Source organism: Ixodes scapularis, unplaced genomic scaffold (assembly GCF_016920785.2).
Source record: "Ixodes scapularis isolate PalLabHiFi unplaced genomic scaffold, ASM1692078v2 PGA_scaffold1__304_contigs__length_218370807, whole genome shotgun sequence".
Taxonomy (NCBI): domain Eukaryota; kingdom Metazoa; phylum Arthropoda; class Arachnida; order Ixodida; family Ixodidae; genus Ixodes; species Ixodes scapularis.
The window spans coordinates 24,669,882-24,741,480 of NW_024609846.1; the positions used below are offsets into that span (position 1 = coordinate 24,669,882).

The window sequence follows — 71,599 nt, forward strand, 5'->3', positions numbered from 1 at the left end:
GTCATGCGCGGCGGATTTCCCTATTAAAGTTGCTATCAAAGTCCCCGGCACGCTCCCCTTCCTGAGATGACCCCGGAAAACGGGAGGGGCATCTCTTTACGCGTCAGCCAATAGCAAGCGAAGGATTCCGGCGTCACTGCGCGTCACCAACGCGGCCCACCGCCGACCCGCGGAGGAATCTTTCGAACACGCGCGGACCGTCGTCAAGGGACCCGGACTTTGTGTTCGGCAGTCGTCGTTCGTCGCACCGCACCGTTGCGCTGCTACTGCAATACGCAGTCGCATCCCACAGATGACAAGGAAAAGTTTGACTCGTTTACGTGGAAGGATCGCAAAGCTGGCTTCGGAGTCGGGATACACGGGAAGAAGGAACATGCGTCCCGCAAACGTACGCCCGCAGACGCTCCGGGAAGCAGACGAGCCGACGCGCCGACGCATCACCCCCTAGCAACAAGCTTGCGGGGAGAAAACATAGTTCGCTGGTTTTGGAGCGATAATTGCGGACTATGTTTCCTGCACCACAATCAGTTTACGTTTTTCTCAAACTCTAATTTACAACGAGCTTAAAAAGTTTTGCAATAATAACGTTCGCATTCACCGCGAGATGCAGCATTTCCATTGGTCAAGTTTTAGCGATGGGCAGGGAATGGGGGATTGTCTTCCAAGAGAAAATAGTCCCGATATATTTCTTCTGCCATCTGCTTAATAAACGGTTTTGTAATCTAAAACTTTTTATACATATTAACTTGCACTTACTATGCAATATAACAACATAAACAGACGATCCGCTGAAAGCTCCGGAGGGCCCCTTTAAGGCCCCTGTATACTGAAAGGTAGTGCAAACCATTGTCTGAAATGGGGAAGAGAAATTTCTCCTCGCGATGCCCTTTCCCTCTCAAAAGTTATCTTTCCCTTCGCGTCAATTGGATCTGGCGCGACACGTGACCGTTGTCTTCCCATGATCCCGCGCGATTCGGTCGTCTGCTCGAAATCAACGCCATCACTGAGCCAGGCGATGCGGCGGCTCTGTTGTTCGCGGCCCGGCCGTAGGTTTTTTATATTTCACCAGAACCTCGGTGGCAACGGGATGCCATCATGCTGCGCTGTATATATCACAAACAGCATTGCGAAAGGAAAGATGATTTTTTGCCGTTTCGACGGGAAAGGAAAATCTTCAACGGCGAAGACAATGACTCCACCGAATCGGTCGGAAAAGTTTCGAGTGCCTCCGAGGGAGACTTTGCGAGGTAAGTTACTGTCAGACTGAGTCGTATTACCTGTCTCTTTCGGTCTCGCCGATGAAGATCGCCTAGTACGGTTATGAGATGAGAAAGACACGGAACTATATTACCGTCACGAAGAACTTATACACGTCTTTTCGCGCGTATTTGAGCATAGAAACGGACTCACTCACTCTTAGCTCGCTTGCATTGAGTCGGCCGAGTTTAAACGATGCGCGAGAGACTAGGGTGCCACTAAGATAAAGACGGTTGTAGTGTTACCGCGTGCATCTTGCGTCAGTGAAAGGAGAGTCACCAACGATCGAGCACCTCGCGATTTTGTTTGTGCAACATATTCCCGCGATCGGTGCTTCACAAATGGCAACTAAAAATATGCGATGCTGCATTTATTTTTCAGGATCACTTCACGAACGATCAGTTTGTGCCAGTGATCTTGGCAAAGACTGGCTTCAAGAAACTCAAGCCATACGCAGATCCTTCTATTTTTTCACACCCATCTCTTCCGAATGTGCAATATTTTGCCTCGTAGCAATAAGTATTTTCTTGTCTTCATCTTTGTATGTGATTGGTGTTTTGTGATGAATAAAACATCAGTTATTGACAGTAAAAAAAAAAATTCTTTTGTCTTTAAAAGGCTTTGCTGAAGGATCTCTCTGTCTTCGTTTTGTAACTCACGCAGTAAGGTACGCCCGCGGGCGTGCGGCAAAGCTTATGCGCTTTGAGAGTGAACTCAAGGCTGTACCTTGTACGTGAACACGTCAAAACACTAATATATGTGATAAATGAGAAACGTGCTGGCAAGGCATCCGAGCACACGCAGTTTTTCATTTTAACGAAGCGGATACAAGTGAGTGTATTTGATTATTTGACGGGTAGTTCTATGCACGAGACGCGTAAACAGCAGACGTCGCATATTCCTCCGCGCGCATGTTCACAGTTGCAGGTAGTATTCGACGCTTATAAAATGTGTATGAAGTAAACCAAGCTGCTGGATTGACAAAACGATAGGTGATGAAAAAAATTACCGAAAAGTCCAGCTTTACACGCGTAGTGGTGTTATTTATTTCCAAACTGCAGCAATGCCGATTCTCCAAATGCACTTCGTACAAGATACTAAAACGTTTTAGTAGAGCGTACGCTAAGAATTGCGAGCCTTGCGGAGGCGTTCCCAATTGAAGCTCAAAGCGAAGGCACGAGCTCCCGCTAGCAACGCAGTTCTTGCCCACGAAATTCTATTTAGACGCAAGGAGAGGTGCATTCTATCGTGTGCCTGCTCTCAGCTTTTGCTGCAATAAACGGGTAAACGAAATATATTTTCGCAGTGCATGCCGATGTTCCAAAAAAACTCAACGGCTTTTTTTTTTTTAATTGTTTGCGCTTAGCGGAATAGGAGAGAGCTTGTCTTCACGTCCGAGCGATTCCAACTCTGCTCGTGCATTATATTTGCCGATAGAGACGTCTTCCCATACTTTGTAACTCCAATGAAGGTGAACAAACACTAGTTTCCTCATATTAGGAAACAAGACTCTCTTTATATTAAAAAAAAAAATGAAAAAAGCCGTATTTCATAAAGTGAACGGCCCGGCACCCCGTTGTGCCCGGCACACAAGCGCGGGCCTTGCGGGCCCCGCTCAGACAAGGGGGGGGGGGGGGGGGGGGGGGGGGGGCGTGGGGCGGACAAAGGGCGAGGAGGATTGCCGTCGATGGAAAGGAGGAAAACGAGGGGAGAGGAGGAATTGCGCTACCTTACGTCCAGTCAGACGTCCAGTTAGAGCTCGAACTCTACGTCCAGTTAAAGGCCGCTGTACAAACGGGACGTTCTGCAGGGAAGAACCTTCTCTCCCGAAGCTGGAGACGGGGAGGGAAAAGGCCAGCGTTGGGTGGAAAGGGTGTCTAGAGAATGGGATTAGCCTCGGGGCGAGGCCATCCTCTCGAGAGGGAGTGCGGACGGAACATAGCTGCCGTTGGGGTTCCGGCTACCAGGTGGAAGATAAGCTTGTCAAACGGCGACCTCGGATGCGAGGACGGGCACGTCAGAGAATTTGAAAATAGCTGCTTGATTAGCTGGACGACCCAGTGCGGTCTACTGGCTCTAGAAGGTGACTCGGATGAAGAAAACTCGTTTTGCTCCAAAATTCTAAAAGCACTCTGGAACGTGAACTCTTGCCACAAATAAAAATAACACATACATGAAAAACTACGAAGGCACCTAAGCTTTCTCCTATGATGTGAAAATGCGCGAGCATTACAGGCAGAGTTATGTTGGCGCAACTTGCAATAAAGAAAGAAAAAAAAAAGTTATGTCGGCGCAACTAGGCGCAGCGAATAGCGCGCTAGTTTCACGATCAAGAGGGCCTAGCTTCGAAACCGGGCAGGGGATGATTTTTTCTCGTGTTCGTTTTTTATTTCGTTTATTTTTTTTTTGTTCGGTCACGTGACAATAAAAATCACATGAACAGAATTTTTTTTTGGCCACGTCGCCAGAGATTTTTTTTTATTATTATTACTTCTTTTCTTCTGTCTTTTTTTTTTCCCTTTTTTTCGGTTTACGCTCCTTTTTGCAAAACTCTTTGCACCTATTTCGCGTTACATTAGCGTTAGCCAACTCATTTTATTTATGGCAGGGAATTCTGTCGTACGTATCTTATGTTACTATTACCAACCCTGGCTTACAATACGCATAGAGAATTTCGTCCGGCAACCAGTTTGGGAATGACGAGGCCAAATTTGTGTTATAATTTTTTTGAGGTATAAGCATAATTTCGGCCTCGCTATCCGTCGGTCTCTATGATTGGCTCTTCAAGTATGTTTTGGGAAGGCAGACGACTGGCATTTTTAGTGTGCACGTGTGTCGACCAGAGTGAACATTGCTGAAGCGCCTCCAGTGTGATTTTGGCCGTAAATAACTGGAGGCCCCGGGCAAACCCACCCAATGTAGAAAAGTATCTACCTTTCTCGTTTCATAGAGAGCTATGAAAGGGACGAATCCCAGCCGAGTCAAACTAGAGGCTTGCAAACGCAATCGTGTTGACAAAAGCTCCAAGGAGTTTGTATGACTCTCTCTGGCAGTGTGCAGAGGGTAAAGGCACGGAGGTAATATATGCTTTCGCCTAGTCACCTCGCAAACGGTTGGGTATTGGCTGCAGAGATCCATTTCGCTTTGTTTTATTACCGGGATTATATCTTGATTTCTGTGTTCCTAATTTCACAGACAGAACGAAATCGCTTTTCTCGTGTGGCGTCACGGCGGCGAGACAGAAATCAATCAGTGTACCGGAATTCGACGCTTGTGCTCGTTCTATAGCGCTTCTAAAAACCGTGTGATCACGGCTGTCCAATTAACGTCAACAATGCATAAACTGCAGTTACTTGTACTCGTATTGCATCGTGAGGGAACGACTATGACTGGGTAAACAGGAATAGGGAGAATGGGTGCGTGTGATTTGTTGAAGTTAAAATTGAAGTTAAATTTGTTGAAGTTAATTTGTTGAACCAGCTATATGAGTTTTCAGACGGTATATCCCTTCCAAGTATGCGATTCGTGTTCTGCCAGTGGTGCCTCAGCTAAATTAAAAAAAACAAAATCCACGTTGAAAAAAAAAAAATGTTTACGGTGACTCGAGCCGCTCCCGCGCCGAATCATGTTTCACGTAAGCGTAATCTTGGGGTCGATGCACGACGAGTTGTCTTCAATCATAAAAATAGTTTGATTACGATTATTGGCAGCGCTAAGAATTTGAAAGCCAAGCAGTGAAGACAACGGTGTTCTTATAAATATTATATACATTTTATTGTACACTGTTTGACTACGCTGCCGTTGTTATGTCCTTCAATTATTGGCTAGCTTGTGGCGGACAGGGAAGTCTTGCAGGACCATATGATAGGACCTATACACTAAACCTGCCGCACTTCAAAAAATGTTAGTCCAATGCATACAAGCTTGTTCAAGGCGGACGGAGCGTTGCGCATCCGGCAAAGCGCATACGGTCGCTGCCCGCGGCGTTTTTTTTTTTTTTTTTTTTTTTCGGGCAGCGAAATAATTTTTAGTCAAGCAGTAGGCCCCCTCTTCGGCGGGCTAAGCCGGATTAACGGAAGCGTCTCCTAATCCATTCTCCATGTTGTCCCCTCGGGGGAGGGCGGTAAACAGGTGGGGGAGGGCGGTGAAGGAACGAAAGGAGGGCAGGAGAGGAGGAAACGCAGAAAAAGTGGAAAGCGCGAACTGTACGGCGGCCTTTAACGTCCCTGGATATTTTTTCGTTTTTAAAACATCGAGGGACTTTACGTCCAGTGAATACGTAGCGCCATCTCTGGATAAAGCAAAGAAACATGGCCGTCGTTCGGTGTCTCCCCGACAGCTGCCGCTCCGCCGTTAAAAAAAAAAAAATCAGCTCGGAGCAGAGGTCGGCATTTTAGGTCGCCCTCACTCACCCTCACCCTCACAGCTACACTCACCTTCAGCCCCTCACTCACGCTCACAGTCACACTCACCTTCAGCCTTTCACTCACCCTCACTGAACTCGCGGCCCTCACGCACTCACCGCCCTCACGCCCCTCACGGCCCTCACGAGGAGGTGTTGCCTCACGCCCCTCACCGCCCTCACGGCCCTCACGCCCCTCACGAAACTCATGACCCTCACGAAACTCACGGCCCTCACGCACTCATAGCCCTCACGCCACTCACCGCTCTCACGGCCCTCACCGCCCTCACGGCCCTCACGCCACTCACCGCCCTCACGCCGCTCACCGCCCTCACGGCCCTCACACCCCTCACGCCCCTGACGCACTGATGGCCCTCACGCCACTCAGGCCAGCTTCAGATGGGGCAATTTCGCCCAGAAACTTTACGTCGCAACACCAGCAACACGGGCCGCCCGCGAACACACGCAGCAACCAATTGCTGCAATTTGCCATTGTCATCATAAAAATTTATTTTTCTTGCACTATTTAGACACAATTACGCGTTAAAAACGTGTTTTTATGCATTTAAATCTCGTTAAGAATACTGATGCACCTTTCTGAAACAGTTTACTTCCAAAAAACGATAGATTTCAAACCAGAACCAAGTCTTTCGGTGTCATCATCACCGGCACGAGGTATCACGTGAAAAATTTGCGTCCCTGATTGGATGCAGCCTCTTCAAACGTATTCGAATTGCTCCGAGTTGCTTGCTTATTTCGAGTCGGACCCGATCTCAGCAATTCGTGTCGGTTTAGGGAAAGCTAGAGAACAACCGGTCATTAACACCAAAATTGCTGAGAGAGATGCTCGATCTGAAGGGGGCCTCACGCACTCACCGCCCTCACGCACTCATGGCCCTCACACCACCTCCTGCACTCATCGCCCTCACGGCTCTCATGCCACTCACTGCCCTCACGCACTCATGACCCTCACACCCCTCACGCACTCACCGCCCTCACACCACTCACGCGCTCATGGCCCTCACGCCACTCACCGCCCTCACGCCCCTCACGCACTCATGGCCCCCATACCCCTTACCGCCCTCACCACCCTCATGGCCCTCACGGCCCTCACGGCCCTCACACCCTTCACCGACCCTCACTCACCCTCACCTCACCTGTGAGGATGAGGGTGAGTGGGGTGAGTGAGGGCCCCCATGAGTGAGGTTTGCCGAGGTATGGCTCGGAGTTCCAACTTGAAATTTTAGCACAACAATGTGACCAGTCAAAGACATTTTCGAGGAAAGTTGCTATAAGATCCGTCAAGTTTTTGATTTTTGCTATCCGTTTTAGCGTTTTAGCGTGTAAATTTTACTTTTAGCGAGTTCGTTTCACGGCACTCGTGCCCACGCGTGCCCACTCGCAGCGTGGAAGGGGTTCGTTTCGGCTGGCACTCCACGAGTGGTTGCACTCTCCGAGTACGTTTCAGCGCTGAAAACCCCACGCGTGCATGCACTCGCTGCACCGAGAAAATCGGGAGTGCGCCAAAATGCAATCCCGTCATGCCTCGCTCCGGTCGAGCCGGCGAGGAGCGGGAGCAGACGACAAGGGTTCGTCTGCTACGATGTGTCGCGGAACCGAACGGGAAAAAAAGTAGATTTTCTGATAGAAATCGCGTACCGCGGGCAACGAAATGAAACGCGAGCTTGAATTGGTGAGCGTCTGCTATTTCACGAAGGAAGTAAATGGCAACCCGTGATTTGTTTGCAGGTTTTAAATCGCTCTGTTGCCGTACAAACGCTGAAATATACCAGTGTGTAAAGAAATGCTTAGAACAAACGCAACAGCGTCCCCCGAGATGTCTATCACCATCCGTGTGCGGGTGAAAAATTCAACATTTGTCGAAAAAACTCCCCCAGCAGAAACCTCTGACTGCCCAATAAGCATCAGAGAAAGCTAAAGATGGAGACTTTACCCGAGGATTGGGCAACATCATCATGTTTAACATTTACTTACGTCAGCTAACTTGCCCCGTCGTATTTTGTTCGAGAAAGCTCTCGTTCTCGACGCCCACGCCAAGGCTAATATCTAATCCACCTATAATGACGATCCAAATCGAAAGTCCCAGTTTTGCTGGATATTCCAACAGGCTAGTTTTAAGCCGTACCCTTTCAGTGGTTCACGCATAATACCATGCTGAAACGGATCAAGCTTCTGCTCGGGCAGCATCATCAGTTTTCTTCAGTGTAAACGGTTATAAGAATTGAAAGATCGCAACCAGCTGCTTTGTAGACAGCTGGTTGCGGAAATTTACGCCGTCTGTAATTATCTCTACGGCAGCCTAGCTGCTTGAAGTCATCGCAACTATAAACTACAGGTTGCAGCGACCAGCGTTTGTAGATAAACGTTGGTAGCCGACCGCATTCTCGCATTCCCACGCATCATTCCGAACAGAAAGGCGCTAGTTTCGGTTTGAAGTCGGTACCTTTTCTACAACATAGATGGCGGCAGCATCAGTCTTCTGCATTCGGTGCATTTGGCGAGTTCGTTTGAGTCCAGTTTTCCGTGCAACACTCTGTGAGTGCGATGCATTCTGGGAGAGAACTCGAACGGTGCCGGTGCGTGTGAAACGAACTCGCTATTTGTGACATCCTGTACTACAGAGCCCAAAAAAAATCTGTCAAGCATTTAACAAACTATGTGCTTTTAAATTAATCTTCAAACTCGGGGCCTTCCAACCGCCTCGGTAGCGCAGTAGGCAGCGCGTCAGTCTCATAATCTGAAGGTCGTGAGTTCGATCCTCACCCGGGGCAGGCGGTGTCACATTTTTGCAGTTTGTTGTCAAAAAATGACCGAGTAAAAGAAAATCAATATCTGCACTAATTGCGCGGCCAACGACATCCTTATTTTTTTTCTTTCTCTTTCTAAACTTTAACCCGGCAGCAGAAAATATTTCCGCACAGATGCCAGTCTCGCAACGCAAGTCAGTGTGGTTCAATCCCTACCCTTGCCCGTTTGCGTAGATCTGGATCAGCATCGTACCGGCGTGCGGTCGTGTATCACTATTGCGTGATGCGCGTTAAAAGGCTAGCGGTTGTACTGGTTGTTGAGGCGAACTAATTTCCGGCTGTATAAACATAAGCACACCAATTTTAACCATGTTGAATTAACCTGAGACTGGGGTAGAGAAGAAACATCAAAACGTAGAAGAGACAGAAAATAGACAGGACATCAAAACGTAGAAGAGACAGAAGATAGACAGGAGGCGTCCTGTGTATTTTCTGTCTCTTCTACGTTTTGATGTTTCTTCTCTACCCCAGTCTCAGGTTAATTCAACATGGTTAATATTCACCAGCTCGCCTGCACCCTAACGATTTTTTCTACAGCAATTTTGTTTCATTTCAAATCATTGTGGCGTACGAGGAGGTAGAGAAAATGGTCAGCCAGAAGCTTAGAGTTATGGCCAGAAGTGCTAAACTATGACGCACTCAAACAACACTAAAGCAGGAAAGGAAGGTTTCATCATAGGGTTTCATTCAGAGCCGTGTATAGGTTTCATACAAGTGCGACCCCTCATTTATGGTCAGCGTGGTGTTGGGCCACTTTGCTCTTTCGGACTGCCCTGGGGCTGAGCGGCTGAACGACTTAACTGACGATAAAAACTGACCGATTATCTTGCTGACCAAATTGTTGTTGTTCATTTTGGGACGAAGGACGGGATTGTGGGCAAAATCGAGCACACAAAATATTATTACACTCGTTCCTAACACACCTAGCAGGTGGCACAACTAACCACCCCAACACCGAACTTAAAAGCATCTGTCTATGGGACACACATTGTTATCAGTGTTGCCAATTTAGCGGTTTTCCCGCTAAGCTTAGCGGTTTTGGTTTTGTTTGGCGGGATAAATTATTGTTTTGCGGGCGGCGGGATTTTTAGCCGGTTTTATGTAACCTTGGCGGTTTTTTAGCGATATAGAAGTTATATCGATTTACTGTCAACTATGCACCTTTAATATCCATAATGATAAGGATAATAAGCAAGGAGGTTAGAAGTACTAGGAGGGGGCACGTTGCAATATTGGTGAAGCCTAGTCATAAAAAGTTTAAACGATTTTGTGCCCAGCGTGACCGCAGATCTGCCTGGCGATTGGTGCGCGTGACATGTCACGTGCGAGATGGATGGTTGATTGTAGGAGGATCCTTGCAGGCTTGCGCGCGCTCCGTCCGGTAGGTTTTATGAGATCGAAGGCTAGGTTGTGGTGTATTCTAGTACACCATAGCTAGACGAAGGCTAGCTACGGTCACGTGGTGTGGTGAGAGTAAGGAGGAAAATGCGAAAGAGGCGAGGTGTCAAGGGAGCATGGCTTGCGGAGGCTACGCGGCTGACGTCATGCCCTCTCCTACCCTTCTATTCTCCATGATAATAAGCCACAGTCGTCTTCGCTTACTCTCAGTAATGTTCTGGTTTGTGAGAGTAACGCCTGTGACGTCATCAAAACATTAAGTCGAGTACGCTCAAAAGTTTAGAAACGACTAGAGGTTCCTGGTGATAGCAGACGAGCCAGGTGTCGCTATTTCGAAACAGAACTATCTGCGAAGAGTGTGGATTTGGTCGCGCACGCTGCAACGAAGAAGCATGTTTCGGCCGCTGCACCTTTCTCCTCTGGTAGCAGACGACTCTACGAGTTGAATGGGTCTTACCGCTCATTCACACTGGAAGCGGATCCGCGTTCGCAAAGCGGTTGCGAGCGCGGTTATATAAAGATCGAGTACAATTGCACGCGCACTCGATGACATCAAGTACGCGTGCAATTGCACTGGATCTTTATACAACCGCGTCCGCAACCGCTTTGCGAACGCGGATCCGCTTCCAGTGGGAATGAACTCCGTGCGACGCGACTGGCGCGCCGCCGCGCGGCCATTACCGAAGGTAGGCATTGAGAACCCCAGAGAAAACGAAACCGAAACCACGCCACGTACGTTGGTACGCATTGAAGTCGAAGCGGTGCTGTTGCGCTGGGTTCACAGCATGAAGTGCTGCCGGTGCTGCGTCGTTAAGTACTTCAATAGTTATGCGTCGTATCTCGTGGGGACGTTTCACAGTTTTTCACCTCGCTGATGTTTTGTGGGACAGCGACAACGATGGACCCGTGCCGTACTACGCGAGAAATTCAGTCTTCCGATCATATCTGCCACTGTGTCGGCACGGCTGACATATTCTACACTGCCGCTTTACGCTCTGCGTTTGTTTTCGTACCAGTGACGTCTATATGTGTTAGCGCCGATGGGACGAACTGAAATGCCATCCCAGACTCGCGGGTATGCAGTGCCAATTTCGTTGGAGGAATGCCCTCCAAAGGAGTTTCGTGCCCATCGTACGTGTCGATGATATTTCTGGACAAGTATGGCACGCAATCTGTACTTCATGTAGAAAGATTCGAACGGTAAAAAAAAAAAAAAAAAGTGACAAATATGATTCTAAGGAAAACTACAATGAAACTCGGAATCACTGGAGAATCGACGATTGAGTATGGAAGTTTATGTGGTGTGCTTTCTTTTTTGATCAGCCTCCTTTTGAATGTGGAAACACTGACACCCCGAGTTCTGTAGACAACGATTTTTTTCTCGGCTTTAGAGCCACCTATCACAAAGTTGTTCGAACTGGAAGTATCGCCCACTTGTCCCTTTCTATACCTGTAAAGTGTGCACCTCCCACGATGAGTGGTATTATCTTGACAGCCTTTGACGGTCAAAACTGGTTCCCATTTAGTTACGCCGCCCAAACTAAATTTCCACTTGGTTTCACTATCCCACCTCTTTTTGGTATAATAAGTGTTGTGTCAAGTTACGGTCATGACAAAGTACCTGTGTGCTCAAAGTCAGCACCTCGCGCAACAGGTTATTACACAACAGCTGACCGCAAAAGCCTTTGGCGGCTAAACCGTGTGTTGGCCGACAACTTTGTTTTCTCGGCTTTAGAACCACCTTTCATAAAGTTGTTTCAATCGGAAGTACAGTCCACCAGTCCCTTCCTACCTGTAAAGTCTCCGCCTCACACGACGAGTGGTAGGCTCTTGACAGCCCTTTCATGGTCAAAACCGGTTACCACTGGGTTACACCGCCCAAACCAAATTTCCACCTGGTTTCCCTATGCCACCTATTTTTGGTATAATAAGTGCCGTATCATGTTACTGTCAAGTCCAAGCACCTGTGTGCCCAAATCTGAACTTCGCACAGCCCGGTTATAACACAACATTTTGGGTCCAATATTGTACGGGATGTACAGCTTTATTTCTTTATTCGTTAGAAACATAACTTCCACACGTGCTGTCTTACTGAAACTTGGCACACTTAGTGCACAAACTTAGTGAACATCTCACTCGCCTCCAAATATCATCGTTTCAGCAGTTCCGTTTACAGCGACGAGCCAAACAAATTTCCCACTCAGAGCAATTATGGTGGCGGCCGTCTTGCTTTTCGTAAAATTGCTCTAACCCCTTTTTCGGCCGCAACTAGAGAAATCACCCCTAATAACGACTCAAACTCCATATATAAGAAGTGGAGAACAGCTAGATGCCCTTCTTAGGTCTGCCCCAGCACTCATGCAACGTCACCCTCAACGTATCGGCTCAAAAAGCAAAAGTTTCGTCCGTGCGCGCTTCCGCCGCCACAGCTTCGCATGCGAAAAGGCGCCGCAGGCTGCTGAACGCGCCTCACTGTCGAACGCCAGCTCCTCCGCTAGCGGCGCTACGCGCGTTTTTCAAAGCGCCCCCTATAGTTCCCGCACGGAGTGTTCCCTTGCCATGTTCGTATGGTGACCTGGGTAGAGATCAGTGACCTGGGTGAACTGTGGCGTGGCGCGACAGATTTCTAGTCAAAACAAAAGGAAAGCTTCCTTTCAGATGGCATTGATATGATCTTTACTGTTATTATAACTCTGTCAAGAATTAAAGCAAAAAGGAAAAAAAGTATAAAAAATCGTTTTACGCTGTGTTTTGAATTTAGCGGTTTTTTAGCGGTTTTCGGGATTCCGACTGCGGGTTTTCAATTGTTGAGTTGGCAACACTGATTGTTATAGTTGCGTAAGCAAGAGCAACTCGCTTTGAACGATCGCTACTCATTGCAGGGCGTCAAGTTTTGCTGCGTTCATTTAGTGTCCGAAATGGACCCAGAACACAAGAGAAAGCTGAAGGACCCTGACATAATCGCTCGTCTTGTGCCCATAATCGACTTCAATGTCCTCGCTCCGCGGTTAGTGAACAAAAGGGTTCTTACAATCCCCATGGTCGAAGACATACTGGTAAGAAGTTTAGGATTTCTCTTTTAACCGCCGGTGACTCGACGTGCCAAGACACGAAATAATCATCATGTTTTGCGGGATAGATCCTTGTCTTGATCGTAGTCTCTATGCGCTCTAGTGTCACTCTCGCAGCATTCCAATTGCAGTTGTCTCGGATGACATCTGGGTCAAGCTATTGCGTCGACAAGCCTTTACGTTGTTGATGTCGCCCCTGTTGGTCAACGAAGTTTGCTAATTTCCTCCCATTTCTACAAATTTCCTGTCAGATTTTACTTGGAGGCTCCCCACATACTGTCGTGCAAAGCCTGAAAGCAAGAGCAAAACACGCAGCCAAATGGCTACGTGCACAGACAGGCAGGACAAAAACAAAGACGTTGGAAACGATTTTCAGAGCCGGCATGCATTGGTTCCAGAAGTGTAGGCGTGCACAGTCACTTCTGCTGAACTTCAGGTGCGCAGATAGTAATAATAATTATCGGAGTGTCTAGACTTCCTTCCTGACAGAACAATACCAGACGCAGCAGAGTTCTGTTCGGAGAGAACGATAGCAGGCAGTGGCACAGTAGAGTTCCGTCCAGGCGGAACAAGAGCAAGCCCCCTGTGGAGTCTCGTTGGTTCCGTCTTGAGGGCCCAGCAGAGAGAGAGCGAGAAAGAGAAGGAGGGGGGGAGGCTAGACTGCTGTAAAAACAAACAGCTGGAATTGCGCTCTAGCTTTTGGCAGCTTCAAGAGTTAATTACGCATTTAAAAAAAAAAAACAATGTATATAAGACAAATTGTGAAGACTGATTGCCAAAGCTGTGGCATAGCTCCGTGGTAACTTGGCCCCTTCATTCGCAGCAGACCCAGGATCAAACCCGAAGGGTGATAGGCATACTTTTTTTTGTTTGTTAAATATATGGCGATATTTACAACATGTTTTTTTTTTTCTTAGAACTATCACTGTAAAGAGCATATACATTGTCTACGAAACGTCGCAGGACGATGGAGAGAACTCTACTGCTGACTATCGTTCCGTCTGTACGGAACCCTATCCACAGCCAATAATTATAATAACCTTTATTTGCTCAGGAGAGCAGCACCACCTCAGAAAGGTGGTGCCGCTCTCCTGAGCCCATACTTTGGAGGCCCGCGGTGTCGTGTCCAGCAATGGTGATAATCTGATGACAGATAAACTAGTGACTACTATAGTTCACGCAAGGTGTACCAGAGTCAAGTGCCCATTCATAGTCAGTAAATTTTTCAGTCTCGCTGAATAAGGCATAATTGTCTGCTGCCAGAAACGAGCTTAGAGGACGGTTTCAAAGAATTTCTAGGGTATAATACTTGCCCCAGATTAACTTTACTCGATTCTAGAGAAAGGCCTGAAAAGCAAAACAAAAACAAACTGCATTAGTTCTTTCTTTACGCACAAGTTTCCTTCCCAGGCGATTTGTTGGAGACCTGCTGGTCTCTTTCATTCAGGATGCACAAAAGTGGCTTTTGGTCCTGCTTTTCTTTTTCTTTAAGACATTGCCTCGCTCCAATCTTAGAAAACCCAGAGGTTGTTGGTGTGCATCTTCTGCTTCGGCGATACAAGAGTGCTTAGTGTGAAACTTCCAAAGGCAAGAAACACAGTCTTCAGGTGTCTGGTTCCTCCCAAGAGCCTGTAGTAAAGATGTTCTTTTTTCGAGATTGCACCGGGACCCGACGACGGAGGCAGCTGATGGTCGCTGACGGAAGAGTGAACGACAGGACTCTGCGGATAGGGGGAAGAAAAAAAACACGTCTATTTACAAGCGAAGCTCATTTTCGAATGTCTCCTAAAAGGTTACACCACGTGCTGTCCTCGTCTTCTTCTCTTCTCGAAAACGTCCCCTGCCCCAGCTCGCACGAGCGTCGCCAGTTCACCCACACACCGGGGCACACGTGCAAACGTAAACACGCCAAGAAAAAAACCTGTTCCCGCGTCCTTTCACGGTGATGGCGGGCCGATTCTCACACTTCCCGACTAAGTATATTTTTTAGACCCAAAATGTCAAAAATAATATATAACAACTAAACTCAAATGCGTACGCATATCAGACACACCTTACACAGAGTTTGTGACTCAACCCGTCAGAATCCAAACAATCAAAAAAAAATTTACACCAAAATGCAAATCACACGCCAGTAAAGTGATTCTTACTGTGCCCGCCAAGGCTCCAAAGCAGTGACAAATCTCGCGCCTAGACTAGCGCAGCATCTAGCCTCCTAGCCTAGGCCTCTTTGTCGACAGGTTATTCAAGCCACCCAGATTTCGGCGGGGCTTGAATCGGACGGTGTGTAGCTGGTACCGGAATTTCTCCGCTCAAGAGCGACGACAGTTTATACTCTGTCTTGAGTTACGAATCAGAAAGGGGCCTCGCAGGCGGTCGCCGTTGTCGACGTCTTCTGCACTCCCAGCTCTCTCATACGTGGCCGGCTGGCAGGTGGTCGAGTCTTCATGGGCGCCCCTAGCTATATTCTGGGACATATTCATCTCAAAGACGGTGTCCTCGTCGCTGTCCCCGCTTTCCCTGACATCTTCACCGGCCGGCTGTGACGTTAGCCACCCTAACAAGATGTCCGACTTCTTGTCGACACCCACTTCCCTGCCGGGGTCACTATCAGCTTGCCAGAACGTCTGCCGCCAAAGCAAGATATTCGGTTCTTTCTCGTCGACGACGTTCACGTTCTCGTCGTGATCATCCTCCGCTCGAAGAAACGCCTGCCGCCCAGGCAATAAGCTCGGTCCTCCGTCGTCATCCACGTTCTCGCCATCGTCGTCCTCGGGTCGCCGAAACGCCGTCCGCCGAGGCGATAAGCTCTGTCCTTCGCCGTCGTCCACGTTCTCGCCGTCGTCGTCCTCGGCTTGCCGGAACGCCCACCTCCCAGGAGATACTCTACGTTCTTCCGTGCAACCGACGCCCATGTTCTCAACTTGGTCGTCATTGGCTTGCCAGAACTTGTGCAACCCAGGTAAGATGTCGGGACCGGCCTCGACGTTGTCGAAGTTCACACATGGGTCGTCCTCAGATTGTCGGGACGCCTGCCGCCCAGGCCAAGTGCACGGCCTTTCGTCGTCGACGTTCACCTGCTCGTCGTGGTCATCCTCGGCTCGCTGGGACGTCCTCCAGGCACGCGAGACGTTCAGCTCATTTCTGCCGTCAACGTCCGCCTGCACAGACACGCAGCCGCGATTGTTCTTCGACGACCGCCCCGTGTCGTCGGCCTGTAACAGAATCTGAGGCGCCTCGCGGATCGATGGGTCCCACCTCTTCTGACCTTGGTGGTCCAAGTTGTTACCACCGGTCTTGCCCACCACGGTCGTCACCTTGTCGGGCTCACGGCTGCAATCTTCCTCCACTTTGACTTTCTTGGCGTCTACTTTTTGCTTTTGAAACAGAAGTTCTTCGTCTGGTGTCTTCGTCCGGGGACATTCGCGGGAAAGGTGCCCCAATTCCTTGCATTTAAAACACTTCACCCGATAATATTCAGGTATAATGCCCTGCCTTGGGTTCTCGTGTTTTTCCTTGAGAGAAGCGGTGGTTTCAATAGAGGGCCTCGAGACCTCAGCTCGCGACACTCCGAGCTCTAACAAGACCCGTACTTTGACCGCACCATACCCACTTCTCTCACCCGTGTTCACCCTATTCACTAGTGCACGCATGCTTGTGAAATAAGGTCGTACAAGATATCCTCTGAGCCGCTCAGGGACTTCATATGTCTCGAAGACGTTTTCTACGCCATCAAACCAGCTCGGCACTAATATGTCGGACGACGGCATGGGAGTCAGCACTCCCTTCATCAATCTCGAGAAGCGAAAAACTTCATCTCGGAGGTTGAACTCCATGCCGCCTCCACTGGCTCGCCTTCGGTTTTCTGAGCGTAGATGTTCTAGTTCCAGCTCGAGGCGTAACAGCCGTTCTTTCTCCCTCACTAGTTCTATCTCCTTTTCAATTAAGTTGTCTGATCGGAATCCTCCGTTCCCCTCCCCTTGTGTCTGCGAGTTTGCCCCTAATCCACTCGAAGGTGACGATTCACCTGGCCCGTCAACATTCCTATTCTGACCCCTATTCTGCTCGGGCGTTAGAACCGGCATTCGCCGCTCTGCACTGTCTGTATCCATGGCTGGCACACGTCGAAGAATCACCTTACCGTAAGGTCAACGACTGCCGCTGGATCACAGACGGAGGCCGCTGCTCAGAATAGTCAGGCACGAAAATGATGTCCGAGCTGTAGACTCGGGCGTTCCTCGCTGGAGTGGGACGGCATCTGGTCCGAGGTAGCTCTGTCACCACGAAGTAGCTCGGCGGTCCAGTCTTCTCTTTAGAAGGCTCCACCAGTGCCGCGTCAAGTCGCTGTCCGCCGATTCCGTTGTGAAGATCACGCCGCCGGGGTCCGCTGACGCAATCCTGTCGACTGCGCCAGTTAAGATGTTCTTTTTTCGAGATTGCGCCGGGACCCGACGACGGAGGCAGCTGATGGTCGCTGACGGAAGAGTGAACGACAGGACTCCGCGGATAGGGGGAAGAAAAAAAACACGTCTATTTACAAGCGAAGCTCATTTTCGAATGTCTCCTAAAAGGTTACACCACGTGCTGTCCTCGTCTTCTTCTCTTCTCGAAAACGTCCCCTGCCCCAGCTCGCACGAGCGTCGCCAGTTCACCCACACACCGGGGCACACGTGCAAACGCAAACACGCCAAGAAAAAAACCTGTTCCCGCGTCCTTTCACGGTGATGGCGGGCCGATTCTCACACCTGTCACGACGGATGTCTCCCCGACGTGCTGAACTTGCTTAATGCTGCCTCAAAAGGTTGTCCATTTCAATCGGCTTATAGGCTTTTGGTACGGACCAAGCATCTCACTACGCTCTGCTAATCCTTTCCAATTTTTTGTTTTTTTTTGTTTCTCCCATATGAGGTCTTTCCTTGAGGGCATTTTTTCTAGCCAGGTTGGCCACCCACAAATTTCTGGAATCCTTGAAGCATGCACATAGATCCAGTCAAAGTTCTGAAAAGACACACTCAAAAGCCTCCTTAAAGGCCGCCGTACAGTTCGCGCTTTCCGCTTTTTTTACGTTTCCTCCTCTCCTGCCCTCCTTTCCTTCCTTCACCGCCCTCCCCCACCTGTTTACCGCCCTCCCCCGAGGGGACAACACGGAGAATGGATTAGGAGATGCCTCCGGTTAATCCGGCCTAACCCACCGAAGAGGGGGCCTGCTGCTTGACCAAAAATTATTTCGCTGCTCAAGAAAAAAAAAGAAAAAAGAAAAAGAAAAACGCCGCGGGCAGCGACTGAATGCGCTTTGCCGGTTGCGCAACGCTCCGTCCGCCTTGAACAACCTTGTATGCATTGGACTAACATTTTTCGAAGCGCGGCAGGTTTAGTGTAAGTCCTGTCATATGGTCCTGCAAGACTTCCCTGTCCGCCACAAGCTAGCCAATAATTCAAGAACATAACGACGGCAGCGTATTCAAACAGTGTAAAATAAAATGTATATAATATTTATAAGAACACCGTTGTCTTCACTGCTTGGCTTTCAAATTTTTAGCGTTGCCAATAATCGCATTCAAACTATTTTTATGATTGAAGACCCCTCGTCGTGCATCGACCCCAAGATTATGCTTACGTGAAACGTGATTCGGCGCGGGAGCAACTGAAGTCACTGTAAACTTTTTTTTTTTTTTTTTAACGTGGATTTTGCTTTTTAATTTAGCTGAGGTACCACTGGCAGAACACGAATCGCATACTTGGAAGGTATATACCGTCTGAAAGCTCATATAGCTGGTTGAGTGAATGCAATACTATCGCATTCGTTGAAGCTTGATTTGTTGATTCGAACTTCAACAAATCACACGCACCCATTCTTCCTATTCTTGTTTACCCAGTCATAGTCGTTCCCTTACGATGCAATACGAGTACAGGCAACTACAGTTTATGCATTGTTGACGTTGCACAGCCGTGAGCGCACGGTTTTTAGAAGCGCTATAAAACGAGCACAAGCGTCGAATTCCGGTAGACTGATTGATTTCTGTCTCACCGCCGTGACGCCACACGAGAAAAGCGATTTCGTTCTGTCTGTGAAATTAGGAACACAGAAATCAAGCTATAATCCCGGTGATAAAACAAAGCGAAATGGATCTCTGCAGCCAATACCCAACCGTTTGCGAGGTGACTAGGTGAAAGCATATATTACCTCCGTGCCTTTATCCTCTGCACACCGCCAGAGAGAGTCATACAAACTCCTTGGAGCTATTGTCAACACGATTGCGTTTGCAAGCCGGTAGTTTGACTCGGCTGGGATTCGTCCCTTTCATAGCTCTCTATGAAACCAGAAAGGTAGATACTTTTCTACATTGAGTGGGTTTGCCCGGGGCGTCCAGTTATTTACGGCCAAAATCACACTGGAGGCGCTTCACGAATGTTCACTCTGGTCGACACACGTGCACTCTAAAAGTACCAGTCGTCTGCCTTCCCAAAAGATACTTGAAAAGCCAATCATAGAGACCAAGGGATAACGAGGCCGAAATTATGCTTAGACCTCAAATAAATTATATCACAAATTTGGCCTCGTCATTCCCAAACTGGTTGCCGGACGAAATTCTCTATGCGTATTGCAAGCCAGGGTTGGTAATAGTAACATAAGGTACGTACGGCAGAATTCCCTGCCATAAATAAAATGATTTGGCTGACGCCAAAGTAACACGAAATAGGTGCAAAGAGTTTTGCAAAAGGGAGCGTAAACCAAAAAAAAAGGGGAAAAAAAGACAGAAGAAAAGGAGAAATAAGAAAAAAAAATCTCTGGTGACGTGGCCAAAAAAAATTTTGTTCATGTGATCTTTATTGTCACGTGACCGAACAAAAAAAATAAACGAAATAGAAAAAGAACACGAGAAAAAAACCATCCCCTGCCCGATTTCGAAGCTAGGCCCTCTTGATCGTGAAACTAGCGCGCTATTCGTTGCGCTTAGTTGCGCCAACATAACTTTTCTTTTTTCTTTCTTTATTGCAAGTTGCGCCAACATAACTCTGCCTGTAATGCTCACGCATTCTCACATCATAGGAGAAAGCTTAGGTGCCTTCGTAGTTTTTCATGTATGTGTTATTTTTATTTGTGGCAACAGTTCACGTTCCAGAATGCTTTTAGAGTTTTGGAGCAAAACGAGTTTTCTTCATCCGAGTCACCTTCTGGAGCCAGTTGACCGCACTGGGTCCTCCGGCTAATCAAGCAGCTATTTTCAAATTCTCTGACGTGCCCGTCCTCGCATCCGAGGTCGCCGTTTGACAAGCTTATCTTCCACCTGGTAGCCGGAACCCCCACGGCAACTTTGTTCCGTCCCTACTCACTCTCGAGAGGATGGCTCGCCCCGAGGCTAATCCCATTCTCTAGACGCCCTTTCCACCCAACGCTGGCCCTTTCCCTCCCCGTCTCCAGCTTCGGGAGAGAAGGTTCTTCCCTGCAGAATGTCCCGTTTGTACAGCGGCCTTTAATGCATCTTTAACAATGTGGTCATATCAGAAAAGATTGTCAAGACATATTTTTGTGTCCAAACCCTGGACTTCAGTGGCGTTGCCTCCTCCAACCAGACTAGTTCCACAGGGTTACAAGGTCACCCATGTCCGGATGACGTTACCTTTCTACTCATTTTGAAAAGAGACACCTACTAAATTCCAGGATTGGTCTCGAATTCTCGAAGGCTTTTGACTGCGTTTCTCATCACAGGCTTCTACTAAAACTTGCACAGCTCAACATTCATTCTAATGTCCTCTCATGGATAAAAGACTTTCTCTCAAATAGACTTCAGTTCACTTCCCTTAACAACTCTAACTCCTCTTTTGCCCAAGTGACATCTGGAGTTCCCCAGGGTAGCGTGCTGGGTCCATTACTTTTTCTCATATACATTAATGACCTACCCACTTGCGTTTCATCTCATGTCCGCCTTTTTGCTGAGGACTGTGTCATCTATTGTAACATCTCTCCTAACACCGATCGCCAAGCTCTCCATTCAGACCTGGACCAGTTAACCACGTGGTGTTCTTCGGGGCTAATGACCGTCGACCACAACAAAACAAAACATATGTCGTTTACCAAATGCTCCTCTCAGACTCCAACTTCTTACCTTCTGAATAACAATACTGTTGAACTCACTTCTACCTATAAGTACCTTGGTGTCCACTTTCAGTCTGATTTGTCCTGGCACTACCACATTGATGTCACCCTTGCTTCTGCTAACCGTTCCCTTGGATTCATAAAGCACAATCTTAAACAAGCACCCGCTCACTTACGTAAACTTGCTTATATCACTCTAATCCGCCCCAAAATTAAATATGCTTCTGCCATATCAGATCCTGATCAAGCCTACATTATAAGTAACATTGAGTCGCTGCAAAACCGTGCTGGGCGTTTCATTTTCTCTGACTACTCTCCATTTTCCAGTGTCACCGCATTAAAAAATCAAGCTGAGTTGCATAACCTATCACGCCGCCGTAAACATGCCCGTTTGTGATTATTTCACAAGCTCTATCACCATGCTTCACGACAATCTTTTTAAAACACCACCCATTATTTTTCCACGTCGCGATCATTCATTCAAAGTAGCGCGCACCACATGCCACTCATCTAGTTGCGCACAATCATTCATACCACGGACCATAATCGACTGGAACAACCTACCGGCTCGCATTGCAACTGAACTAGATATGTCTAACTTTCAAGAGCCTGTGCGTAGTTATACTAATACTATAATGTTCTTTTTTATTCCTTGTTTTTATATTGTCTTTTGTATAATTTGTGTATACCTGTGTACTATATATTTTCTTGCCCCCCCCCCCCCTCTCCCCCGCCATGTAATACCCTCATACAGAGGGCCTTTAGGGGTATTTTGAATAAATAAATAAATAAATCTTTCCTTCGTTGACCGTGCATGCTTTGCACTGGAGTGTTTGTCAGCCATGGATGGACACATTCAGGACAAGTGTTTATTGTTTTCAGCCCACCATTGGCATGTCGAATCACTGCTAGACCAAATATATGCCGCCCTTTGTTACCTTAGAAAAAATCGTAAGGGTACAGGCGAGCTGGTCAATATTAACCTGTTGAATTAACCTGAGACTGGGGTAGAGAAGAAGCATCAAAACGTAGAACGGACGGAAAATTTTTGAGACGTCGTCCTGTCTATTTTCTGTCCCTTCTACGTTTTGATGCTTCTTCTCTACCCCAGTCTCAGGTTAATTCAACATGGTTTATTACCTTCCAGTTTTCCCTGCGCACTTACTTCTAGGTCCTAACTAAATGACCAGTTGTTGCCCTGGTATCTAGCTGGCTCAGGATAGGTTAGGTTATAATAGGTTAGGCTAGGTTTGTTTAGGTTAGGTTGAGTTGCAATAGGTTTGGTTATGTTAGGTTTGGTTAAGCTAGACTAGACTAGGCTAGGCTAGGTTATGTTAGGTGTGGGATTTGCTATTGGCTACTAGCAGAGGTATTGATAGAATAACTAAAGGGTTATCTTAACAGCGGCGGCAACCTCAAGGGAGACGTCAAACCTAGTAGCGCAGTTTCCACATCTCCGTGGCAATATAGACAACGTTTAGGGCTACATTACCATGGGTCAGTTCGATAGACACCTCCGTCGGTGCCAGTGATTGACTACCGTGTCTCACACTCTCGAATATAGTGGAAGAGAAAACACACGTACCAGAGGAAGGACAGAATCCAAGAGCATTTATTAGAACACTCTTCAAAAAGAACTACAATGTCCCCATCCAAAATGCCCCCTCACCCCCCCCCCCCCCCCCCCCCCCCCCCGCGCCGGCAAGGTAAGAAAAGGTCCCTACCTGCCGGACGCGGGTAGGGAGGGCCAAGATCAAGGAAGGATCGGAGAAGCCGCTGATACACATTTTATTTCTTTCGCGGTCACCGGACGAGTCCCTTTCCCGAAAGCGGGGAAACAAGAGGTGAAACCTCCTTGCCTGTCAGCAGTCATCCGCATCCGAGAGGGGGAATGGCAAGAGGTCCCCTCTGAGAGAGTAAGAGGAGGATACTCCAAGACAGGACCCAGGGGACCCTCCGCTTCACAAACGGGTCGGAGCTACGGCGAAGGAGGCCGAGCGTTCCGATCCGCGGCCGTTATCACAGCCATTGGGGTAGAGAGACCACAGGAATCTCCACATAGGTTAGGCTAAATTAGGTTAGGCTAGGCATGAAGCTCAGCTGGCTTGGCTTGCAGCAATGTGACAATCATTTTGTCCCTCACACTCGTCATTTGTCCAGTCTGGCTCGCATTATCTCCACATTCTGACGCCATGCAGGAAAACTCGGAGGACGAGCGGACGTTCCGGCTCCTGCAGAGACTGCCGAAGCGAGGCCCCCTTGCTTACGAGCGAACTCTGGAGGCACTCAAAGAAACCGGCATGATGAAAGCCTTTGAGGTTCTGACTGGGCAGGCTCCACAGCGCAGAGAAGGGCCTCTGCAAAGCCACGGCGAGGCCATTCTCGGTGCTGCTGTTCGCAACGGTACAGTCTTTTCTCGCATGTTAAATAGACTACTTTCATAAATCCCTTCATGCAACATGGCGCATGTTGCACTCTGGGAGCTAGTTGGCCAGGGAGGAGAGTGACATGGTTTCGTTTTCGATCGACACGTCGACAGGAGATTATACGCAGAGCGTGGACCATAAACGGCCGTTATCTCATGTTTTCTCGTCCCGAGAGCGTCATTTGTGATCTCTAAACTAACCTAAATGGCCAGACCTCAAAACTTTAGCACAAGCCCGAAAGGTATGGCTTGTCTTAACGCATGCTTGTTGTATTTTTGTACTTCAGCCTTTCTGTTAGCGTTTGGAGGTATGGTGGACGAGCCAGTGCTAGGAATCTCGACGCTGCGAAGCTCGGGGATCTTGCTCGTGTACGAATCAACAAGCTGTAGCAAGCAATAAGTATGCATACATCGAGCTTGCCCCTTTACATTAGTGTTGTTGATCAGGAAGTTCGTTTGTTTTGTGCGTCCATAGACAAAATATAACTTTTTGCCAATTACTGTTTTTTTTAATACGCCTGAGTATGCGAGGTACAACTCGAAAACTCCATTGAAAAGCTCCACTTGAACACACTTCTCGTCTCTTATCTGTACTGCCCCGCAGCACTGCACGAAGTAAAGTCCCCACCCGTTTGCATTCCACGAATATTCAACATCGCCTATGCGCATATAGTTATACTGCCAATCATATAGGCACATTCGCACATGCAAACCGTTTTAAGAAAACAAAAGTCGAGCACTTGTGGGAAGAATGTCACACCGATTGCCGGAAGTGCGCCAAACGGGCATGAATCCCTATGCGATGCGCGAATGAAATTATTCAAAGCGCATTTGACGGTTGCTAATGGCCACCCTAGCAAAAATTCCCATAGAGAATTCCCATAGCCTATCGGTTTATTGACACCTATGGGCGTATGGGCCTATAGGCGTATGGGCCTATAGGCGTATGGGCCTATAGGCGTATGGGCCTATAGGCGTATGGGCCTATAGGCGTATGGGCCTATAGGCGTATGGGCCTATAGGCGTTTGGGCCTATAGGCGTTTGGGCCTATTGGTGTATGGGCCTATTGGTGTATGGGCCTATTTGTGCATTGGCATATAGGCCATCTGCATGAGCACACAGGGTATGGTGGTGCCTTTATACATTTTATTATGCAAAAAAGGGTCTTGAGGTACACTTGCTCCTGTTATGAAGGCATCTTGACGCTGAACACTGTCACAAACTGAGTCTTGAAGGTGCCAGAGCGTAATGGCATACTTCTTGCTTGAAATCCTGAAATGAGCAGCAGAACAAACAAAAAGAGTTAATCGGCGGCGTGGCAAAGGTGGAGGATGATGTCACCACAGAAAGTGATTAAGGCTAAAGCCATTCGATAGATGACTCGAGCATTTTTAAATTTCAGACCGAAGAAAATAAAATTAAGAGGCTGGATTTCCAATTTATAGTGGGACCACTTCAGTCCTCTGCTAGACCAGTAAGACATATTCTAAAGAAACGCATTGAAGGTAGCATTAAGGAATTTAGTAAGTGTGCTCTGTTGACATAAGCTACACTTTCTCGGACCACACCCGGAATGAGGGTCAACTTTTCTCTATGCGACGCGCAGTTCCAAACATAAGAACAGGTAAACAAGCACAACTAGTTAAAAAAATAGCTTAACAAGCAAAAGTGAGCCGAGAAAATAGGGAGCTTTAGAATAACGGGCGCTAATTTATCTCGCGTTACGGACGGCAAAAGCGTTTCTCTGCCGGGGACCGAAAACGCAAGCATCTCACACTTAAAGCGCCACCAAGATGTTGCGATAGCTTTTATTTTGAAGTTAGAATGTTATATCTTTAAAATTAAACAAGCTTATCGTCTGGAATAACATTTTTATAGTTGTGTTATACTCAATGCAGCATGTTTCTGTCACTGTCAAGCAGCTCTGTTGTACTTCCGAGGCCACGACGATCCATAACCCCGGCATATTTACACTTCTGCCGCGATCGCAAGTGCACGCGCTTTGATAGCTTTGAGCTCTGAATCCAACGGTATGTGACATTTTCTGTACGCTATGACTATACCAACCGCGGTCGCCAAGTGCGACTCACGCAGTCCCAAGCGGGCGGCGGGCGTCGAAGACGCGATCAACGGAATGTCGTGGGCGCCGCTATTTTCGGTATCCGCGCTATTTCCGAGAAATAACGGGCCCCAAAGACCAAGCCCCAATGCTCGTTTTGGGTCTGCGCATACGCACTAACGACGACGTTATTTATTCGAGGTTGCGGACGTCGGTGTTGATGTCGCTGGCCTGTAATAAGGCGGAGCCTCCTGAGGGGGCGGTTCACCGAATGATACTTTAGCGAATAGTTGGGCGCCGCGAAGCGGCGTTTACGTGTGGGCCAATACACACACACATGTGGGTTCACATTTTTTGTAATGAGCCGCCTCAGACTGTCGCCGCGAAGCGCCGTAAAGCGCAGCGCAGCGGGTGGGTTAACGCGCGCCCCCGTTATTGCCCCGGAGGCTCCGCCTTATTACAGGCCAGCGACATCAATACCGCGGACGTCGTTCTGAAACTCCCTAATGTTCAAACTTCCACGCGTCTACAATGCAAACAAAGACCAAAAGCATGCTTACCAAGTGTGTTGAGGTGCTCGCTAGACTGTCGCGTCGTGGGTCTTCCAAGCTCTTCTTGACCATAATCAACATAAGAGGAGACTTCACAGATAGGTAATAAACTTGAATAAATGAGCACATTTCCATGTCTAAAAGCATTTTCGTCCCCTGACAGAAACACACCCGACGCACGACATAACAATGTCGGGGGGAAAAAAAAAAGTGTGGTGTCGCTAGCGATGGGGTGCTGTAACTAGCACGAGCTCGATGGGAATAGATAACTGGGCAATTTGGTGAGAATTCATGTTGAGAGACAGCGCGACCGGGACGAGGACAAAGAGACGAAGAGAACACAGGACAGGCGCTGTCCTGTGTTCTCTTCGTCTTTTTGTCCTTGTCCCAGCCGTGCTGTTTTTCAACAATATGAGCTCCTTACAAAATCGAAACCGAAACTGTCCGAATCGCGATGGAGGGTGCCACAAAAATGTCTTTACAAACTTAGGAATAAAAGAGGGTGAGTACAACTATTGTTATAAGCACATGAAATAAATGTGTAAATTATGACAAGTACCGACTTGCCATTTGTTTTGGGTGAAATGGAGTAGGAAATAGATTTCTTTGTTTCAACCCATCAAGATATTTTCTTTATTTTTCGTGGAGATTACTTTTATTTACACTTTCCTTACAGTATTTTATTAGTAAATTATTTTGACGCACCAGGGTCCCAAGTTTTATTTAGAATATTGCCCTAAAATTTATTCAGAAAAGAAAGCATTTCATTGTGCTATTTTCCTCTAAATTGTGCATGACTGTGTGTGAGTCTCTTATTCTAGCATTATTTCAAGCTACAAAACTATATGAATTTTTATAACTCATTGATTTACAATGATGGTGTGTTATGTAACCTGGGCTTAAACCATTTTTGCCATTCGAAAATATTGAGGAAAAAAAAAGCGTAACATTGTCGCATAATTAACTTGACTGATGTAGTTGTATGCATACTGTTCTAAAGTGGACACATTTTTTTGCATTTGGAATAGATATTTGCACCACACAGCTCAGGTTACATAACACATGCATCAAATGGGCTGGTGTATTTCTGACACGGACTATTCTGAGAGACATATGTCTAATTTATTCCTATTGCTCAAATATAGACATGCATAATTGGTACATTCCTATTGAATGATTCGAGGTTTCCACTAGTCAAGGAAGCATTCCTATTTGGCCAACAAAACTTTTGGTTTAACTGATGAAGATTCCTAACCGTCCGATAAAGTCCTTATGGGACCGGTCTAAGTTTCTATGGGACCAATAGGAATGCCTATTGGACCGATCGAAATTTCTATAGGCCCAATAGGCATTCCTATGGGACCGGTACACACTCCTATGGGACCGATACACACTCTTATGGGACCGCTACACACTCCTATGGGATTGATACACACTCCTATGGGACCGATACACACTCCTATGGGACCGATACACACTGTTATGGGACTGATACACACTCCTATGGGACCAATAAAACTTCCTACGGGACCGATACGCACTCCTATGGGACCGATACGCACTCCTATGGGACCGATACACATTTCCTATGGGACCAATTGAACTTCCTATGGGACCGATACAGATTTTTATGGGACCGATACAGATTTCTATGGGACCAATAGAAATTCCTATCGGACCGATAGAAATCTCTATTGGTCCGATACAAATCTCTATCGGAATTTTTGCTAGGGCATAATATTTGTTATGTGGTTGCATTCTTCCTGACTGAGTATGCCGAGATAATTTTAGACATACCGTTCAGGCACATATCTTGGGCGTCAGTAAAAGCTCGCCCACAAAGGCGTAGCGAAGAGGAGGGGACGCTTGTTAAGGGCCTCTGTCGTAGCTAGCCAGTCTCAGCGTTTGCAGAAACTTGATCTATCAGCATAAAATTTGAGTGTGAGATATCTGATGTCACGAGGAAGACATCATAGTAACCTTTGTGCAGTAGTAAAGTCAAATTTATAGCGTTGCCTTAAAAGTTCATGCGCGAACGCTGGGCTCAACTTTGATAATCCTGTGAGGATGCGGCTTGCTTTTCGCTCAATGAAGTAACAAGCAGCGGACGTTTGGCAAATAAAAAACTTGTAGGGCTCAAGTTGACCAAATTTCAGTTGTAGTTTACAGGTACTAGATGGGATTACTGACATTGAGCTCAAAGATGCACTCATGGAGTGAGGTGACTAAGCCATGTCTTACTACGTTTTCATACGCACGCACAATATCCGGTGTTTCGGGAACCAAGGAAAGTACCCCGGTCTTCGCTTTGTATCGCTCGAGAATGAGTGTAGTGTGCATTTGTAAAAAGTCAGATAATCGAAAACCCAAGCAGCACGTTCGGTTGCGGCTTGATAGCATGATATGAAGCTGCTCAGTCGAAACCGATACTGAGTGGCCAACTAGTTCCCAGAGTGCACTGTGTGGTATTTCGCCGCGTTGGGGCGCGTCGGTTTCGTAAGAAGTCTATTGGGGATGAGCACACGGGGCTGACGATTTGTGAGAAACGCTGTCAGTCCGGTTGTTTTCTAGTTTTGCTGCGGAGTGACAATGGTAGCGAGTCTTTTATCTGTTAACATTATAAAGACTGTGGAAAAGTCTGAGCTTTGATGTTTCTACTAAAAGGTATGGAATCATGTTCCATCCTTGGGCTAAGGCATAGACGTAGATTTCGGGGGGGCATCGGGGCTCGTGCCCCCCCTGGTGAGATCTATGAAGGGGGGGGGGGGGACAGAGCCCCCCTTGGGTCCGGGCCATGATCCTTACCGAGACGCCGTTAACGTGCCATGTAACGAGCTTCTAGTAGCGGCATGTAAACAAAATAACGCCCACGTTGCCTTTATTGACAAAATACATAGGAAATGGAATCCCAGCGTGCTTTCGTTAGCTTCAATCTCCAGTTCTGACGAAAAGGAAACGTGCAGACCCCCTCCCCCCCCCTGGAGAACTCGGCCTGCCCCCCCCCCTTGCAAAAGGTACACCTTAGCCGCTGGGCTAAGGTGTATCTTTTTTGTGCTAAATTTACCCTTGGTCTGCGAAGGCGATGGAGTGCAAAGAACATCAGTAACTGCGAGAAAGACGTGAGTAGAGAGTGGAGACACGGGTGTATTGTGGAGGGATGAAGCGATTGAAATGGCTGAGCAGCTACCATGTGTTTTAAAAGAAGTAGCAACCTTGCTTGTTGTAGGAGTTGTCGTGTTTCCGTTTCCGGTCCCTGCTATCAGCGCTCCTGCGCTGATAGCAGGGACCGGAAACGCTGCCGCGCCGCGAAGAAGCAACGAATAGTTGCTTCTTCGCGGCACTTGGCGGCGCGGCAGTTTATTCGGTTATTAACGTTAGGGAGTGATTTTAAGTAGTATTTAACGAAAGTAGAAGAAATGAAAGCCGTTTACAGCTCCCTGTAACGCCGAATCAGAGCACAGCTCGTGAGGAGGTGGAGGGAAGGGTACTGAGGGTCACCTGTCCTCGGGGGGGGGGGGGGGGGTCACATTTACCTTGAGGGTGGGTGTCACGTGACCTCGGGGGAAGGGGGGGGGGGGGGGGGGGTCACGTGACCTTGGTGGTCACGTGACCCCCAGAAAAAGTTTTCCGCTAGATTTAGCGGGGAAACTTTTCCGCTGGATTTAGCGGGGAATTTTTTCCTCTAGATTTAGCGGGGAAATTTTTCCGCTACATTTAGCGGGGAATTTTTTCCGCTAGATTTAGTGGGGAATTTTTTCCGCTAGACTTAGTGGGGAGATTTTTCTGCTAGATTTAGTGGGGAAATATACCCATAATGCACCGCGCGGTTCTGCTGATGGCGACGCCGCTCAAGCCGGAAACGGGCGCCTAAGAGGTGCGCTCTAATATTTATAGGTGGCTTTATTTTGGCAGCTATGTGGGTGGAAGGTACATGCTTGTAGATTCAATGGTAGATTCTATATTGTATATAAGAGCTTCATTAGAGCATAAATTCTGTGTCGCTTGTACAAAACACAAACATAAAGTCAAAGGCTATGCACCCTGTACTATCAAAGTCTCTGACGCACTGCCTCGTGTTGCGTAAGAATTCCTTGCCAGGCCCGTGTCACAGCCTAGCCTACCACTGCTGTTCAATGCAAGATGAAATGAAGTATAGCGGCCCGACTCCACAGTATAGTTTGTACAGAGCACGCTTTTCTGGCCAGTTGACGACGTTCAGGCGTGAAGGAGGTCGCGTAATGAGGAGTGTCCGAGAGCGGTGTTTTCTGTTTGTTGGCTGCGGATGGACGAGGCTTTTAGGCCCGTCCTGCTTGACCCCAGCTGAGCCGCACGTGGTGTTCGTCTTGCAGGCAACGGTACTGCCGGCGAACACGGGGATGCCGAGCTGAAGGTGCGCCGGGCAGAGGAGTGGAAGGACGGCGACGACGTGAGCTCCCCTTTCTGCGTTTTTCTCTTCTTCCCTCGTTCGGTGGCGAATGTTCCTACGTTTCATCAGGTGAATCCGTCGAGCAAGGAGCGGGTCGTTGAGGAGTGTGCGTCGCGTTGCACCAGCGTTCTGGGACGCGCAGAATGATCTGACCGAGCAAAGCCTCGGAGCCTAGAACGACAGAATTTAAAGGGACAACGGAACACTTTTTGTTCATTCAGTGCAGAAAATGTTTGAGGAAAAACGAAAGGCGATCTTCCCCTTGGAGCCAGAGCAAGCGGCCGTGTGACCGGTAGCCGATTATATGCCACCAATGTTTATCGTAGCCATGAGCTTGGGTTGGCAAGGCACGGTGCACGTGCCTTGTTCTACACATTGTTAAAGTTTGGCTATTCCCGTCGTCGCAGCAATTGGGCACGAGCTACTACCCGAATGCATGTCCAGGTATCGATTCTTGCGACCGCAGATTGAATGCTCACGCAGTGCTCATGTTCATGGGCGTACCAACCGGGGGGGCAAGGGGGGCGCAGCTGGCGCTTGCCCCCCCAGTTGTCAAAGTGGGGGGCAAGGCATGTGTTTTGCCCCCCTAAAACAGCCGCCACTGGGGACGGCAAACACTGGCACTGCCCCCCGGCCGGGGGGGGGGGGGTTCTGGTTTGCCCCTCCACTCAAAAGCAAGTTGGTACGCCACTGCTCATGTTCACTATATAAGCAGCCTTTAAATATCCTCACTGTGGGGATCACAAACCTTGATGACAAAATCCTGGGGATTGGTTTGTTGACGTCAACGATGTGTGCTCGCTACAACTTCATCATCAAGTTTTGCGAATGAGAGGAAAGAAAATGTCCGTCTTTATCCTTAAAATTACGCAGCAACAATGAAGCTTCATGGGTCGATGGCATCGCGTGCAAGTATACTTGGGTCGCACTAGTGCCAGTAGTAAGCTTGTGTAAAGTGAGGAACATTCCTACCCAATGTGTTTGCACAACCCCTTTAAAAAAAATGAGAAAAGAAATAAAATAACCCGTGCTACTTTTTAGGGGTGAAAAAATGTTGTGTAGCATGGGACAAGCTTCGTTTTAATAGGAACATTCTCTGGAAATCTTTACTTACAAAAGCCATATCTGTTCTCATGTGCCACGTGGCGTGGCGGGACGTGGCGTGCCATGGCGTGGCGTGATGTGGCCTGTGTCACAAGGCGTGGTGTGGTTAACTTCTTTTTACCCGCAGAATGTTTCGGCCGAGTCTCTTGTGTCGCACTTGAGGCTTTGGATTTTTCTCCCCTTGTAACACTTAAACAGATTCTAATTTGCATCTGGACAACCTGTATTTGTACTTCAAGTTTTTTATTTGTTTTCTCGTTTGTTTTTTTGTTTGCTTTTAGCTTTGTGTACTTTGTGTACCTCTGGTTGGAATCTGAAACTGCCGGAATGTTGCAGGAGTGAATTCATCAGAATGAAAACACAATGAGCAAAACAATAGACAAATAAGGGACAATGCTTTTTGGTTTTCTTTCTAAAATGTCCTCACTTTCATCGGTGTCCTAGGTCCAATTAGAGAGGCACGCCAACCGCCTGTGGCGCGACGTGCTTGATTCTAGAGAAATGTCGACGTCAAAATGCTGCTCTTGTCCTCCGCAGGTATACAGGATGATGCGGAGACCACGCGGAACGTGCGTCATCATCAACAACCGCGACTTCCACAACAATGTCCTGGCCCAACGGAGAGGGTCGGAACTAGACGTGCAGCGCATGCGCATGCTGTTCCAGGAGCTCGACTTCGTCTGTATCATTCGCCTCAACCAGACAAAAGAGGTAGGCATTTATTTTATACACGAGCACTGTTTGCACGAACACGAGCAGGACGCCCGAAGATCGGGAGAATGCGGGAAAGCGAAACTGTCGAAACAATATAGTAAGTTGGTGGCCTAGTTGGTTGAACATCATAAAAATATTTGCACGAAAGACGAAGCACATGGAAAGACAGGACAGGACGAGCGCTACTTTCAACTGACGTTTGAATGAAAAGATAAAGGAAGAAAAGGACAGCGATAAAGTTCACGCACAGGGCCCCAATTAACGGTACCCTCCAATTTTTAGGTCTTCGGCTCACCTTCAATAGTAACCATTTATGCTGGATGTGCCTATCGAGATCACAAAAGGGACTTCTGCAGTACGATTCGGCTCACACAAAACTTCTAAAAAGAGGAATGGTTTCCAGTTGTTTTAGCGCGGCACTGAACGAGTCCTGTTTTCATTCAGCAGCGGAGAGCTTTGATGTGCAAGCATTACAGCTGAAAGATTCTGGCTTCTCTAGTTCTATCCTATCAGGTGTGGCTGAATGCATGATCAAATCTAACCGGCCAAGAGAGTGTAGAGGGAAGCAACACCGACTTGCGGTCGTCCCATACATGCATCGCATCTCCAGCAGCTTCAAGAGAGTCGCATCCAAGTACGATGTCTGGGTGGTGTTATCTGCTCCAGAGGAGCCGCTAAAATGACTCTGCCCCAAAATGAACTCGCAGCGTGACAAGATGGACAAATGCAGCGTGAGACATACCCAAAGTATAGATAAACTGTGACTGTGGAGTTGTGCACAAGATACTTTCTCATCTGGAAAAGTTTACGTGGGCCAGACTGGGCGATGCATCAACATCAGGCTTGTGGAGCATGAACTTTCTTTGAAATCCTCGCCGTCAGGTTACCTAGCCTTACATGTGAGGGACTGCGGGTGCGACTAGTGCCACTAAATAAGCTACGCTTCAGAGTAACGACGCTTGGCCATATTGTGTCTTAATATCATGGTTGCCAGTTATCTGAAGCTTTATCTGAAATCACAGGAAACGCTTTTCTGCCTTCCACAAATGTTTAAACACTTCACGAAAGAGCAAAGCAATATTACATGACCTTCCTAACACTGAATCTTATGCCGAGGAAGTCGCACTTTTGAATCATGACGGTCGGCAGTTGTGTCTGCTCTGCATACGAGCCAAAATGGCGGCGCCCACAACGATGTCAGGGAACAGAGTGCCGATACTCTAAGCGCAGCTCATTTAGTGGCTCTAGGTGTGACCAGTTGTTCGCTAGCGCAGGAATTCTGAGGCGGTTCCACAAGAAAAAGACTAGAGAAATCTATGAAGGTCAGTCCATAGCAGCAAGAAGCGAATCATACATAAGCGTGTCGTCAGTGAACTTGTCACCAAGGAACTATGATACCTCCTTATTTCCTAAAATATTTTCTTTCTAGACCTTTTGTTTTTATATTTTGAAATAAATTTCCTTTATAATTTTTTAATTTGTTTATTATCAAGTTTTTCATTATCTCACTCCTCCTTCTAAATCCTTGCCTTTCTTCATTTTTTTTTTTTTTATAATTTGAATATAAATTTATCTTGGTCCTTTTCTTTTTTTATCTTTTTATCAGAACGTCTCTTGAAAGTAGCGCTTGTCCTGTGCTGTCCTCCCTTCTAAACGAAAAAACAGCGCCGAAGAAAACATGGGGACACAGACGGAGGGAAAGGGGACAAAGCAGTAGGAATCGCAAAAAACCGCTAAAAAGTGCTACAGTTGAGACGCATGGCAAAATGGCTTTTTCACACAATTTTCTGCCATAACTAGCCTAAAAACGTAATAATAGTAAAAAAAAAAAGAAAGATTTTTGTTTTGACTTTGAACGCTTTCATGCACAGAACAATGTTGTGACAACACACCTGTAACCAGGTGTGTTGTCACACCTGCTGACATACACTTCCATCGCTTCGATTTCTTGTGAAACATTCGGTGGCAGTTCAAAGTTTCAGCGACCAAATTCACATGGTGTGCGGAAAGTTCTGTTTTGCAATAGTGGTGCCCGACTTATCTGACCTCACTTGGAACTACACGTAACTAGCCTCAAAGGTTAGGTCCTACAGCCCCCTTTCTTCCTGAAGTTTGGTACAAACTTCAACTTGGTCCATTTCATCTGGCAGGTTTGGGAAATGCATTCATACTCTCACGCACAAATCAGTTCCACTCATGTGGAAGCCAGGGCCGTACCCAGAAAAAAATTTCGGGGGGGGGGGGGAATTTCGGGGACAATGGCGGCCATTTTGAAAATGTCTATTGTCTTATTTTCGCCTATGAATCATGTGCATCGGTGGCATATAATGGAGAGTTATAGCAAACCGGAGAACCGGTCCCGGTTTGGTACCCGGTAGCCGACCGACGCTACTGCGCGTGCGCAGAGGTGGAGATTAAAATCGGCTGGCTGCAAGTGCACCGACCAGGGCCGTACACAGAAAAAAATTTCGGGGGGGGTCAGAACCCCCTAACCCCCCCCCTGGTTACGGCCCTGTGTGGAACTGATTTGCTTGCTGCCAGAAATATTTCAGTAGCATCACAAGTGTTACTCTCATTGAACACTATGTTGCCGAAAGTATGCAATGATGACGATTGTTTGACTTCTAACTTACTACTGAACTTAAGCTAATTATGATTAATAAGTAGAAATTGTGAAGCACCTTACACCTTCAGAAAGAATACTAGCATGACCTGAAAACTGACCAAAAACCTGCCACCTTCAAGATGGTAATTTCTTTTGCTAGACAGCAATGAAAACTGCTAAATTTAGTGAAATAAAAACAATGAATTGGCAACACTCCTGTCAAGGACTAGCCTGAGTTATTGAAGTATCTCTGAGGTATAGAAGGAAAGCCCGATTTAATTTGTTGAAGTCCAAGCGATGGTGCAGGCAAGCCGATTTGATTGACATTTTAACCCTGGAACATGGGGAAGGAAATACAGCTAAGTTTTTATTTCACAAATCACATCCTCAACTTTTTGACGGTCGTTTGCACATTTGAAAGTACCTACCTAAACTCAAAACCGCATGCACTGCAAGAGAAATCCTATCCTTACTGAATGCAAAACAGTTTTCATTCTTAGCTTAGCAGACTTGGAGCAGCATGGTACCCACTGCAACTTCTTGGAGGTGTTTCCGAAAGCTTATTGAAAAAGATCCGAAAAGACAACAGCACAGTGTGCGACGGGGCTCCCAGGAAGGTGGGTAGGCCCGTCGTCTTGCCTTACATTCACAAGATGTCCCACTACCTGAAGAAGGTGGCCCATCACTTTTACATAATGGTAGTCTTTTCAGCGTCAAACGGGCTTTCTTCACTGTGTAAAAGGATAAGCAGATTGGCAGAGGAATCGTCTGTGCCGCAAGATACCTGCAGAAAGTGACATGTCATTAAGTTCTGCAAGTGCACCTCTAGCGTCACGTACGGAATTCCCCTGTCATGTGGTAAGGTGTACGTTGGTCAGACGGGGAGGTTCATTAATGATGGGGACAGATAGCATACGTTGGCGATCAGGCATTCCCTGTCTGGCCACCTGGCGGTCCACTGTGACCGTTGCGAGTGTGTGCCCAGCTCTGAGAAGTGCAGCCCCATTTTCGGTAAGACCCGTGTCGTGGGTCGTTGCAAAACAAAAACGGCCAGAGAAATTCACGAAGCCTTTCTGATAAAGCTTCACCATGACAGCTCTTGCGTAAGCGCACCCTCTTTGTCATTGTTCGACAAAGAATTCCGCTATCTTAAGAGCCAATGACACTGGTATCTGAGGGTGTGTGTTTTAAACCATATCTTTGTGTTCTGCCAAGTGTGCCATTTTTTTTTAATACTATTTTTAAATATATATTTTCCAAAAAAAACATTCAGTTTAAATTTTTGCCGCGTCCCGTCCAACTCTCCTTTTGTTTTCGTCCGAGTTTTTTGGCGTATTACTACATGATGAGCAATTAACTAGTCCAACTAGCCATCGTTATCCCTTTTTAATTCGTTGGCATTAGTGCCCTGGTATATGCGCTGGTGTTGGACTGGTTTGGACTAACAAAAGTTTGCAACGTCTCCACGGGATGGCGCCACAGCCCCACTGGCTGTGGAAACAAGCTGGCTAGGAAAGACCTTCTTCAAGTCCTGACAGATGGCACATGACTACTTGTAGTACTGTTGTTACTCATGGCACAACTCGCTGAGATACTTTCTTAAACTGATGTCACAGTTACTACTAAGGTGCTTAAAGATACAAAATTTTGATTGTTTGTGCTTCAAAATGCAATTTTTCTGCTCCTAAGTTGCTTTAAAAGGCAGGTTTTTTTGCTCCTAAGCTGCTCAAGAATGCAGATCTTTCTCCTCCAGAAATTGCTCCAAAACCAGTATGGTTTGTCCAAGCCCTGCACAGACACTACTTACTCTGTGAATTGTGCGCTCTTCTTTCCTTATTTGATTAGTACAAATGGTGGCTTTATTGCCTGTACAGTCAGCACGGAATGAAACCCGAACGCCGGAACGCGTGGCCATCAACACAGGCTGCTCCACCTGGAGGGCCCCTGAGAACTAATGAAAATGTGCCCCGGGTGCAAGAGTGCGGGTCCTACTAAAATGTGCTCGAACCTCGCACGGCGCGTCTGGGACTTCCGCGTTTCGCCGGTGGCGCACTGTAAGCGCCGTGACTCGGGGCGCTTTTGTGTCACTGCACTGTCGCCCGGTCGACACCGGGCGGCCGCTTAACTTGGCTATAGCTCTTTGCGATAGGCCCTGCTCAGACAGGGTGATGCATTTATTCCGCTGTGGAATTGATACTCCTGGCATACCGGTGGTTACCACAGACAGCGTTAGCTAGCAATTCCTCGCTTTTTATAAGCATCGACTGATAACCTCGCACGGAAACATGCGCATTGCTTATAAAAACCGAGGCATCCACGTCGATCTGTTGCAGCATTTTGTTTTTTCATAGAGAATATGGTTGTGCTAATAAACAAATTTTATTTTGCGTCTATGACGTTTCACTATTTCCCAGAAACCACGTATGCTATGTTGTTCATCGGAGCCTCTGCGTGGCTCCAATGACACGTCATCAAGCACTACGGGCCTTTTGTGCACGACATGTTTCAACTTTCATTTCGCCCTTGCGATACACAAGGCAATAATTAATGACAGCGCTGAAGAGATATCGCTGGGCATCCGATATACAAAGTGATAAATAACGGGTGCGCTGGACAGATTGGACCAGAATCTGCACAGAATGACGTATTGTTCAACGCTCAAGTTACTACAATTAAGAAAAATCTTTGCTGAGTGCGCGAGTTAACAGACCTGCATTATGGCATTCGCACCGAGAAATGCGACCCTGAAGAACAATAGAGGATAATGAACGAGTTCTGGGAATGGACGTATGGATGTGCTCATATACTCTATACTGAATATTTGTAGTACAGTCGAGCCCGGTTACAACGAACCCTTCTACAATACAAAGCGCGTTCGCTATAACAGAAGTTCGTTATAATTGGACTTCCCTTTAAAATTGATGATAAATAAGTAAGCATGGCACAGATTCAAAGTGCGACAGCCGTGATCGATGCGTGTGGCATTTATTCAAGGAAGTCCGTAATTGCGATCTGTTTTAATAGCGCAGACCCTATGATAGCGCTCTCCAGTTCGCTCAGCTGATCAGTGTGGACATCGCTCAGTCTCTGTACATAGACCAGCTGCTTCAAAGAAGCTATGTGCCTCAAAGCCGTCGTCTTCATTGTCACCCTCGTCGTTGGACACCGCGATGTCGTGGACAGTCGGCTGCACCTCCTGCACGATGGCTTCGTCGGATGCGCTCTCCAAGACGACCACGTCTTCGTCAGCGTCAACGAAGTCGTTCGGGGTCTGCCTCTCCTCTCTCAGACTGGGAACAACAAAGGCCCCCCCCCCAAAAAAAAAAAGACATTAGACCACATGGACTTTGCACGCAACTCCAATGTTTCTTTTCCCTCCGAGAGAATGGGCCAATAAGATTTAACGGAGCCCAGAGCACTCGCAGACCGATAGCCTTGGGTGCCTTGCTTCCCTGTTTTTTTCTTCTTCCTTTTACCCCTACCCCTACCCTACCTTCCCCTTCCCCAAGATGAGATCTTGGCGCTGCCGGCAGTCCTTCCATGTTTTGCTCCTTTTCTCTCCTGCCGTATTTTGGGGGCAGCCAGCGCTTTGTTTCGTTCGTTCTATCCAAGAATCGCGCGCAGAAGCGGCCGTTAAAAGTGGACCGTCTTCTGTAGGATCCTTGTAAAGTGTGTCCGGGGATTCGAAATTGTTCGTAATAACCGAGTGTTCGTTCTAAGTGGGGCCTTTATAAGAGGGCTCGACTGTAGCAACCTTCAGTTGGGTGTCAGCACTCGTCATGTGCCCCAACTTGTTCATCTGGCTCGTTATGTCGCGCTGTTTTGCTATAAGTACTGCTAATTATAAAATTACGAAACATATAAAAAACACTAAAAACTGCACACACCAGGAGAAGAAGACACATTGGCGTGCTCCACTAGCGCGCATGCGCAAGTAGTTTCCTTCTGCTCCTAAAATCGACCTTCTCGTGCCGCGCGCAAGCCGCAGGTGTCGACCGGGCGACAGTACGGTGACACAAAAGAACCCCGAGTGACGGCGCTTACAGCGCTCCATTGGCGAAACGCGGAAGTCCCAGACGTGTCGCGTGAGGGTCGACCACATCTTAGTAGGACCTGCACCCTCGCACCCCGGCATATTTTCATTAGTTCTGAGGGGCCCTCCAGGTGGAGCAGCCCGTGTTGATGGCAACGCGTCCCCCCTACAAATGGTAACAGCTCATTCGACACCTGTTGAGATTTCTGTGGGTGTGTGCATGCCTGCGTGAAATATCTTCACAAGGTAGAGCAGACCCAGCATGAAGCCTGGTGCACACATTCTTCAGTGCCATGTTTGTGACTGAGCAGACGTGGTAGTCTCCTAAAAGGTAGCCATCGATTACACTGGGGAAATCAGGAAGGTTGACTGCCCTCAAACTACTAGTCTCTTGTCAGTCGTAACTGGCTTTGTTTGCCACTAATATAGCCTTTTGCAGGTTTTGAATAGCAGGACCAGAGCCTCCTACTCTTTCCTTTTTAGCAGAGAAATCGCTGGAGTGTAGGAGATCGCGAATTGTGGTGAGCAGAGAACTTTGTGGGAGGAACTTGTCCTACTTTTTTTTAACATGCAGCAGACTATAGATGCTATAATTTATAAGATTGTACTAGTTCTACCGAGGTCTGTGTTTCGGTAATGGGATGTGCAGACTTTTCTGCGAAACCACAATTCCCATGGGTTGGCTCTACAGGAAATGACATCGCTGCTGTCTCACGTGGCGAGCCAGCAGCGCCGTAACGTGGACTGCCTGGTGGTGATCCTCATGTCGCACGGCAGCGCCGCGGACATCATCTACGACGTGAATGCAGACTGCGTGAATACTGAAGAGCTGATAGCCCTGTTCAACAACGACAACTGTCCGGCCCTTCAGGACAAGCCCAAGCTCTTCTTCATCCAGGCCTGCAGAGGAGGTGACGTTTCTGGATATCTCCCTTCTCGGTTTTTCTCGCAGGTCTGTTGCATGACGAAATCTCTCCAGGCTCGGGTACCCGTTCGCTTTTCCGTAGTACCTGGCTCTGGAAAGTGCGTAAATGAAAGTGTTCATAAATATCCCAACTCTGGATAGTACCTGAAACAAAAGAGTGTTTTGGAAAAGTAGGCATCTGTGAATAACGTTTTTTAGTTCGAAGAAAATTCGAAGTGAATATCAATTTGCTTCAAATATTTTCGAAGCAAATAATTCAAATAGTCACGGGAAAAATTATCAGAAAAAGTTTTGCCATAGTCATTTCACTGACTATTGTAATGTTCCGAACGAATGCCCACCGTAAAGTTCCAAAAGAATGCCCACCGATAATGAAGAGATAAAGGGTGAAAAACATGGGGTGGGCTGCCTTTGGGGATGCCACAGCAAAACTTTATCAAACATTTTTGATAAACACCCTGGCACCAGCCACAAACCTCTTGATGCGGGATCTGATATCGGGGACAGGGCAGATTCGCGTTTCACAATGGGATGAACAGGAGCGAATTTGCTACGGATTCCTGTGTCATGCGAAAGGATACCGCAGGTTGCGGGCACAGCAGATTCACGTTTCGCGGTGCAAGAGACCCGCGAAAACCTACCAAGAACTCGTATCTCACGGCAACGAATACCGCGAATCGCGGACGCAGCAGATTCAAGTTTTATGGTGCAATAGAAATGCGGGAACCCACTCCAAAATTGCCTGTCACGGGATCCGAAACAGTGCACACAGAGTGTGGACAAAAACGCAGGAATCCGCTACAAACTTTATGTGACGAGAACAAATACCGCGGATTACGGAACAGCAGATTCGCATTTCACAGTGCAACATGCATGCGGGAAGAACTCGCGTGTTATGGGAGCCAACATTGCATGTGCAGGTCGGCTAAAAACATGCGTGAAACCGCTATGAACTCTCTTGTCAGACGTGCTGGTACAGCGAATTGCACGGTTCATGCAATTCCTGTCAGACATCGCATGACCAGTGATGTGATTGCTGCGCCAATTGCGCCAAACTGCGCCAAGGGGCAAACCCTGCTACATCCTGCTACATTTTGCCAAAATATGGGTAATCTGCTCCAAGCCTGCGCCAAAAGACCAATTTTGTTTGTGTTTCAAATCGAAACTAAACTGAGTACCGTAATTGAGCATGCGTGAGCTAGGTGGCGCAAGCGGCAGCCCGACAAAAAGTACCCTGTATCAATCGTCCATCCGGTCTTGCATAGTTTTTCCCGCCGTCTCTCGTTTCACGCTCTCGTCGTGTCTCATGTGTCTCGTCTCGCGTCTTCTCAAAAAAAAGAAAAAAAGGAAAAAAAAAATCAACGATACAAGCGGGCGTGTGTGGACGCTTCAGTCGTTGCACAGACTGCTCCAAGTACTTTTTGACTCTGGCTCGCGATGTCTTGAATCAATGCCCTCAGGTTCTTATTTTTCTGTGTGTTTAGCTTGTACCTCGCCTGCCGGCCTGGCAAGCACGTGCCGCTGGACTGTTTTTTGTCGTATGCTGGACAATTACACTTTTCATACAATTTTGGGAACCAGTTGGCGACGGAGCAGAGTGGCATGGTGTCTGTTTCGATCGAACGGCCATCTCCACTCTTGCGACGAAGCACGTGCAATTGCAAGCCTGCCGAAGTTGCCCTCATGTGCATGCGAACATGACTGCACGACAGTGGCACCAGCCGGGAAGCTTGCAACCCATTGTTTTATGTTTGCTTACTTTTGACGAAAATCTGGCACGTCGGGAACCAGTAAAACGGTGGCAAGCGGTTTTTCGGAGTTGCTCGGCAACGCCCACAGCACTGTACACTTGTGGGATGTCTCAATGTCTCTTTGGAGACATTAAAAGTGGACATTCATTACTAGCCGAAGGCAAAGCGAGGCTTGCAGCAGCCTTGCAGAAATTTTCGAAAAGCAAAAAGAAAAGCACCCGCTAGTCTGAATGCACCTTTGTCTTGTACTGCACTATAGTTACGTGTTTCATCAGTCGGAGACTGTTTCCATTTATCATATTATATATAACTACGGTAGTCAACCTAATGCTGTGATATTTACTATATACTAAGCTGGTTATTTTCAAATAAATTTCATTAAGTGCAGTTTGGTTCTTATTTACCTATAACGGGTACATATACATGTAGAATTTAACTGAAGCATTGCAAAATGTGTTATGCCTTTGGCATTTCAGTTATATGTTAAGAGACTCCCAGGTGGTCTAACTTGACCGTAATTTGTTTATTGCGGCGACCGAAGTGCCCTTCGTTCGTCCAGCACCTAAAACGAATATGTTAATTTTCCTAAGAATATCTGCTTTAAAAGCCTCTTTTGCTGCTCCGAAGCACTGTTTTGGCCGCTCCCAAAGCCACTTCTGCTGCTCCAAAACACTCTTTTGCCTGCTCCAAAGGCCACTTTTCCTGCTCCAAAACACCGTTTTGGCTGCTCCAAAAGGTGCTCCAAAACGGCTTACGCCAATCACATCACTGCATGACGTCCGACGGGAATCGGGGTGTGTGCGATGTTTCGGAATTTTAACGTCGCAGATTTTTAGCCAGAAAAACGGGATGGGCGATCTCTTGAGGGCAGGCATTCTCTCGGAACTTTACGGTATTTCTTCTTTTAGCAACTCCAGTACAAATCAAAACTAAAGGAGAATTCCACTGGTCGTTTTTGAGCATGCCGGGATAGACTTTACTGGAGTGCGCCTGTTTCACTGGGCGATCAGGATCAAGACGTACGTGTTCCACTCATTGTTTTGGATCAGCTCCCCCGCCAGATCTCGATCCGGTGCCACTGGGCAGTCGCTAAGAGGTTCGGTCAATCCTCACTGTCCCTCATCTCTCCCTCTTTGTGAATGTGCTTGGGAGGTGGACGATTCGCGGACGTGTCGTTACGCGATCAATCTGTTTGCAAATCGGTCCGTCGCATGAATCGGGCGATGCCATCTCAGCTATGTCGGCGGCTTTTTTAGCGTAAGAACCGGGAAAGCAAACGCGCGAAGCAAGGAATCAACGCACGTGTTCCTATGGGCGCCCGGTGGGACTGGCGCTTCTGAACATAAAAGCCGTGAAAATGCAAAAGCCGAGAATGTATCAACAATGTTTTACTGTAGTTTCATCTTGAAAGGAAAACCAAAACCCACTTTGACTACGCACCCCCCTCCCCCCCCCCTCGCCAACAAACCTGAGGACACTCGTTCAAAGAACAAAGGGAAAGACAGAACAAAATTAGGTGTTAAGGCTTCTACAAGGGTCGCAGGGATGTGATTGCTGCGCCAATTGCGCCAAACTGCACCAAGGGGCTAACCCTGCTACATCCTGCTTCATTTTGCCAGAATATGGGTTATCTGTGCCAAACCTGCGCCAAAAAAGCAATTTCGGTTGCTTTTCAATACCGAAACCAAACTGACTACCATAATTGAGCATGCGTGGGTTATGTGGCGCAAGCGGCCGCCCAACACAAAGTACCCTGCATCAATTGTCCATCCGGTCTTGCATGGTTTTCCCGCCGTCTTGCATTCTCGTCGTGTCGTGGGTCTCGTCTCGTGTCTTTTCTTAAATTTTACAACGATAGACGAGGGTGTGTACGGATGCTCCGACGCTAGCGTGCCAGGCACCAGCCATGCCGTCATGCTGTGAAACGAAACCACATTTTTGCGCGGCAGGAGTTACTTCGTGAGCTGAAACACTCGCTACTTCGTGAGCTGAAACACTCGCTACTTCGTGAGCTGAAGCACTCGCTGCTCAAAGCAACGGCCGTGGGACGGCTGCCGTAGGGTTTTTAACGAATACTTTTCATCAGTGTTTACTAAAGAGTGCTTGGACTCCGTCCCCACTTTCCCTGAAAAGCTTTACGAGCACATGCATCCTATTATTGTTAACTCCGCCGGTATTAAAAAATTGATTGATAAACTAAAACTTACTTCGTCCGCTGGAACCGACATCAACTCTAATATTTTAAAAAAATCACCTGTGTTATTTCTGGTGAGTATTTGAAACTCATCTTTAATTAATCCTTAACTCAAAGCTGCCTTCCATCTGACTGGAAGGTGGGAAGGGTTGTCCCAGTATTTAAATAGGGCAGCCACTCTTCCGCATCTAATTATCACCCTATTTCTTTGACTTCCATTTCATGCAAACTACTTGAGCATATCCTGTACTTCAATATCATGAGGCACCTATCATCACAGCCTTTATTCTTTAAACAGCAGCACGGTTTTCAAAGGGGACTTTGCTGCGAAACACAGCTCTGCGACTTCATCCATGATTTGCACACTAACCTTGAATGTCGTGTCCAGACTGACACAGTTTTTGTTGATTTTTCTAAAGCGTTCAACCGTGTCCCCCATCAACCCTTCTTTCTAAGTTGTCATCTCTTTGCCTCGACCAGTTAACGTTTGCATGGATCCGTGACTTTCTTTTTTCCCATGTACAGCTCACGTCCATTAATGATCATGAATCTTCCTTAATAAATGTATCTTCTGGTGCTCCCCAGGGGTCCGTCCTTGGCCCCTTACTTTTCTTAATATTTATTAATGACATTCCCATTGGGATTTCTTCAAAAATATGCCTTTTCACCGATGACTGCATCATCTATAACAAAGTAACTTGTGTGCAAAATAATAACCACCTTCAGGAAGATCTAGATAAAATTAACAATTGGTGCAAAGAGTGGATGATGTCATTAAACGAGTCTAAATGCAAACTAATTTACTTCACCAGGAAAAAAACGACCCTGTCATTCAATTACTACTTCTTCGAGTCCGATCTCATTGAGACCGCTGCTGTGTATAAATACCTTGGTGTAAGACTAACATCTTACTTTTCCTGGAATAACTACATCGAAGCCATTACTGCCAATTCATCTAGAACTCTTGGACTAATCAGACGTAACTTAAAAAGCGCTCCACCCTTTGTCCGTAAGCTGGCCTTTGACACATATGTCAGACCAAAATTAGAATATGGCTCAACCATCTGGAATCCCCATCAACTATACCTCATCAATACTCTAGAGGCAGTTCAGAACAGAGCTGCTCGCTTCATTTCATCCACTTATGACTTTTCTTTCAGTGTCTCAGTGCTAAAACTCAACTAACCATATCCTCTTTGCAGCTTCGCAGGAAAGTCTCTCAGCTGTGCCTTATTCATAAAATCTACTACCTCATTCCCGACCTCAAAACCGCTTTGTTATTACCCCCCGACCTAACATCTTCTCGCCTCAACGTCTGCACGATCAAACACATTTCTGGCTCTACTAACGCTTTCAATCAGTCATTTATTCCTCAAGCCATCAGTAAATGGAACAGTCTCCCATCCTCCATTGTCACCATCTTGGACCCTGCTGATTTCTCTTCTGCAATAAAACTACACCTTTCTTGTCATTAGCTTCAATTTTGTATAATTTCTTCGAGTTCCCCGATTGTATCATGCTTGTGCTTTGGCTTTTATTTAGTTCAAATTCTGATTACGCCGCCCTTATGTAATGCCCTTAACGGGCCCTTAAAGGGAAGCTACGGAGCTTCTTGGAAAAAATGAGTTAGAAGTGAATTCTAGTGTATTTTTACCCCGTGAACCCGAATACCCAAACCATTTGCTGCGTAAGTATTGTTAAATGCGAGAAAAACGCGAAAGACAGTCGCTGTCCATGACGTCATCGACGGCTCTTTTGGCTGCCCAAGGCTAGGGGGGCGGGGCTTCAGCCCTATTTTGAAATTGCACTTGCGGCTCTCCGGCGCGTTGCATTGAAATATAATTTTGATATCTGTTATTCTAAAGGCCAAATGAACGCAATTCAAGCGTTTTTTCTCAAATGTAGAAGTGCCCCATCTTCCCTTTAAGGTGATATAAATAAATGAATGAATGAAAACTATATTTGTTCTCTGCCTTCCAGTCACTGTGGTCGCGCAACGTCGGGTCTCCTCGTCCCCACATCGCTGCAGTTATGGTGCTTTCTAAAATGAAACTAAGTACTGCCGCATGTTCATCAACATTCCTTTCCTTGTTTTAACCATACGCTACTAAAAAAATTCCCTCTCTAACTCAAAGAGAGTTGTGTTGAAGTATTGATTACTTAGGTTTCTCTCAATGGGCTTTCTTTTGAGAGGCACCCCAGTTTGGGAAAAATCTGCCGTGAAAGAAAGTTGGTGAAGAGAAGTGAGCTAAAGCAAAGAAGGCAATATTTGCACTCTGAACCCCCACAGCGCGCTTGTTTGTCTCAAGTTCAGTCGTTGCACAAAGCGCTCCAAGAACATTTTGACCGTGGCTCGCGATGTCTTGCATCGATGCGCTCAGGTTCTTTTTTTGTGTGTGTGTTTAGCTTGTACTATCTTGTTTGCCGGCCTGGAAAGCACGTGCCGCTGGACTGTTTTTTGTCATGTGCTCTACAGTTGCATTTTGCATACAATTTTGGGAATCAGCTGGCGACGGAGCGGAGTGGCATGGTTTCGGTTTCGATCGAACAGCCGTTGTCTCCGCTCGCGTGACGAAGCGCGTGCAATTGTGGGCCTACCGAAGTTGCCCTCACATGCTTGCAAACATTTATTGCATGACAGAGGCACCAGCCGGCACTAGCCGGGATGCTTGCAATCCATTGTATTATGTTTGCTTTCTTTTGACGAAAATCTGGCACGTTAGAAACCAGTAAAACGGTGGCAAGCGGTTTTTCAGGAATCGCTCGGCAATGCCTACGGCACTGTACACTTGTGAGATGTGTCAGTGCTAAACACAAGCAGGGAGTTCTGTGGTCACATCAGAACACAACACAACACAAAGTGCCCTCTGTTTGTACAGCACTTAAAACATATATTTCTATTTTTCTAAGAATATCTGCTCCAAAAGCCACTTTTGCTGGTCCAAAACAATGTCTTGGCTGCTCCAAAAGCCACTTTTGCTGCTCCAAAACACCGTCTGGCTGCTCCGAAAGGTGCTCCGAAACGGCTTTGGCCAATCACATCACTGGGGTCGGTAAGAGCAACAGACACATTGCTGAAACAATCATGGTTCCTGGAAATCATCGACGACTCCTTAAAGGGGGACACTGACTCGAGATTTAACTTTTGAACTGCTCAAGTGCTTGGAAGGAAATTCGCAGGGGAGATTAAACATCAGATGTATTGTGCAAACGTTCAGCTCTCTAGGATAATTTTACATGCCTGCATAAGATGTTCACCATTTGTTAAGAAATCTATGGTATGCAAATGAAGCTATTAAGCACCATTTTGACTGCTTCAGTATAAAGTGGTGGATGTAGGACTTCAGGCTATCTAGTTTTTATGACTCGTATGTAAATATTTCAGGAGGAGCTATTACCCCAAAATATAAGATGCATATCTTTCCTATCTCAATTTTTGAAAACAGTTTTTTCCTCAATGAGGAAACTTAAAATACAGTAAAGTAGATAGCCCGATTCCCCAATTAATTTCAATTCAGAAACATCTTGATTGGGTTATCATACTCTTCTTTTTAAACAAAGGATCCCTTCGTATGAAATTTGCAGCAAAAAGTGGAACTGAGAAAAATGCATTCAAACATTGAACTCCTTTACTCTGTTACTGCCTTACGGTGTGTTGAAAATATTTTATATCAATGCAACTATTTGGCATATGGTTATCAAATTTAGTGTAAGGGTGTGCAATTAGTTTCTAAAACCGAAAAACTAAAATTTGAAAAATGCATTTTTTCAGGAAAATATGAAATTTAGGCCCATGTCCCCCCTTAACGAGACGTTTATATAGTCAGTTACAGGTTAAGAAGGTAGCGGCAAATGCCCCTCAAAGGGAATCGGATATCCCTCCGCCACCTCCGCATCCAATAGCGTCCCACCGTTTCCGTGACGTCGCGGCCAGCGCGCGAGGGGGGTCTTGCCTTTCTGTACATATTTGCTTTACCTTTTGACTTTGACTTAGCATTGTGGAAGGCACGAGAGGGAGATTAGAGTTCTCCCCCACCGACGGAAACAAATACGACTTTCGGGGATTAGCTTCCCCCCCCGATGGATACAAAGGCTGCTTTTAGGGGCTCGGTTCCCTCTCCGATGAATACAAAGGTCGCTTTCTTAAGAAGTGGGATCGGAGACAAGTGGGAATCCATAGAAGCGGAACAAGGAGCGTTTCCAGTGAACTCTTCTTTCGACTGCGGAGAGATTTGAAACGGGCGCATCACACTTGTGGGAGGAGCTTCTCCTACCTTCTTGACTTGTAACCGACTATAGACGTCCTGAGAATCTCAGTGTCTTGCAACACTGGGACAAATGTTTGGCCAATTTGGAAGCCTCATTGCTAGTCTTGACAGCTCTCTTGTGTTCACACAGCCTGTCATTTATGCATCTGGCAGTCTGGCCAACATAGACAAACCACACTTTACGGGAATTTTGTAAATTGCTCCAAGATTACAACTCGCAGAAGAATGATTTTTACTACAGCCACTTCTTTCCGCCAAGAAAAGAATCTAGACAATAATCGGGTTTAAAAACTATGGAACAACCATGGATTCTTTTTTGGGTTGTGGACTTGTTGTCATTTGAATAGTGCCTTCAGAAGCCGTAGAGGCTAAAACTATATACTTTGCCTCGTGTTTGGAAATGACTTATGGTGCAACATAGATAGCATGCATGCTGCTTCAGCAAAGCCACTAGACAGATTTCCGAAGTTTCTCATAACCGACTTTAGAAAAGAATTTGTTGGCTTACAAGAGGCGCCCTTACTCGAAAATATGATGGTCTTTCTAAATCCAACGAAGGCGAATAATTGGGGTTTTCTGAAAGAGCTCTGTGAATGGCGTGGCAGAAATAATGTTTGTATTTAACGAGATGTGCCTCGGACGTCGAGCCTGACTTGCACATGCCCGGATTCTCGGCGCAGACGACACTTTTGAAACCCCAATATCGTCGGTGCCTTGTCATTCGCCGGTTGAGGGTATCCCTCAGTCCCCGTGGCCGAGTTCATAACGCTTTCTGGTCGACCAATCCCAAACGAGAGTTCCTCACACCCCCGTTTCAACGTCCCCTTTCCCCAGATAAGCACGACGGCGGCACCAGTTGCGTGATGGACACGGCCGATGCCGCCAGCCTTTCTGCAGACATGGCGTCCGTCAAACTCTGCGCCTCAAGGAGGAACGAGCGAGCGCCCACCGTGTCGGACATGTTTGTGGCATACCCGACCATCAAGGGCCACGTGTCACTCAAGAACGAGGTGTCGGGCTCGTGGTTCTTGTCCACGGTGTTCCTCGTCTTCTCCGAGCACGCCTGGAACGCGCACCTGGACAAGATGATGCGGCGGGTGGCAGATGAGGTGCACAAGCGGGTGTCGCACGACGGCGGCCGCCAGACCATCAACATTGACGTGCGAGGCTGGCGCAAGAAGCTCTACTTCAACCCCGGCCTGGCACTCGAGCAGATGGCCTCTTGACCCCCTGCTGGGCCGCGGGTGGGTTCGTGCGCGTGGGCAGCGTTCTGCGGCAGTGCGATGGAAGGTCCTGTTCACGTGGGAGCGTTTGTGTATGTTTTCTTGCATTGCGTTACGACTCTGGGACATTCCTGCTTCGTATGCCACGTGCAAAGCTACCTTCTGAACTGGCTGACACGCTTCATATGAGGCACCAATGTCTTGGTGACTGTACAGTGTGAACAAGTCTGAAGCATTGAAAGGCTTATACCCTGTTCATCCCAAAGCTGACAGTGCAATGGACGCTTGTTGGACCAGTCATACGTACATGATTTCACCGTGTGATCACGCTCCACCCATAAGCCGCACGCGGAGAGAGCAAGTGAGGTGACGAAAGGGAAGCAGTGAATTGGTGCGGCAAGCACGTAGCTTCCACTACACTGTCAGCTTAGGGATGTACGAAGCACTCTCACATCTTAGGGGCTGGTCAGTGCTGTGTCCGTGTGCCTTTTCCTTCTTCACTGCCGACTGAAGTTGCCACGCAGCATAGCCCGTCTGCAGTTGTGCGGGTCCTTTTTGGAAGAAGTGTGGATGAGCCATTTCTAGCCTAAACCTTACAGTGCCCAGGGAGGCACTGAAGGAGTGCCAACTATTCAAGTACTTACCCGAAGGCGCTCGTAGCGTTTGAAAAAATTATTTTATATTTCTTAAGTATTTAAACATTTTCTTAATAGGGCTGGGTGTTGATTCGAAGGCATAATATGATTGTCACATTCTTTAGTTGCTTTGTTTGATTATTAAATTGGACTAGTATGTAGAACTCGAAATGATTCTCTTTTGTTTGATACTATATATGCCATAAGTGACGTAATGCATGGTCCCATTTTACACCTGATGTGCCACCCACAGAAACACTAAACTTAAAAAAAAACATTAAAAATTAAATACTTCTTATATTTCGACAGCAGCATAAAATAAGAGGTAGTTCGAATCAAATAGTGCTGTGTCATTTCGCTTTAACATTGTTAAGAAAACTGGATTGTTAAAGGACACATGCAAAGGAAAAAAAACATTTTTTTAAACAGCTTAGATGGATAAAGGATGTTATAAAACAATATTACAACGAAGAAAAAAATTTTAGAGCTATATTTACGGCGCTATACGAATTTGTAGTTGGCGCCCGCCGGCGCCGTGGAAAAGTGGCCCTTATTTATCACGTGGTGCTTGCATTCTTTCGGAAGCTTCGTATGGCGTCTAAAAGTAACTTATTCATCTTTGTTTGAAGTATAACAAAAGTGAAAGCCGTTTACAACTCCCTGTAACACCGAATTAGAGCGCAGCTCTTGAGGAGGAGGAGGGAAGGGTACTGGGGGGGGGGGGGTGAAGTGGCCTGGGGGTCACGTGACGATGCCGATGATGTCATCAGTGACGATGAGGACTCCGATGACGTCATCAGCGATGATGACGATGCGGATGTCAGTGACGTGACTGATGACGTCATCCGTGATGATGACGATGTGGATGCCGGTGACGTCATCAGTGACGATGCGGATGCCGGTGAGGTCATCATTGACGTCACTGATGACGTCATCAGTGATGATGACGATGCGGATGCCGGTGACGTCATCAGTGACGATGACGTCATCGGGGAGGTCACGTGACCTCGGCGGGGGGTCACGCGACCCTGGGGGTGGTCACGTGACCTCGGGGGGGGGGGGGGGGGTGTCACGTGACTTCAAGGGTCACGTGACTTCGGGGGTCACGTGACCCTGGGGGAGGGGTCACGTGACCTTGGGGTCATGTGACCTTGGGATGACCTTGGGGTCGCGTGACCTTGGTCACGCCGACGGCGACGCCGACCAAGCCGGGAACGGGCCCCTAAGAGCTGCGCTCTAAAAAACCAATTAATAGGTAACTTTTAGAGCCCAAAGGAAACTCCTGAAAAAGCGCAAGCAGACGTGATAGACCTGTGCGCCGGTCAGACGACGGCGACGGCGCCCCGAAGCAGACGAACTTGTGCGGTGACGGCGGCGTGGAGAAACGCGTTGAAGCGGCGTTCGCACGACGCTCGGCGTGCGGCGGCAGCGTGACTTTGCGGGAGCAACGACGCAGCGCGGCAACGCGCGGGCCTACCACGTGACCAGCGGCGGCTCCCGCGGCGCCAACTGCAAATTCGTATTGCGCCGAAAATATAGCTCTAAAATTTTTTTTTCTTCGTTGTAAAATCGTTTTGCGACATCTTTTTTCCATCTAAGCTGTTAAAAAAAAATGTTTTTTTCCTTTGCATGTGTCCTTTAAGAAAACTGATTGCCATGGCTTTCCTCTCCTTTGTGAAGGCCCGTTTACACTCTTGCAACCTCTTAGAACAAGGTGCCTTGAAACTTCTTACAACCAGAGGACACACTGGCGCCATCCATTGGGTAGCAGTGTAAACTTGGCGGTCCGGCATATTTTCTATTTCTCTCGCGCATTATCCTTTCCTTCTTGGCTCGAAAAACTTTAGTCAACGTCATAAATGAGCCTTTCTTATATAGGTATTTCGCATATTTAACCTCGGAAATCCCGCAAAACCTTCGCTCTTGTGAAATGCAGTTCCAGGGTCACTGCATAGATGGCGCTAGAATGCCAGTGTGTTCCCTCGTTCTAAGAAATTTCAAGAAGTTTTAACAGATCTCGTCTCTCTCGGTCGTACTCTGTTGCGAGACTGTGAACGGGCCTTTAAGGTTACGAATGATGCAGTGCTATTTAATGCAAATTAATTTTTGCACACCCCTGCATAAAATGCTATAATCTTTATTTTTTATCTGTTGGCAAAGAGCATTTGGCCTAAAGAGTTGTACATTTTAAGTAAATTAAAACATGAGAAAGCAAAACAAGTTATGCACATAAATTTTGTCCAGTTTTTGTTGGAAAGTAATTGCATCACTAAAAAACATCTACAGATTTTTCTAGCTTGTTGAATTTAAGTTTCATTCTTTTTTGTGGCGACATTGTATATGTTAATTGGCTGAAATTGACTGAACTGCAGGGCGATTTTTTGTGAAAGATAGTAGTGCCGCACCCTCAAATGAATAAATGTGCAATAAATAGTAAGCAATAATAAAGCAGGAATTTTTGCTCTCTCATTTCTCACCTGACTTCTCTAAACCAATTAGCTGGTTAAAAAAAAAATCTCGATGGTTATTAAAACATTAGTTGCTTATATTAAAATTTTATTGTGTCAATTGCCCAGCCCTATTAATAAAGAAAAGGCACAGTTACACTCGAAATCTTGCTGCACAGATATGAGGAAGTTAGATGATCAGAGACTTTACGTAACTCTTTTAAAGAGACCATGAAGACGATTTTGAACTCTTTTTTTTAGAAAAGGGTGTCTTCCGGCTCTCTAAGGACCTGGAAATGTTCTCAATCTTTTTATACAGTTCTATGAAGCTTATTGTTTCGTATAAAATAAATCAACAAAACCAAAACTGACATTTGGCTTTCCCACCGCTCAGCCTCTCTCAAACTGGAGGTGAGGTCACCAGTGAAGCGTTGGTTTCAGTAGAATTTAGTGGTCACAGGCGTTGATGGCGTATCGGCACAAAGCCGTATATTGGGAGAGTTTGGCCAGTCTATGATCTCACCGCCATAAGGCCCTCCTCTCCTTCCTCACTCGCTCCTTTGGCACTCTCTCACCCCTTTCCTTCACTTTTCTCCTCTCCAGAGCCTTCGTCGCCACGCCTACTGGCCAGACTCTCCCAATATATGACTCTGTATCGGCACTTAGTGGATTCAACTACAGGGGGTGCTTCTCTAGCTATCATCATCATCGTTTGTGACATCACGTTTTTTATGTTTTTTTGGTGAAGTAATAATTGTCAGAGGACATTTTACCTAAGCTTGAAACCGTGACACGCGTAGTCATGCTAACGAACACTTTCGGCACTGAAGTGTCAAAGTGCTAGGATGGGGGTGTGATAGCTGTTCTCTATCCCAGTACAAAAAGCTGGATGATGAAAATAGAATATCCAGTGCTTTACCCCACTACAACATCTACTACGGCAGATAGGGCACGTTTTTTTAAATTATGATTCGGTCAAAATGAAACCGAGAAAGGAATGTCTCGTGTAATTGAAAATAGGAAAGCGAAATTCGAGAACCTTTTGCGTACGTAGTAAACACTTCAGTGAAAGTGACACCGTGTATCCTGTTGGTTCCAATGTGTTGTGTAAGTGCTGGTCTTTTATTAGTTCGATTGATTTCTTTTTGAATTTTATAAACCAGTAAACAAACATTTCCTCAAAATAACTGGCAGAAAGAAGGGGTAGCTGGCTTCGGGAGTCGTTTCAATAAAATCCTCTCTTACTCACCCGGTTGACGCGACACATGCGAGACCCCCTCACGATTGGTTTATTCTTAGATCTAGTAAGTCGGTGACAGTGTCTCAAAAAATGAGGTATACACCTGCTATGAACTACTAGCGCGTGTATGTTGATTTTCGCAGACCCAAACGTGCATAATGCTTGATGCACTTGGCAGCGAGCAATCTTGAATTTGTAAAGAATCCTTAGTGAAAATTGAATGGAACAAATTAATCCATTACCCGAATTTGCTGTGCCATGTCCGACAATTTAAGAGTTTATGAAAGTTTCCGCTTTTCTTTCGAGCTAATGTTGCAATGTGACAAACATCTTTGCCACATATTCGATATGTGGGAGAAGCTAAGCGTCAGTTTCTGATGAGCATTTGCTCGTCAGTAACTGCGCAGTCGCACTTGGATAGAAGTGTCGTTATCGGCAGGCTCAACGGAGCTAAAAAGTGTGCGGCGATGTGCAACACCAGTGTGTGTGTGTGTGCACAGCTAAGGCAGCATGTCATTTACTCTGGCGAATGCAAAACTTTTTCCTACAGCAGCCTCCACAGATAAAAAAAAACAAAAAACAATCGGAGAGGCTTTGAATAGCTTTAATGCACGCCACGAAGCTGTAATGTGGAGCTCCAGGCTTGTTTCTGAGCATTTTAAAGTTTATTAATATAAAAAGCAACTTCGAGGCACTGACTTCATTAGAAAGATAACTCACAAAAACGTCGGGCAGGTTTCTTCGATAAATAAACCATTTTTAATCGGCATAGATGCAAACTAACGTAGACATAGTGCGTCGTCTGCTTGCATCTTACCAGCCCTGCCACAGCAGGGCGCCTGCGAGGTAGTGCCACTAGAGTTCCTGTATATGCTACCTACAATAGCAGAGTTGCGCATTCAGCCTCGGCGAGTGGCCGTAGCGCCGGCTTTCCCGCACGCCCTGGATGCTTTGCTCCTCACATGACTAAATTTGGCGAATAGCGGCGCCGCGCTCGCCGCCGCGCGAGGAAAACAGGAGAGGAGGAAAAGGAGGCGGAAAGCAGGGAAACATACGCCGGGGCAAGAGAAACGTCGGCGGAGCGACCGTAAAGGTGACTTTCTTGCACGCCACCGGATGCTTTGCTCCTCACGTGATGGATCTCGGCGAATAGCGGCGTGGCGGCGCGGGGAAAGCAGTCACCAAAACATCACGGACGGAGGCTGGTCCTGCTGGGGTCGAGTGGCAACACTTTTTATTGCAGTAATTCATCCGAACAAAAGCAGAAATAATTTCTGGTGTTATTATACTATAGACCTTTTCCGCTTACTCTCGCCCCCGACCGCCAAGCAGGCAGATCCGGTATGGGCGACGAAAAAATATTAAAACGTTGCAACCTGCAAGTAGTAAAAAAATAGAGGGGAGAGAAAACGAGAATGGGTGACGGTTACGCTTTTCTCTTAAATGCATTCTATTGGCGTGGCGACGGCAAAACAATGTTTTCGCCCATACTGGAAGTGACGCCAATTCAAGATGGCGGCGCACTTGCAGAAAAGGTCTATATATAAAAGAGTAAAAAAAGAAGGAAATTCTTTTAGCTACTCACAATTGGAAGTGAGAAGAGCAAACTCTTTTTACTTGTGCCAATCGTCTGACGAGCCTCAATCGATGTGACGGTCCTCGTAACTCAAAAGCTAGATTTGTTTGCAGTCTCAAGCGTCGCTGCCATCGGTCCTTGTGTGATTATTGCGGAACCTGCTAAATTACCGTATTTAGTCGGATGTAACGCAACCACAATTGTAGCCCAAAAAATGACTTTTCAGAGTGCCAAAAAAAAAAAAAAAAAAAAAACGAATACGATTTTAACGTGAGCAAAGTGAGGGAAAAAAGTACCTTTATTTGTTTTGCTGCTCAACTACGAACTCCGCCACTTTTTTTTCGAATTCTGCGTGACAGCCACAACAAGGTCCGCGAAAGCCTTTTCGGCCGGGCTCACACTTGAAGAGCGCTTCACGCTGGAGCCTCCACCCACGGATAGTGGATTCTGTCACATCTAGCCGTCGAGCCGCGGCAGTTTGCGATTTCCTCAGCCGTCTGGATTGCACTTCTTTTAAGGCGGGCATCGTACTGAGCTCGTCGCGTTGCCATTTTCTCGAGTTCAAAGTCGTGGAAGCACAAAGTAGCAGCCCGCGAAACAGAGGCCAGATTCACGAAGAGCTTCTTAGTTTACGACAACTTAGCTAAGAAGTTCGTAAGTTAAGAAGATCGTAAGAAGAGGAGAAATCGGTATTCACGAACGCGTTCTTAAGTGAGAGGAGGAAAGCGACGTTGTCGTACGGAGAAACTAAAACTTACCGGTGCTGTTGCTATGGCGACGGCGTCTCCGGCAGCACGAACAACCAATCGGAGAGCTCGGCATTTATTCGGAGACGTTCGGAGCCGTTCGGAGAACGTGGATTTTTCATAACACGGGCGGCCTTTCTGCCACCGCTGGTCTGGGGTTCGTATCCGTGCGGTGATATGTCGACGCTAACACGATTTAAACTCGCCCGAATGCCGAGGCCGGGATGCGTAACCACCCCCATTGACTGCTACGAACTCGATCGCTACCAAGTCAACACAACTGTCATAGTTGGTAAAAGTCGGCCCGCAGTCGTTTACAAAGCGACGTAGATGGGAACGAATTGCCGCGGCGTTTTTTGCGGCCACGGAGATGCAGGAGCGAGCCGGCGTTAAAAAAGATACGTTTGAACTACGACAGTGTAAGCAAGAGCCACGTAAATGCTTGTTTACACTACGGAGCGGACGCGCGCGTTTGATCGAAGTGCTGGATTTGCGCTGTTGGACCGTGGATTGATAAGCGCTCCGGGACCGATCCTTTATAATTGCAACTCGATGCTGACGTGACACCCGGCGAAGAAAGGTTGGACTAGGGTGCCTTTATGTCATTGAGGCACCCTAGGTTGGAACGGCATTGCGACCCACGAACTGTTACAGCGATCGACAGTGAGGTGCAGTCATGTCAGAATAAAATGGAATATTAATAACAAAGTGTACATACCATGTTGCGAAGGTAATCCATACGGCGTTTATTTGAGCTTGATATCACAGAAAACAGAGACAGAATCGATGAGAGCCCCTTTTCGACGACAGCGTTCGTCACCGTTGCCTCGGAAAACAAGGAGATGACAAGAGGAAGAGATTGACCTCTTAATCTAGAATTGAGGTCAGCGATCAAACTATAATACGGGAAGGGTTCACAAGGGTCGCGCGGGCATATTCCATTCAGCACGCCAGCCGGTCGTGGGCAGACGGTCTTCGCCAAGGACCGTCAGATCATCGCTGCGCCGAGTCGGAGTGCCTGCTAGGCCTATCTGCCGATCGGTCGGAGTGCGTACTCGTGTCCCTTGGAGTTTTTCCCGGGTGTCTGTGGATCCAGCGTTCTTGTTCGTTCGTCGTGGTCTGTTTCAAGAACTTTTTAGTTGTTTCTTGGTGCTTGAAGTCGGGACGCGTGAGAAGCGCACGTAGAAAAATAAACATCCGTTGGTTGTCGCGACCAACTGAGCGACGCTGTCGGCCATGCTGATTTGATCGTAAGAAGTGCGTAAGACAGCTTCGGAGCTGTCGTAGGATTTCGTCGTAACCTGCGCAAAACTTACGAAAATTTCGTTTCGTGAATACGGATTTGTTCTTAAGTTTTGTCTTACGCACATTTTTGGCGTAAGATCGTTTCGTGAATCTGGCCTCAGAAGCACACGGGCGCAATGAGTCGCAAACAAGAATAGGATTGGACTGGTTGTTGCCAGCACAAGACTGAAAGATCGCGAGATTTGTCGTAGCCATTTTAAAGAGCCTGTGCCGCGACACCGCCAAGGCAATTTTTGAGGCGTTTTGATTATAATAACGCGAACCCCCTAAATTGGGTGAAGGAAGATTTGAAAAAAAAAAAAAAAAACTCGCCGTACATTTGAGTAAATACGGTAATTTGTGCGACGTGCGAGTGCCATATCAGGCTAGGACTTCGTCAACATTGCCTGGAAGGCACCTGACATCTACCTCAAGGTGAACGTCGAAATGGTCTTCATGGTCCCTTTAAAGAGGCCACCTTGCTCAAAGTTACGATGTTTCTGGTGCGTGCTTGCCACAAGTGGTGTGCCATTTTACACCATCATGTAACGAGTTTATTTTATAAAGTTCATTACCACACGGATGACTTGTCTTTCTTTGCTGATATGGATTTTGGGAGGGGGAGCCGGGGGGGGGGGGGGATATCGAGCAAATCCGTATCTGGTGGTAGTGTGCCCTCATGCACACCCATATACTTGATCTCTTACCAATTTGCAGCAAAGGGGAACCATAACCTCCTCTTTCCCCGTCTTCATTTTCTTTAATTTCCTGCCCAAGTTGCGTGAGAAGATTCTGTAAAAAAGCGAGAGTGAAGAGAAAATTAATGTTTACAATACGGAAATGTGTTTTGTGAGTGGGATTTTGACGAGGACTCCGAGGCTGGATGCATGAACGGGTAGCCTTGGTAAGTTCTCCCACTGCATGCACAATCGCACGACTTTTATTAATTTCTACTGCCATTTGTAAAACAATTTAAAGCCCTCAAAATGTAGTTTGTCTGCAGCTTATCGTAATTTTCACAACAGGCAGCCTCACTGGAGTTTTTTTTTATTATCTGCCTGTCCTGCTTCACAGTTCTTGTGCACGACTGGATTTCTTGAAAAGCAAACAAGGACCTGGAAAGAGAAGAAACCCACACGTCGCAGTTAATCAGAATCAAGCTTGTGCTAAAGTGTTGTCATGCTGGTGAGGCTATACAGGGTATTTTTCATTTAGGCTTTACAAGCTGTTTAAAAAAAGAAATAAGGTACAAAAAATGCGGTATGTGCAGGTGAGTTATACGTAGGGGTTCCGTGTTTTCGGATAAATCCGATGAACTCCGAAAAACACTCGTTGGTAAAGTTTTCGACAATTCGGATTTATCCGAAAAACTTGGAATTTCAACGTGTCAATTGCAGAATCAAAAGACAGTATTTTACAAATAAAGTTCTCAAGAGCACAGAGCTAATAGTTACGAAAAAGAACAACTTCATTTTTTTTTTTCATTTTTTATCTTGGTTTATTGAAAAAAAAAAAAGTTTTTTGTTAATCTCGTCAAGGTTCGTTCAGTACGATATAGGCCACTACCTGTCACTGTCTCGGATTCCTGTTTGGACCATACTATTTCTGCTTCTTAGCAGGGTTGTAAAAGTTACTTCAAAACTGTACCTAAGATACAGTTACACTTATACGAAAAGGTACCTAGGTACGTACATAGGTATTCGCTTAAAAATGTACCTAGGTACAGATACTTAAAAAATGCTTTATTTTCCCCAAATTTGTCAGAATAGAATGGAAGTGAAGCTCTTTATGCTAAGAATACACACAAAAACGAGTTCGATAAATGTGCTTTATTGGTGTCAATGCGTTGTCCACATCGGTGTTGAGTCCTCACGTCCCTTATCCCCACGCTCCGATTGGTTCACCAAGGCCACAGCTTCCACCGTTTACCATGTCACGCCGGAACAGCCGAAACTAGCTTGTTGAGTTCTTGCCCTCAGACCAGGTGCTGTTGTCGACGGGCCCAGAAGTCGTCGGCCGTATGAAGAAACGCATGAGTCGAGTGCATATCCACCTAACCTTCGCGACGACGAGCAAAAAGCTTCAAGCTTCCTCGTTGTTGTTTTTTCTTTTTCTTTTTTTGCTAGTAAGAAGAAAAACACGCCTTTCTTTTTTTTTTCTTTCTTTCGGAACTTTTTCCGTTTTGATAACTGCAAAATTTGAGTCCGATTTATTGAGTGGAAACTGTATTATATACGGGGGGCGATGTTACATTGTTGAGGATTGTAATTATAATTAATTTTCAATTATAATTTATATTGTACTTATGACAGAAGATGCATGACAAGGTACAGGCAACAGAAACTGCGCACATCATTCAAGTTATCTCCTCCCTTGTATAGTTGTTAGAGGAGCTTCAAACACGCAGTGAAGTCAATTTCGGTTTGAGATGAAGGACGCAGGTTGCTATTTTTTCTAAACGGTGTTCGGAAGCGATTCGATAAATTGGTGTCGCTAGAACGGCATCGCTAATCCACCGTTCGCTCAAATGAACACCGCCATTCGCTAAAGTGTCGTTCGATGAAACATGGGCGGGGCTTTGTTCGCTAAAACTTTGTTCGATCAAGTCAGTGCCTCCTAGGTCGTAAGTTAATCACGGTACATGGTAGTGTGTTAATAGTACTTCAAGATTTATAGTTTCTACCATTTTGATGAAGTGAATAGAAAAGTACGTGTAAAAAGTAACTTTACTTAGTTACAATTGTTACTGGAAAATGTACCTAAGATACAGATACCGAGCAATGAAAGTACCCAAGTTTGTACCTGAGGTACAATAAAAGTACCTAGATACCGATTTCCAGTTACTTGTACCTAGGTACTTTACAACCCTGCTTCTTAGGAGGAGGAGGGTTTGTACTTTTATGATGGTGAAATATGCGAATCTGTGGACTTCATACAAAGGGGAGGGCAGCTGGTTTTATGCATCCAGGAGTTTGGCCATTTGAAAGTACTGACGTTTATTGAAGTAATATACTTGTTTTCAAGATTTGCCGCGGCCAGTGTTGTAAAGTACCTAGCTACAAGTAACTGGAAATCGGTATCTAGGTACTTTTGTTGTACGTGAGATACAAACACTGTAAAAAAAAAAAAAAGCCCGTGCGTCTACTTTCCCGCACAGCACTCGGAGAGCCAATCACCGGCACTTACAGAGGCAGCTCAGCGAATGATGCCGTTAAACCATATGTTCAGACCAAAGAACGCAGTCTGAGTTGTGACATTAAGCAATGCAAAACGTCGCTCTTGCATTCCTTAGTATCCCATCTCAGGCTTCGTTTTTTGGTGGTAGGCATATGTTTCGGCGGCGTCATTCGCTGAGCTGCCTCCATAAGTTACGGTGATTGGCTGTCCGAGTGTTGTGCGGGAAAGTCGACGCACGGGCTTTTTTTTACAGTGTAGGTTCTTTGATTTCTCGGTATCTGTATCTGTATTTTAGGTACATTTTCCAATAACTGTAACTAAGGGGAGTTACTTTTTACAGGTACTTTTCTCTTACTTTGTCAAAATGGTAGAATGATCGAAAGACGTTTTAGCGAACGAAGCCCCGCCCAAGATGTTTCATCGAACGACACTTTAGCGAATGGCAGTGTTCATTTGAGTGAATGGTGGATTAGTGATGCCATTCTAGCGACACCAATTTATCGAATCGCTTCAGAACTACGTTTAGGGCAGGGACGACGCCAAGGGGAGGCGAGTCGTGGAGGGCGCCTTCCCTAAAATTTGACCTTCCACCCCAATATAAACGAGCATTGGATAAACAGGAGTACCAGTTTAGACCCTCTTTATACCGGACGCTTCAACTTTTTTTTATTACCGCCGCGAGTAGCAGATAAGCGGCATACAGTGGGCGTGGGAGGCATGTCCCTTGGTAGCATCCGCAAAAAAGAAAAGTATCTTCCAATGCCGCTAGACAAGTCAAGGCCGGGTGATAAGTTCGGATAGTCTCCTAGAAGAGTTTGGAGCAAGAGGAAAGCCACGGCCATATGGATGCCGACTGTCTCCTCTGGAGTCCCCTTCCAATTGGCAAGGAGAATAATCGGTGAGCTGGTTTTGGGAGCTTCCCTAAAGTGGCACGTGTTCCCCGCGCTTCATTACATATATGTGATGGCTAGCAGTAATAATCTTGGTCTAGGCAGCTTAGACAGTTTTTTCTGCCCAGGCGAAAATTAATCTACTTCCAGCTGGATTATGAAACTGGAAATGAGGCAGTGCAGCTGGATTCCAGCTGGATTCCAGCTGGACTGCCTCATTTTCAGTTCCATAATCCAGCTGGAAGTGGACTGATTTTCGCCTGGGTGACCGGTAATCACAGCACCGATGACTTTCAGCCCGCCACCAAAAAGCCTCTAAGTCTGCTCTCATCGGGCTTTTTATTGTCATCTGTCTGTTGTCAAACCACCCGACTATCGGAGCCTGCCTTCAATAATGCGATATAGAATCTTCAACCGTCATGCCCGCTGGGAGCGACCACGTCTCTACTCAGCCATTGTCCCCCATTCAATTATCATCGCTTTCCTGGTAAGAATGTCTCGAAAGCCCATGCCTCCCCCAAAAATCTGTGTGCCTCTCCACTGCCTCCCAACTATTGAAAGCCTGGCGCCGTCCCTGGTTTAGGGAAAATAGCGACCTGCTTCCTTCATCTCCAAACCGAAACCGAAAAAGATAACGTGTCCTGGAATGCTCGTGTGAATGCGGTTTTCCTTATTTCTCGCATTGACACTAATGAAGCACATTTATCGAACTCGTTTTTGTGTGTATCCTTAGTATAAAAAGCTTTACTTCTCATATATATTCTGACAAATTTGGGGAAAATAAATAAAGTATCTTTCAAGTAACTGTACCTGTACCTAGGTACATTTTTAAGCGAGTATCTAGGCACGTTTAGGCACCTTTTCGTATGAGTGACTGTAATCGTAACTTTTACAACACTCGCCGTGGGACATTTAGTACTGCTGGTTGTAAGGAGCCTATGCCAAACATACCTCGACAAACCTCACTCATGAGGGCCCTCACTCACCCTCATCTTCACAGGTGAGGTGAGGGTGAGTGAGTTTCTGAACCAGGAAAATTCATGAGTGTGAGGGTGAGTGAGGGCCGTGAGGGCTGTGAGGGCCGTGAGCGCGGTGAGGGCCGTGAGGGGGGTGAGGGCCGTGAGAGCCGTGAGGGCGGTGAGGGCCGTGAGGGCGGTGAGGGCCGTGAGGGCTGTGAGGGCCGTGAGGGCGGTGAGGGCCATGAGGGCGGTGAGGGCGGTAAGGGGTATGAGGGCCATGAGTGCGTGAGGGGCGTGAGGGCGGTGAGTGGCGTGAGGGCCATGAGTGCGTGAGTGGTGTGAGGGCGGTGAGTGCGTGAGGTGTGTGAGGGCCATGAGTGCGTGAGGGCAGTTAGTGGCATGAGAGGCTTGAGGGCCGTGAGGGCGGTGAGCGCATGAGGTGTGTGAGGGCCATGAGTGCGTGAGTGCGGTGAGTGCGTGAGGCCCCCTTCAAATCTTTCTCAGCAATTTTGGTGTTAATGGCGGGTTGTTCTCTAGTTTTCCCTAGATCGACACGAATTGCTGAGATCGGGTGCGGCTCGGAATAAGCAAGCAACTCGGAGCAATTCGAATGCGTTTGAAGCAGCTGCATCCGATCAGGGACGCAAAATTTTCACGAGATACTTCGTGCCGGTGATGATGACACCGAAAGACTTGGTTCTGGTTTGAAATCGATCGTTTTTTTGTGGAAATAAACTGTTTCAGAAAGGAGCATTAGTATCCTTAACGAGATTTAAATGCATAAAAACACGTTTATAACGCGTAATTGTGTCTAAATAGTGCAAGAAAAATAAAATTTTATGATGACGATGGCAAATTGCAGCAATTGGTTGCTGCGTGTAATCGCGGGCGGCCCGTGTTGCTGGTGTTGCGACGTAAGGTTTCTGGGCGAATCTGCCCCATTTGAAGCTGGCCTGAGTGGCGTGAGGGCCATCAGTGCGGTGAGGGGCGTGAGGGCGGTGAGTGGCGTGAGGCGGTGAGTGGCGTGAGGGCGGTGAGTGGCGTGAAGGCGGTGAGGGCCGTGAGGGCGGTGAGTGGCGTGAGGGCTATGAGTGCGTGAGGGCCGTGGGGCGGTGAGGGCCGTGAGGGCCGTGACGCCGGTGAGGGCGGTGAGGGCCGTGATGGCGGTGAGTGGCGTGAGGGCGGTGAGTGGCGTGAGGGCCATGAGTGAGTGAGGGGCATGAGGGCGTGAGGGCCGTGAGGGGCGTGAGGGCCGTGAGGGCGGTGAGTGCGTGAGGTTCAGTGAGGGTGAGTGAAGGGCTGAAGATGAGTGTGACTGTGAGGGTGAGGGTGAGTGAGGGGCTGAAGGTGAGTGTAGCTGTGAGGGTGAGGGTGAGTGAGGGGCTTAGGTGAGTGTGGCTGTGAGGGTGAGGGTGAGTGAGGGCGACCTAAAATGCCGACCTCTGACATACCTCGGCAAACCTCACTCATGAGGGCCCTCACTCACCCTCACTCACCCTCATCTTCACAGGTGAGGTGAGGGTGAGTGAGTTTCTGAACCAGGAAAATTCGTGAGGGTGAGTGAGGGCCGTGAGGGCTGTGAGGGTGGTGAGAGCCGTGAGGGTGGTGAGGGCCGTGAGGGCCGTGAGGGCGGTGAGGGCCGTGAGGGCCGTGAGGGCCGTGAGGGCGGTGAGGGCCATGAGGGCCATGAGGGCGGTGAGGGGTATGAGGGCCATGAGCGCGTGAGGGGCGTGAGGGCGGTGAGTGGCGTGAGGGTCAAGATTGCGTGAGTGGTGTGAGGGTGGTGAGTGAATGAGGGCCGTGAGGGCGGTGAGTGCATGAGGTGTGTGAGGGCCATGAGTGCGTGAGGGCGGTGAGTGCGTGAGGCGCCTTCAGATCGAGCATCTTTCTCAGCAATTTTGGTGTCAATGGCGGGTTGTTCTCTAGCTTTTCCTAGATCGACACGAATTGCTGAAATCGGGTCCGGCTCGAAATAAACAAGCAACTCGGAGCAATTCGAATACATTTGCAGCGGCTACATCCAATCAGGGACGCAAAATTTTCACGTGATACCTCGTGCCGGTGATGATGACACCGAAAGACTTGGTTCTGGTTTGAAATCTATCGCTTTTTGTTGGAAATAAACTGTTCCAGAAAGGTGCATTAGTATTCTTAAGGAGATTTAAATGCATAAAAACACGTTTACAACGCGTAATTGTGTATAAATAGTGCAAGAAAAATAAAATTTTATGATGACGATGGCAAATTGCAGCAATTGGTTGCTGCGTGTGATCGCGGGCGGCCCGTGTTGCTGGTGTTGCGAGGTAAAGTTTCTGGGCGAAATTGCCCCATCTGAAGCTGGCCTAAGTGGCGTGAGGGCCATGAGTGCGTGAGGGGTGTGAGGGCCGCAAGGGCGGTGAGTGTCGTGAGGGCGGTGAGTGGCGTGAGGGCGGTGAGTGGCGTGAGGGCCGTGAGGGCGCTGAGGGCCGTGAGGGCGGCGAGGGCCGTGAGGGCGGCGAGGGCCGTGAGGGCGGCGAGGGCGGTGAGTGGCGTGAGGGCTATGAGTGCGTGAGGGCCGTGAGGGCGGTGAGGGCCGTGAGGGCGGTGAGTGGCGTGAGGGCGGTGAGTGGCGTGAGGGCCGTGAGGGCGGTGAGGGCCGTGAGGGCGGTGAGTGCGTGAGGGCCGTGAGGTTCAGTGAGGGTGAGTGAAGGGCTGAAGATGAGTGTGACTGAGGGTGAGGATGAGTGAGGGGCTGAAGGTAAGTGTAGCTGTGAGGGTGAGGGTGAGTGAGGGGCTTAGGTGAGTGTGGCTGTGAGGGTGAGGGTGAGTGAGGGCGACCTAAAATGCCGACCTCTGACTACAGGGCGCTGCAAAGAGTGCCCTCTGCCGTTCAAAGGGACCCGACGCGAACGTAGGCAACGAGGTTCTCGCAGGCGCGGTACGGCGGTCGCAGCAGACGACGGAGCAGCGACTCCCACTGTTCCCACAGTGGCTCACGCGCGTCTCTTGAGGGCGCGCGCTACTTTCCAGAAAAGTCAATATTGTTGAATGGGCCTATAAGGCTGATACTTTCGATGTCATCACCTCTAATAGGAATCTACTCACCCTGAAAGTCTGAATCAATTTGAGTGAAGGGTTCGAAAGTTGACCCTTCTAGGCCGAATCCCCCCCCCCCCCCTTTTTTTTAAGAAAATGGAAGACAAATCAGTCGTTAATTGTTTAGACGGCAGGAGTTTAGTCTGCCAGGGTATGGCGAGATTTTTACCCACTGTAGATGAGATATTTAGCCAGTGCAGCACGACTGCTAGCTTAGAGTCTTCGCACGTGCATCACACCGAAGTGACACACGACCGCACGCCGGTACGATGCTCATTCAGATGGAAACGGGCTGGGGTGGGGATTGAACCCAGGGTCCCTAATGCTTTTAGCGAACAACACAAATTAGTCGTTAGTTGTTTATACAACAGGAACTTAGTCTACCAGAACATGGCGACATTGCTACCCACTGAAGATAAGCAATTTCGCCAGTGCAGTACGACTGCTAGTCTGGGGTCTTTAACGTGTACCACGGAGTAGTGATACACGACCGCACGCCGGTTCGATGCTGACCCAGATCGAAATGGGCAAAGGTAAGAATTGAAGATGATTTTTTTTTTTTTTTTAATTTTAACACTAAGATGGCTGAGGCGCCATTCCTCTCGACAGCCGAACGACGAAGGAGAGAAAGACATTTTGCGCTTCAAGCCCGGTGCGCTGTGCCGGGAGACCGCGAAGCTTGTGACCGATGTTCGAGTGCTGAGTTCAGGATCTTGAGCAGCGGGCACACAAAGGAGCGGCAAGGTGAGCATTCTTGCGCACTGACGGCTTTCGGGTTCCGAATACTTTTTTCTTAATGCGTCATTTGTAATACGGGCTCTTTTTTCGAGTGCCTCTTTTGGGAAGCTCTGGGGGGCTATGTTGCGCTTTTTGCACTCCCAGGAGACTAGGGAGAGGGAAGTGACGTCAACAACGCAGCAAATGCAGATTGGATGTTGATTTTGTTTTCTTCTGTCAACATCCAATCTGCATTTGCTCTAGTCGTTGACGTCACTTCCCTCTTCCAAGTCTCCTGGGAGTGCAAAACGCGCAACATAGCACCCCTGGTCATACTGGTCCACGCCGATCCTACAAGAAAGGCGTTCTAGCGGCAAGACTATACGAGTTCAGTCATTGCCACTTGATCGTCGTTATTAAATCTTAAGCTTGCCGATTCGAGGTTGACAAAAGCCCTGACATCATCCATTCAGATAGGTCACATTTGTTAAACTGTGGGCAATAAGTATATAGACCAACACGCCGCTGCGGGGGTTCTGCTATTGGCAGGGCTCATACGTAGATGCTTCACGCAAATCTGGTCCCTGCGCACGCACAGAGCACACACCTCGTCCGGGAACTGCTTGCTTGCCCACACCTCGTGTGGGAAAACGCTGTCCTGTTTGTAAACAGCGCGTTGGCCTATAGGGAGTATTCTCTAGCGACCAGAGCTCACTCTACGGCTGCTGAGTGCATGCTGACGGTGAGTCAGCATGCACTCAGCTGACTACACAACACCGAGAAATATGTTGTGTCGAAAACTTATTCAAACAGCACTGCCTTTAGTAGGGGAGCTGGAAGCAGCGTGGAAAAAGTCGAGTCGTTTCAAGCCATCCAGGGTCAGTCTTTTAGAACTAGATAGCTTGTTTTCTTATAGTTACGTCTAAAAGCGTCCGCGATGAAGTATGTATAAAAAAGATATAAAATTAAATATATTTATTAAATCAATGTCTCTTTGACGAAGAGCCTGCCAGGCTTGAGACGTTTCTTATCTGAACTTCATAAGGCGCTGCCTTTGTCGCTTCTACTAAGGACAGTATTGTTTGAATAGATTACTCGCGAGTGCTTGTTTTCTCAGCCTAGGTAGGGCATAGACTGATAGGGTAAGAAAAGTATCCCTAATCTAGTATCACAAGAAGAAACACTAAAAAGAAATGTTTACAATGTTTGACAAGATTAATACAAGTAGTACCAAAGGAAATATGTTTTTTAGTCATGTCCAGTCATGACAATAGAACTCGCGAACCTGAGAATCATTTACATTTTGTCTGTGTGTTCGTGTGCGTATGAGCGTGTTTATGTGTGCATGCGTGTGTGAGTGCGTGTGCGTACACGTGCGTGTATGTGTGTGTGTGTGTATATTGCGTGTACATTCTTTCCTTCCTCATTTTTTTTCTCTTATTTTAATGCCTTGGTTGGCGGGCTGGCAGGCGCAGCTGCGTAGTGTTTTAACTTTCCTGCCTAACCTGGCACATCATCCAGGGTAATTTTCTTTTTGTGCGAATAAATATTATTATTATTATTATTCTACACCGTCAAAATTTCCGCTCTTATCAGCCTATAAATTTGAGCTTGTTCTGAGCATGCACAGCGGACAGCGTATTCATACAAGGTGTCTAGTGAATACCCCTCAAGGGGCTCATGAAACGATATTGGGTTGGAATGTTCATAACTTTGCAGAGTATACTGGTCCTAGTCTGGCCTAATTGTACCCGCTCAGTTCGCCACTGATTCAGAAGCTTCTTTGTCGCGGTGAAATTGCGAAGATAAAAGGGGAATATTTTTTTCGGTCTCGCCTTCGCAAAGCTAGATGACGTAATTGTGGGATCGAAACCATGCGCCCGACGACAGTCGAGCGCGGCTCATAGATTGGACACGAGAACTGCGTGAGCACTGGACATCGGCTCGTAACGATCAATGCCTCGGCGGACACTCGGGTAGTGGCTCGTGTGCAACCACTGAAGTGATGAAAATAGCCGAACTCTAACAATGCCTGGAGCTCAGCACGCTTTTTCTACTTTGCCAAACCCAGCACGTGGCTATGATTAACGTTGGCGGAATAGGATAGGCACCAGGCTACGTGGCCGCCGGTTCTGGCCCCCAGTTGAGGAGATGAACGATGCTCGTATTTCTCGAATTGTTTTTTTGGCGATTGCTATTACCTAGAGAGGAAAACGAAGGCAAGTTTATTCGGTTATTAACGTTAGGGAGTGATTCTAAGTAGTATTTAACGAAAGTAGAAAAAATGAAAGCCGTTTACAACTCCCTGTAACGCCGAATTAGAGCGCAGCTCTTGAGGAGGAGGAGGGAAGGGTACTGAGGGTCACGTGTTCTCGGGGGGGGGGGGGGGGGGTGACTTGACCTCGCGGTTACGCCGGCGGCGACGGCGACGCCGACGCCGCTCAAACCGGGAGCGGGCGCCTAAGAGCTGCGCTCTAAAACGGCATCTGGCCGCCACCTCTCGTGACAGCAAGCAGGTGAGTGCCAGTTCGTCTGCTCTTTCCGCATCTTGTGCGTTTGTTTGCCCCCGACCTAAGCCAAGGACTGCGCGCGCTTGGCTGTCTCGTCATCGCACCTTCCCTTCCCTATGCGGGCCTTGCGTGGCCGGTTCCATTTTGATCGTTCGTGCGTATGACTCGTGAGTAGGGAGTTTTCGTAGATCGTTTTCGCCGTCCCGCAACGCTTTCTGCAACCCGCTACGATATCCGGAACTCTACAGCCAAGGCCACCGGCGCGCAGGCGCAGTAGCGGCTTCTTCGTTGCGGAACGCTTAGCGGAGGGGGAAACGCTGTCTACGAAAACTCCCCATTTGCTCGCACGTTGGGCTGTGGAAATCGCACGTTGGGCTGTGGATTTGAAAACTTCCGTCGAAGTGAACGTATTGCGTGCTGCACGTGCTTGCAAGCACGGGGCACTAGGTAGCACTTTGCCCGCAGTCGAGCATTGCATGGTGCGCTGAGGGGTGCGCTTCTTCAGTGGATTATTGTCTCCCTTGCAGATGGGGGAGAAGGAGATGTCAGTGTCGATTCAGAGCGCCTGGTAAGTACTTTTGAATCCATCTCTTTTTTTTTTCTTTAATAAATGAATGACAATGAAGGAATGAATGAATTAGTTAAAGACAGATGAATTGATCTCGTGCGTTCTATTACAGAATCGGTCACTTCGGGCACTGCAGTAAAATTGCGCAAAATTATTCATGGTGTGATGAGCAAGGGTCCCTTTTAGTTGAAGTCTCCTTTTGATGAGAAACCGGGGTCCGAAGGGGAAGAGGAGGTGGGAAAGAAGGAAGTGCAGAAAATTCCGATACACCTGGACCAGAAGAAAAGCGCATGAGAAGATTAGCGGCATGCGAGGACGCCGCTTGTTGTTTCTAAATGTCTAAATATGCCCATTTACTTAGTCGATTTGTATTCTTTCTGCGCAATAGAAGTGAGTTTTCGTAAACTTGAACACGATTGAAGGAAAGAAAGAACTAAGGATAGGTTTTGACTGATTTATGAAAGTGCGTTGAAACAGCGAAAACATGAGCTTTTTAATTTCATGCCTGTGGAACATCCACTCCTTACGTTTTAGATTTATTGCCGTTTTGCTAATTCAAGGATGTTTTAGTAGCAAACTAAACGAATTATTTTGCTGGCATTGCGTCTTCTAAATATTTCAAGCAGTTATTTCAATACAATTACTATTTCTTTGCCAATCTGTCCTGCGTATTTGTTGGTGACGAAACGAAGCATATCAACAAATATTGGACACAACGCCGATATTTTTCTATTTCTTTTTTACAATTTACGAGAATGGGCACCTTGGATTTGCACGCGCAGAGAGTAAAATAAACAGGAATAGAACCTTTTTTTTCCTTTAGGGTCAAGTGGCGGTTTCTGCCGACTGTTTTGTAGGGGAAATTGAAAAGTTTTCACAATATGATTGTTGTGGTTCTTGCTCCAAGGGAGGATCTCGTGGTCGAGAATCCCAACCGCAGGAAACTTGAAGGATGCCTGCTGGGGACGATCATGCTTGTGGTCATTTGCATCATAGCGCTCATCCTTTTCGTGTTCGTCACCCTGCAACCTGCAGGTAAGCGAGTCATTTTTTTTTAAATGCGTCATAATTTTCGGGAAAAGATATATTATATACGATGCGGCGTGTAGGTTGAATTTAGTACAATGTATTTGATAAACCTGGTCAACAAAGGGTATTCACGATCAATACGTGGCATTAACTGACCGCGTCACAGCTATGCGCGTTGCAACATACCCTTCTCAAATATCGGGTCCGACTAATAGCCATCAAAAAAAAAAAAAAAAACTAAAAATAATGCTTATTTTAATGACACTGATGGGACAACAAAAATACCTAGATTGATTCCCTTTGAAGGGGGTGACCCTTTATAATATATTTACAACATTTACAACTGTACTATAGCTTCTTTGCCCTCTGAATATGCATGGTGTGGTAGTTGTGATGGTGTCAGCTTGTGGATGTGCGAGCCGTTAACCGATGCCGCCGATCGTTCTCTTTTTGTGTGACGTTGTCGTCTTCTTCGTGCACGCTGTCTCTCTGGTCGCTACACCTTCAACCACGCAAATTGAAGATCGCGTACATGTACTCATTTTTTTAAAAATCAGTTATTCGCCTTCTACCCTGTGCTCTTGTAGAAGTATGATTTCGCTAGTGTGAAATGGTGAGTAAAACAGTAGTCACAATGCTCGTACATAATTAAAAAAGAACACGGTCTTCGCTCTGGCATTATGATCCTATACAAAAATGTCCTATGGTCGGCTATAGAAAATTCTTTGTATGGTCGGCTTTAGCTCTTCGGCCCAATTAGCTAAAGAATTGTTTATCGCTGTCTTTAGCATTTTTTATGGTCGTCTTATAGGTTTCTTTAGCTTTGTCTATGGCCCTATCACTGTCCAGCCACAGCGCCTTTAGCTTTTCTCCATAGCTGGCTCTCTATTAGCGGCGAGATGTTTTGGTGGCGCCCTCCTATGGTTCCCCCTTGTGACGTCATTACCTTGCAAACAACAAGTTCGATGGTGTTTGTTATTAGCATGGTGGAAGCTTGAAATCAATGCGCTCTCAAAGGAACACTGCCAACACCGTCAAAACCAAAATTCTTTCATTCCTCTTATTTCCGTCGATGATAAATCCCCTTTCCGACGTCATAGTCAGCGTTCGGCCAATCGTGGAAGGCCGACCACAACGACGCTTTCGGTCGCGCACGTCGCAAATTAGCGGCGAGATGTTTCGGTGGCGCCCTCGTTCAGTTACCCTTCGTGACGTCATTATTTTGTGAGCAACAAGTTTGATGGTGTTGGTAATGGGCATGGTGGGAGCCTGAAATCATAGCGCTCTCAAAGCAACACTGCCAACACCGTCGAAATTGAACTTCTTACCCAGGTAGCACGCCAGAGGAATGCCCAACTTGGGCAAAGGTCTGGCAAACATAAGGGCCCAACTTTGGCGCAGTTAGGTTTTTGC

General features: G+C 47.3%; 1 protein-coding gene, 1 long non-coding RNA gene and 1 other non-coding gene across 4 annotated transcripts; 2 read left to right on the top strand and 1 right to left on the bottom strand.

Annotated features, from left to right (window-relative positions):
- Nucleotides 1-8,378: 8,378 nt before the first annotated feature.
- Trnam-cau lies at nucleotides 8,379-8,451 on the top strand. Its single transcript has one exon. It is a non-coding gene; the product is annotated as a tRNA-Met (tRNA).
- A 4,251-nt stretch (nucleotides 8,452-12,702) lies between these two features.
- Nucleotides 12,703-52,786, top strand: LOC8041412 (caspase-3). Of its 2 annotated transcripts, none has more exons than XM_029970321.4 (6): nucleotides 12,703-12,941; nucleotides 23,253-23,457; nucleotides 30,440-30,516; nucleotides 32,158-32,331; nucleotides 39,664-39,883; nucleotides 48,945-52,786. In XM_029970321.4, exons 1-6 carry the CDS (start codon nucleotides 12,804-12,806, stop codon nucleotides 49,334-49,336), a joined length of 1,206 nt encoding a protein of 401 aa, XP_029826181.2. In that variant the 5' UTR covers nucleotides 12,703-12,803; the 3' UTR covers nucleotides 49,337-52,786. The 2 variants fall into 2 exon arrangements, with proteins under 2 accessions (XP_029826181.2, XP_029826182.2); XM_029970322.4 differs by having other exon boundaries at nucleotides 12,710-12,941; nucleotides 23,253-23,424; nucleotides 48,945-50,402.
- Nucleotides 24,605-26,190, bottom strand: LOC120845979. The gene is made up of 2 exons (XR_005716938.1): nucleotides 26,100-26,190; nucleotides 24,605-24,752 (listed from the first exon to the last, which is right to left on the bottom strand). It is a non-coding gene; the product is annotated as an uncharacterized LOC120845979 (long non-coding RNA).
- Nucleotides 52,787-71,599: the final 18,813 nt, after the last annotated feature.

What these genes read in the sequence shown, in the direction of transcription:
- LOC8041412 (XM_029970321.4), top strand. Translation starts at nt 12,804, where the DNA reads ATGGACCCAGAACACAAGAGAAAGCTGAAGGACCCTGACATAATCGCT. An exon ending in CCATGGTCGAAGACATACTG is followed by an intron (nt 12,942 to 23,252) that starts GTAAGAAGTTTA and finishes GACGCCATGCAG; the next exon opens with GAAAACTCGGAGGACGAGCG. An exon ending in CGGTGCTGCTGTTCGCAACG is followed by an intron (nt 23,458 to 30,439) that starts GTACAGTCTTTT and finishes TTCGTCTTGCAG; the next exon opens with GCAACGGTACTGCCGGCGAA.